The sequence below is a fragment of the Diabrotica virgifera genome, chromosome 7 (assembly GCF_917563875.1).
Source record: "Diabrotica virgifera virgifera chromosome 7, PGI_DIABVI_V3a".
Classification (NCBI taxonomy): Eukaryota; Metazoa; Arthropoda; class Insecta; order Coleoptera; family Chrysomelidae; genus Diabrotica; species Diabrotica virgifera.
In genome coordinates, this window is record NC_065449.1 from 200,770,980 (window position 1) to 200,843,068 (window position 72,089).

Consider the following 72,089-nt stretch of genomic DNA (forward strand, 5'->3'; position numbering starts at 1 on the left):
AAATTTGGTTATCGAAAAAAGAATATATTTAGAAATAAAGTTCAGTAAAACTAATTACTTTGATCAAGCACAAAAAATGTTGAACAGACAGCCCTGGGGCTTATTCGTGCCCCGGCCCGCGTCACCTCTGAGCGAGGCACAGCACAGCAGATGCCGTAATGAAATTTTCTTCTCCTCGCCTCAATAAATCTAAATAATAAAAGTGCTTCCGGCCCCATCTCCGTCTCATTATTTACTTTCATCTTGTCGTTCTGATGGAATTTGGCAACCAGACTCATATTCGGTTCATAAGATTCAATATTGGGAGCTATGTCGTTTATAGGAACCGATAACACCTTTAGAATACCCCACACCTGCATCGTTTACTGAATACTCGTGATACAAATTTGAATGTGATAGTCCTCGTTGTATTGCCAGATATTAAATTTTATTTTTATTATTATGTGCGTTGGTCAAACACGTAGAAAATCGAAAAAGAGGAGTCTTTGTGAACATAATATCTATTGTGCAGGGAAAATACCGATAGATAATATTTATATTTTTTAGTATTTACATCGAAAGTGTATTATAAAAATGGATGGTTCAAATAAAAATGATAATAAATAGTATATTGTACAACAAATGAGAAAATAGACATATTTCTGACGAGCGCAGAAGTTTGTTGGCACGAGCCAAGGCACGAGATGAGGGCCGCAAATCAAGCCAGGGAGAAATATGTAATTTTCTCATGTGTTGTACACTGTACTTTTTCTATGGATGCAGTTTTGTCAAGAGTTCAAACTTCAAAATTCAATAATTTAGGTGCTTTTAGGTATATTATATGCATAAATTGAAATCATACGATCAACTTGATACCAGGGAAGGCGAAGCAAAGATATATAAAATAGCCAAACAGAGAGCAAAGATAGCAAGAGATTTTAATCAGATTAGATGTATCCGAGATGAAACTAATAAAATACTAATTCACGAAAAGGATGTCAAAAAGAGATGGAGAAAGTATTTTCACAGTTTATTAAATGAAGAATTTGACAGACAGCCTGTCGAGATAACGGAGACAGTAACAGCAATGGTTACCAGAATAACAAACGAGGAAGTGGCTCAAGCGCTTCAAAAAATAAAGAAAGGAAAAGCAGTAGGACCAGATGATATTCCTGGGGAAGTATGGATCAACTCAACTTGATACCAGGGAAGGCGAAGCAAAGATATATAAAATAGCCAAACAGAGAGCAAAGAAAGCAAGAGATTTTAATCAGATTAGATGTCTACAAAAACAAGGGAGACATACAACAATGCACAAACTACAGGGCTATAAAACTACTTAGCCACACCATGAAAATATGCGAGAGAGTAATTGATAGACGGATACGTGAAGAAACCGAAATATCCGATAATCAATTTGGCTTTATGCAGGGCAGATCAACAACAGATGCAATTTTAATTGTAAGGCAGCTGACGGAAAAATACAGGAATAAAGAGACCAACGCTCATATGGTATTCATTGATCTTGAGAAAGCATATGATAGAGTTCCTCGAGAGATTCTGTGGTGGGCTCTCAATAAGAAAGGAGTCCCTGGCGAATATGTAAAGATTGTGAGAGATATGTATGAGGGAGTAACGGCTAGTGTTAGGACAGGTGTGGGAGAGACTGATAAATTTCAGGTGAAAGTAGGATTGCACCAAGGCTCGGTGCTTAGTCCTTATTTATTCTCATTAGTTTTGGACCAGATAACATCGAAACTACAGGGTAGTATTCCATGGTGCCTAATGTATGCTGATGATGTAGTGTTAATAGGAAATAGTGAAAGAGACTTAGAACAAAAACTGGAACAGTGGAGACAAGCTCTGGAGGAAAAAGGTTTAAAACTTAGTAGGACAAAAACAGTATTTGGAATGTTCATTTAAAGATGGAGTTACTACAAATAAAATGGTATCTTTGGATGGTGAAATGATTGTAAAAAGCAATAGTTTTAAGTACTTAGGATCGGTATTATAGAGTAATGGAGAAATAGATGGAGATGCATGCAGTAGAATTAGGGCTGGATGGATGAAGTGGAAAGAAGCGAGTGGTGTGTTGTGTGACAGAAAAATTCCAATGAAGTTGAAGGGAAAATTCTATAAAACAGCCATAAGACCGGCTGTGATGCACGGAACTGAATGTTGGGCAGTGAAAAAGAAAGAGGAACAACGAATGCATGTGGCGGAAATGAGAATGCTTAGATGGATGAGTGAAGTGACAAAGAAAGATAAAATTAGAAATGAGTATATTAGGGGAAGTCTAGGTGTGGCACCAATTGATGCCAAAATGAGAGAGCATAGGTTAAGATGGTTTGGTCATGTTCAACGTCGAGATGTTAATCACTCAATACGAAGAATAGCTGAAGTGCAGATTCCTGGAAGGAGTAGGAGAGGAAGACCAAAGAAGACCTGGGGGGAGACGATAATGCAGGACATGTTGGTAAAGGGGATTAACATTGATATGACCCAAGATAGAATTGTGTGGAGAAATACAATTAGGGAAGCCGACCCCGCATAGGGATAAGGCAAAGAGAATGATGATGATATGCATAAATTGAAATAAAATACATATGTATGTAGGTATTTATTATTCTTAAAATTATATATGTTATTTATTTAAAATTCTAATCAAGAGTTATTTTTGAACAGTTTTGAAAGGTAATTCCTGGTAAGTTTTGCTTCAACACATTTTTTTTGACAATATTAATTGGGTTTTTCTATGGATGGTATGTGCAACTTCTCTCACAACTTACATACATTCAAAACGAAAAATTTCTCATGCAGTGAGAAAAGTTGGCCATTGCAGTGAGAAATGTTTTTTTCACGGGTTGTCCTACGGTTTTCCATATATGATCGCCGTTTCCATGGTAACATGCACAATACAAACACAATTAATATTGTCAAAAAAAATTTGTTGAAGCAAAATTTACCAGGAATTAACTTTCAAACCTGTTCAAAAATAACTCTTAATTAGAATATTAAATAAATGTATGTTTTCCTTAAGGACGATCGTAATAAAAGTCCGTTTGATGTTTAATAGTTTTAATTAATAAAATAGATGACTAAATTATTGATACCATTAAATTAACCAAATGTAAAGGTGCTTGTGTAATTTGCGACCAAAATTCTTACGTGTTCTTATTCTTACAAAAGGGAAATGTATTTATAGATAATTTGCGTCTAATCAATATAATATCCGTCTAAGTATTATCCCTAACCTAAGAACAGGTCTGTCGCGTTTAAGATGTTAGAATTGACTGACTATACAACCTAAACAGCCTCCTGTCTTCCCCTCTTTATGCTTAAAATCAGAAACTACTAAAATTCTACTGCAATAAAGTTCGATCCCCATTAGTAATAAAATTTGGTTCACAGCGGCGAATGTTATTCTTACTTATAAAGTTAAAAGTAGTCCGCTACCGTCGTAATCCCCAATTAGTTCCACCCATCTGTGCCAACGTAGGTCCATATGTGTGAGACTCTTATCCCGTTCTCGTACTAATAATTAAGAAAAATGATATACAGGGTATCTTAAAAATTAAGATAAAATATTTACAATCCTACATTCGGCCATCCTGTTCGGAATTCGACTCGGATTACATGCAGTTATCTATCCACGGCTTCATGTACTCTGCACACGTTGAAGTGCTCTGATGTCCATCATGTTATCCAGATTTCTTTACCTCGCACCTGTCATTTGGATTCACTTGTACTACCACGTACGTTCCAAAATATTTCTTCAGCAGTTTGAGTCCTCCACCAAACTGTGTTCTCTTGATTGCCACTAAGTCCCCCTTTTTATACATCCTCGGCCTTTTTCTTCGTAGATCATATCTGCGTCTGTTTTCCTCTGGAATTTTGACTAACTGACGTCGACTCTCGTTTCTCAGCATCTCTCTATCTTCATCAAATCGTTTAATTATCTCCTGTTCTATGATCTCCTTCATCTTCAGATCTTCTTTGTTCTTCATCTTCGTTCCGAACAGTACTTCAAACGGCGTCGACTTTATGCTTCTTTGTTCGCAATAGTCTTCGAATTCCTTCGCCGTAAATGCGGTACCTCTGTAAGATATTATACGAAGCGGATTTCCGAAATCCTTTTGATGTCTCTTCACGCATTCTATAACTTCTTTTTTGCTTCCAAGTATACATACATACTTCCCTATACAGTGCTCGAATTCTTCTCTACGATTTGGAATGTAACATTCTCTTCGAATCAAATCTGGTGTTTTTGTTACAGCACAATGTTCTACCTCGTGTAAGTTTCTAATTACAGTAGACTCGCGATTATCCGAGGTAACTGGGACCGTGACTACCTCGGATACGCAAAAACTCGGTTAACACTGACATTGGTTATATTGATAGAAAACACGTGAGTAATCATAACTGTGGATATTTTAATGAGAAAATTAATACAGTACTGTCTATAAAAGATAAAAACATTTACCTTAATAATGTTACTGTTTAAAAAAGTATTTGATTTTGCATAAGCTTTGCTCCTCTTTTTGATTTTGAGGCGGCGATGTTTCGGCATGGTTGAAAATTGTAACTCACCTGTTCTGAATTTTGCCTCGGTTAACCGAGGGGCTCGGATGACCGAGACTCGGATAATCGCGAGTCTACTGTATTTCTGTTTGCATTCTTTTCGGAATGACTAACACTTCCTTGCCGTCTTCGTATTTAAACAGAATATTGTTTTTTATAAACAAGTCCTGGTACCTTCCATCGTCTTTGTCTTGTCCGGTTCGTAACTTTTGACTACTTCCTCTATATCCGTCTTTGTTTTTTTATCTTCTGTATGGTTCAGCTGAAAATCATTATTGACTGTCGTCTCGCTAATTATTGTAATCCTCCTTATAAAAATATCTACTCTTTTTTTAGATAAAATTATTCCGTCTTTGGTTATTGTAACTTCCGCTTGTCTTAGTATATTGTTTCCGAGAATAATTTCAACGTCTAGTGCTCCTTTTGGAATAACATGAAATAAAATATTAAAATCCTCTCCTTGAATTTCTACCATTTTATTAAATGAACCTAAAGTTTTAACTCTCGTATAGTACCCTCGGAGATCCGTGGAAAAAATTTACACCCAAAATAACAAAATTCAGTTTGGCAACACTGTGCGAATGTTGATAGTTACATATCCTTTTTAAGATAAGCACAACTGTAATTTAGTCCAAACAAATTAATATATTTTTTTGGCAACAAAAATGAGACTTTTCAACCAAATAATGTTTCAAATATGATGTGCAAAATAATTTTTAATTGGGTTCTGCTAATGAGCTTGCTTTTTTTGTCATTAAAGTAAAAAAAAACTAAATTTTATTCATTAAATCAATGTTGTCCGGTTATCGTCTTAATTATTTTAACTGTACTAATATCCGTTGAGTTATTCTGAATGATGAATAGGTCGTTAAAACATTTTATCTATAGCGGCTTCTGGAATATCGAATATCTTAAAAATATCGAATTTCATTGATAAAATGCGCATATTCCACCGATCTTCGCTTCGACAATACCTCCTAATCCACTTAAATCTAATATGTTTTGTGAAAGAATCACGTCATCAAAATATTTTTCAAAAATATCTTTTCGTACTGAACTAATGTTACTTCCTGTATCCAATAATGCACGTAGTGATAATTTTCCAACCTTCAATGTTACCGAGTTTTTATACCCCAAGTTAACAACATTTACATGTCCAGTAGTTGATGGTTCTTCTTTCTCATTGCATCGAAAAGACCTGTGTCCAAATTGATGGCATTTAAAACATTTTATTCCCTTGGCTTTGTTAGGACAATCCATCGATCTGTGTCCCTGAATTTTACAACTGAAACATTTTTCTTCTTTTTTATTCCTACTTTGAGGCGCTCTTCTTTCATCTCGTCTTACTTCCTCGGTTGTCCACGTCTTTTTATGCGTCTCTGTTTTAACTGATTTTTGCGTCGTCTGTTTTTTAATCAATTCGTACAGTTTAATCTTCTCTTTAAAGTCATTGAAATTTTTGGCACCATAAAGTATTACTTTATTAGCAGGGTCGTCCATAATTCCCTCAATTATATACTGCATTATGACTTCATTCTCGATGTTTCCTCTGCTACCGATTTCTCTCATTTTAAGTACATACTCCTGTACGCTTTCACCTTGTTTCTTCTTTCTATTCATCAGCATTTTGTGTATTTCGGCACTACTTATTTTTTTCTCAAACTCTGTTGTTAGTCTCTTCTTCAAGAGCTTCCAGCTATTAACTCCTTTCTCTGACTGTATATACAGTTTAGCTATTCCTTTTAGAGATCGTTTACCAAAAATTAGCATTTGCAAATCATTCCATCCCATCAGATTGGAAATTCCTTCAAAATCAGCGATTCATTTTCCTATGGGATAATCGTCTTTTCCGTCGAAATTTCTTATACCATCCTCTACGTCTCTAAAAGTTAAGGCACATGAATCATTCAATCTACCTCATGTCATTTTGTTTGATTTTGATCTATTCCTCGTAAATAAATCCGTCGTCCTTTCATCATCCATATCGTCATCATTATTATCGTCGTCGGTAACGTCTTTACCTTCTTCATCGTGATAAGCGTCTTTATCACTATTTGCGTCGTTATCTTCATTATAGCGATCGTCTTCGGTAACGTCTTTACCGTTTTCCCCGTGATAAACGTCTTTATCACCGTCATCATCGCTAGCGACTTCGTCTTCATCGTCATTCTCGTCTTCAAGATTGAAGTCGTTCAAAAATGAACAAATACGTTCAATCACGTCATCTTCTGAACCAGTGTAGTTCAGATCTAAAACACTGCAAACTGCTACTAAGTCCGGCATACTTAGTTTGTTTTTAATGTCGTCTAATTTTGTGGAATATTCCTGGGATTCTTTATCCCACGCAAAATTTGTAAAATTTCGCAAATTCTTCCTAGTTTGTCGCGGTAACCCTTTATCCCCGTACGCGACAACATGCAACGCCTTAAGAGCACTTAATGCCGAATTTTTAAGGTTTAAGCTAATTTTTGGAAAATCGTTAAGAGATTGTTTAGACTGCATTTTAAAAAGGTATATACTTAACTAAAATAAAAAATAAAAAATACAAAAATAAAAAGATAAATTATCTTTTAACTAAAAAGTTAGATTATTTTTTCCCGTGTGCAAATTGTAGGTACTTGTGAACTGTAGAATTGTAGTCGCTTTTACTTGAAAATTATCAATATTTACTACAAATACTAACAAAGTTAGGATTTATTAAAATAAATGAACAAAAAGAAAACAATGAAACACAAAAAAAAGTTAATCGTTAAATGATTTATGATAGTTCTTTCGCAACATTCACTGTTTATCGTCAAAGTTCCAGTTCACAGCTCCTCGAAAAAAATAATCTTTGGTCAGATTTCTAATTTCCAGTCACCAGACCAAAGTGTCTTGACTACTTTTAAAATATTGGAACAAACACACCTGATTTCTCCTTGGTAATACTGCTTGCTATGATTGCGTCTCGTCGTCGTCGTCTTCACTGCCCAAACAGCCGTCGTAATTGCCTAACATCGCCTACACTGTACTAGCCTGCTGCTCCACCAACACAACCATTCACCAACAGTTCACAAAGTCCGGAAGTCACCAATAGTTTAAAAAAGTCCGAAAATCACCAACAGTTTCCACGTTTCCCGAACAGTCATAAACAATTTCCAAAAATTACGTCACGTCATCTGAGCCGATTTTTTTAATTACACGTCACTTTACGGTATTTCGCGAACTTTATAACAAAATTGTCTTTCTTAGATCCGTGGTTTGAGCCCCCAAATGTAGATTTTCCTTAAAGACGATCGTAATAAAAGTCCGTTTGATGTTTAATAGTTTTAATTAATAAAATAGATGACTAAATTATTGATACCATTAAATTAACGAAATGTAAAAGTGCTTGTGTAATTTACGACCAAAATTCTTACGTGTTCTTATTCTTACAAAAGGGAAATGTATTTATAGATAATTTGCGTCTAATCAATATAATATCCGTTTAAGTATTATCCCTAACCTAAGAACAGGTCTGTCGCGTTTAAGATGTTAGAATCGACTGACTATACAACCTAAGCAGCCTACTGTCTTCCCCTCTTTATGCTTAAAATCAGAAACTATTAAAATTCTACTACAATAAAGTTCGATCCCTATTAGTAATAAAATTTGGTTCACAGCGGCGAATGTTATTCTTACTTATAAAGTTAAAAGTATTCCGCTACCGTCGTAATCCCCAATTAGTTCCACCCATCTGTGCCAACGTAGGTCCATATGTGTGAGACTCTTATCCCGTTCTCGTACCAATAATTAAGAAAAATGATATACAGGTTATCTTAAAAATTAAGATAAAATATTTACAATCCTACATAAATAACGTATATAATTTTAAGAATATTAAATACCTACATATATATGTATTTTATTTCAATTTATGCATATAATAAACCTAAAAGCACCTAAATTATTTAATTTTGAAGTTTGAAGTCTTGACAAAACTGCATCCATAGAAAAAGTACAGTGTATAACACATGAGGAAATGACATAATATTTCTCCCTCGCTTAATTTGCGGCACACGCCTCGTGCCTCGGCTTGTGCCACAATCTTCTGCGCTCGTGAGTAATATGTCTTTTTTCTCACTTGTTGTACAATATACTATTGCATTTTGCATGTTACCATGGAAACGGCGATCATATAATGGAAAACCGTAGGAAAACCCGTGAGAAAAAATATTTCTCACTGCAATGGCCGACTTTTCTCACTGCATGAGAAATTTTTCGTTTTGAATGTACATATGTAGGTAGTGAGAGAAGTTGTATGTGAAAATGTATATTTAATTCAATGAATTCAAATATTGTTTCTAAAAAAGCTCTATATAGGGTGTTTGGTAAAGAATGGGCTTACCTTAGATTCCTGAGCTTAAAATAAGTCGATTTAAGCTAACTTACCTTAGTACGAAAGTTGATAATAACTGAAATACTTTATTAAAAGTATTTCAGTTAAAGTTAAACTTTTATTTTAGTTATTCTTGAATATTTCCTGACAGGCATAAGCTTACAACACGAAATTTGGTAAGCGAGGGTTTTTTTGGACGAGAAATCTAAATTCGCTACCAAAATGACGTTTTGCCCAGAGGGCGCCACATACGTCTTTCAGCACTCATTTAACACGTTCAACGTTTTTCATCACCCACTCTACATACTTTTTAAATAAAAAATTTAATTCTCTTAATATTTTTACTTAAAAAAGATATACTACATTCATCTCGCTAAACTTAACCGTTTTCGAAATAAACGCATTTTAAATCTCCGATGCAACATAATTTTGCTATATACGGGTAAAAATATTTTAGATATATCCCGTATGCACGCCAATGGTGAATATAAAATTCTCAATTGTATGCCAAAAAATGCGCAATAACTAGCTCTTCAAATCTACCAAATTTCATTTGCATATCACGAACCGTTTTAGAGCAATAAATAAATCGTCAGTTTGTAAGAACAATTTCAACACCTCCTATCTCAGAAACGAAGTATTTGCGGGCATAAGTTTATAAAGCAAACTGTCATTATTTTATCATGCAGAATTACCCCTTAAAGCTTGCCTTACTTATTGAAAAACACCCTGTATTGACGAAAAACAGGGGTATTTGTTAAAGTGCCTAACTTTTTTATTATCCAACATAAGCGAATGAATAAAAAAACAGAATGTTAAGAAAACCTGTGGCTATAGTCGGGTTTTAATTTTAGTATTTTATAAAAGCTATAACATTCCACAGGGTGTTCCAAAGTTTGAGAAAAAACGCAGTTTGATTCGTACACCCTGTATACAATGACAATGTACCTGTCTAGCAACAATATTATTACAGCGATATTGATAAATAATAAGGCTATAACATATTCAAAAAATTACTTAAATCGGACATCAGGTTTAGGAAATACAAGACATTAAATATGACCCATTTTTTGGGGTGTCCGTTTTCTCTGCCGGTGAGTGTAGATACTCCTTCCTTACTGGTATACCCATTCCTTCGCACTGTTTTTTCCACGGTTTCAGGTTTTTTTCTAGGAATATTTTGAACAGGGTAGGATGTGGAGCAGCCTTTTAGTAGTCATTTTGTCATCCTAAACGGCCTATACCGGGTGTACACTTATACTTTCCCCCATTTTAATTGCCTATAACTTCTAAACGGCTCAAGATAGAAATCTGCGGTTTTCGCTGAAATGTTTTATTTTAGCAAGAGTTTTGGCTGAATGGATTGAACTTTTTATATCACTTTCAAATACAAAAAAAATGGCGGTTTCTGAAAAAAACATTGTTGACTTTTTTTAATGGAACACCCAGTACATTTTTTTCTAAATTGAAAGAAAGATCATTTACCTATCCGTCAATATAGTTTTTCAAAATCGGTTGTCAAATCACTGAGTAATTAATTTTTAAAATGAGAGGTGCAACGTGGATATCACATACCTAAATAATATAACTAAGCAAATTGATATTATGTTATGTGATTTCCACATTGCATCTCTCATTTTAAAAATTAATTGCTCACTCATTTAACAACCGATTTTAAAAAAATTTATATTTCTGGATAGTTAAATGACCGTTTTTTCAAGTTTTTTAAGTAAATGACCATTTTTTATATCGCTTTTAAATAAAAAATGGCGGATTTTTGAAAAAAAAACGTTGTTGACTTTTTTTATTAAAACACCGAGCATATTTTTTTTGTAACTTAAAAAAACGGTCATTTACATATCTAGCGATATATTTTTTTAAATCGGTTGTCAAATAAGTGAGCAATTAATTTTTAAAACGAGAGATGCAATGTTTGCTTAGTTATATTATTTAGCTATGTGATATCCACGTTGCACCTCTCATTTTAAAAATTAATTACTCAGTGATTTGACAACCGATTTTGGAAAACGTTATATCGCTGGATAGGTAAATGATATTTCTTTCAATTTACAAAAAATATACTGGGTTTTCCATTAAAAAAATGTCAACAACGTTGTTTTTCAAAAATCCGCCATTTTTTTTTCGTATTCAAAGCGATATCAAAAATTTAAACATTTAAACAATTTAAACAAAATTAAAACATTTCAGCGAAAACCACATATTTCTATCTTGAGTCGTTTAAAAGTTATAGGCAATTAAAATGGGGGAAAATATAAGTGGACACCCGGTATATTATATTGCCGGTTTTGATAGCTAATTTTGTTCTTGTAGAGCGCCTTTACTGCCTTTATTAATATTAGTGAAACTTCGATGTATTCCATTGCTTTCCATAGCTTGGTTCTAGGTATCGAGACATATGCCTTCTTAAGATCTACAAAAGCCAGACGAACGGATCTATTTTTGGCCATTCTTTTTCTATTAGTTGCTTGATTGTGTAACTATGATCTAAGCATTCTTTTCCCGCTGTGAGACCTTTCTGGTCTTCTCTGATTTTCTCCTTTATCTAATTTTTGTAATTTCTGATTTTTCCTTTAAGTTTATTCCATACAGCCTGCCTATATGGTCCAAGAGCTGTGAGACATTTTTGAGTAGGTATTTTAGGCAACCTGAAAATTGTTCAGGTGACTCTTCCACGATAGCCTAATACAAAAATGCCGGTCTGGCTGGAGGGTAGCGGTTATTTTCCCCAAAAATCCCCCCAAAGTTAAAAAAGGGTAAAAATTGTTATTACAAAAAATATCATTGACGTGACTTTAAAGTAAATTTAAATATTCAAGTATGAAGAAAATAAACAGGCCAGGCTATTTGAGGGCGATTTTAACTCTGCATGATACTTGCATGGGCGCCCCAGGATTATTTTCAGGGGACGCATCTGAACTTCAGAAGATTTCATCTGAATCTGTACATACTATTAACGAGTATAAAATATACAACTATACATGCAAAGCTATGTACATTCCTTCCAGACAGGGAAGTACAATTATTATTTTGACAGGGTATTTTTTAATATTAAAAATAAATATTCTAAAAAAGACAGGTTTTTTTTTGGTGAAATTTTCCAACTGCCATGTGATCAAACAAATTACGCGTGCATATAAATGAAAAGCGCTATAGGTAAGCAGCAGTGTGAGAAAGCGCGTATACCGATAGCTGTTTTCGTCCTCTGTTGTACCTGAGCGAGTCCGTTCGCTCGAGAAAAATCACGTGGCCTGGCGATCCCATGTTGTTGTGCCTCAAAACGTTAGAGTAATTATTATATATTATAGTTTTTTAAGTAAATTTTTCTTAATTAAAGGAAAATAATACGTACTATACAATAGATTTTGCAAATATGATAGAAAAAGACAGATTTATTATTATAAATATATAGGTAGAGAAGTATAAAAGTATAAACTAAATTAATTCTGTGTCCGAATCTTGTACTTCTTCTTCAAACTCCTCATCTGAGCTTAAATATTCACTGTCTTCTTCTTCGTCAGACTCCCATCGAGATTCAGATTCCTCTTCTACATGATCAGTAAATAGTTGTAATATGTATTTATAAATAATTAAAAATTAATTAGCCATAATTTAATTGAGTTACTACGTATTCTGTGTCCTTTTATACGGAGTCGAAGCCTGGACAATCACGGGCGCATCTGAAAGAAGACTTGCCATTTTTGAGATGTGCTTTTATTGAATAATATAAAAAATATCATGAACACAACACGTAACAAACACGGACACATTAAGAAAGATGAAAAAGGCAAAAGAAATACTCAACAATATAAAGGAAAGAAAAATGAGGCAAAATAAATATTCATTCTCTTCTTCTTCGTCAGACTCCCCTCGAGACTCAGATTCCTCTTCTACCTGATCTGTAAATAGTTGTAAATATGTATTTAGAATTAATTAAAAATTAATTAGTGCTTAATTAATTAAGTTGCTACGTATTCTTACTTATATAACTAATACTTAATACTTTTCCTTATATTATAAATCACACCATGTTTTTTATTTTTTAGTATATGACCAAAGTAGCTCATTTTTCTTTCCTTCATAGTGTTGAGTATTTGTTTTGCCTTTTTTATCTTTCTTAATGTTTCCGTGTTTGTTACGTGTTGTGCCCATGATATTTTTTACATTATTCGATAACACCACATCTCAACAATGGCAAGTCTATCTTCAGATGCGCCCGTGACTGTCCAGGCTTCGACTCCGTATAAAAGGACAGAGAATACGTAGCAACTCAATTAATTAATCATTAATTAATTTTTAATTAATTCTAAATACATATTACAACTATTTACAGATCATGTAGAAGAGGAATCTGAGTCTCGAGGGGAGTCTGACGAAGAAGAAGAGAATGAATATTTAGGCTCAGATGAGGAGTTTGAAGAAGAAGTACAAGATTCGGACACAGAATTAATTTAGTTTATACTTTTATATGTTTCTACCTATATCTTTATAATAATAAATTTGTCTTTTTTTATTGTATTTGCAAAATCTATTGTATAGTACGTATTATTTTCCTTTAATTAAGAAAAACTTACTTAAAAAACTATAATATATAATATTTACTCGTTTCGAGTAATTATTATATAAATTACTGACGTTTCGAGGCACAGCAACATGGGATCGCCAGGTCACGTGATTTTTCTCGAGCGAACGGACTCGCTCAGGTACAACAGAGGAAGCAAACAGCTATACGCTCTTTCTCACACTGCTGCTTACCTATAGCGCTTTTCATTTATATGCACGCGTAATTTGTTCGATCACATGGCAGTTGGAAAATTTCACCAAAAAAACCTGTATTTTTAGAATATTTATTTTTAATATTAAAAAATACCCTGTCAAAATATTAATTGTAGTTCCCTGTCCGGAAGGAATGTACATAGCTTTGCATGTATAGTTGTATGTTTTATACTCGTTAATAGTATGTACAGATTCAGATGAAATCTTCTGAACTTCAGATGCATCCCCTGAAAATAATCCTGGGGTGCCCATGCAAGTATCTTGCAGAGTTAAAATCGCCCTCAAATCGCCTGTCCTCTTATTTTTTTTATAATTGAATATTTAAATTTACTTTAAAGTCACGTCAATGATATTTTTTGTAATAACAATTTTTACCCTTTTTTAACTTTGGGGGGGATTTTTGGGGAAAATTACCGCTACCCTCCAGCCAGACCGTCATTTTTGTATTAGGCTATCATGGAAGAGTCATCTGAAAAATTTTCAGGTTGCCTAAAATACCTACTCAAAAATGTCTCACAGCTCTTATACTAATACGATATAATACTGATTTATCGATAGTTGTCGCAGTTTTTCTGTTTTCTTTCTTACTAATGTCATAATACATATGTATATGCTGAGTCCATTCTGCCGGTAAGTCTTCTTCGTTCAGTGTTCTCTCAAACATTTTGTGTATCATGCGGAATAGCTTTTCCGATCCGTTTTTTATCCGTTCATTTGGTATTCCACCGGGGCCCTCTGCTATTTTATTCTTTATTTTATTCTTTAGAGTTTTTATCGTTCTTTTTACCTCAGCCAGGCTTAATTCGATTTTACCATGTGTATGGATTTATGTTCCGTATACAGGGTGTCCCGGGAAAATAGTGCGTTCCTTTAAGGTATGGAGAGAATACACAATTTGGAACAAAAAAGTCCTATACCATTTTTTTCTAAAGTTAACCATTTCCAAAAAAAAGTTAACATTGTTTTCCATATACCTGTATTTTAATGTTTGGAAATTTTAATAAACTGGCAACATCGTACGCACTACGGAATAATAACATAATAAGAACTCGTTTGTGATTGTGATTAACAGTATTTAAAATAATCCAACCTAATAGTAGGTAATACTTATGTATTTACTATTTGTTTACTAAAATTATTTTCTTTTGAAATGTATTGAAATACCTATTGCATAATTTTAAACGAATTACACATCTTTTCTTTTAACATAAAAACATATCTTTTAACTGAACTAGTATTATGTATTTAATTTAGTAAGGTTTAAATGGGTTGAATGCTGAGTATTGCTGAGGGCTTTAACTGAATTACATAGTTTTAATAGTTTACAGTGGAACTTAAATACACCAGATAATGTCTCAGTAATTTGTTTACTTGTGAACTGAAATAACTAAGTTGTACTTACTTGAAAATAATTATTATACCGAATAGATGTTTCAAGTAACCTTTCACAAACACCATTCATAGGTAATAATAACATAATAGGTAATACACTCACTATTCGAAAACATTTTCGGCATTGACACTAATACTAATAAATAGGATTCTTTAATACTATCTGTTTACTATCTATCTTCTACCTATTTATTTACATGGGACTGTCTATGCTTAAATTTGCATACCGCACATAGTTGTCAGATTTAAATTTGCCTACCAAAATACATTTTAATTTTTTGGTCAAACGGTTGCATTTAGAAAAAAATGTTATAAGAGTTTTTTGTTCTACATGGTGCCTTCTACCTATACCTTTAAGGAACGCACTATTTTCCGGGACACCCTGTATATATATCTGATTCTTTGAATTGGGGGTGGTTTTCGGTTACCAATTTTTTATAATATTCTTGCTATTCGTTTTATTTGACTTGACCGATCTTAATTTCTCAAAACTGCATTCGGCAATCTGGACGACTCTTATTGATCGACAGACAGATAATGAAGAACAGACAGGAAGATCCAAAAAAGAAAGAATAATTAACAACGGACGGATTGGATAAATAATGGGAACCAAACAAACAATTACAGATGATTTATTAACAAAAGATGTACAAAAAATAGATAAACAAGCGAACATCTAAGAAAATATTAAAATGACAACCAGACGAGAAGAGAAAATGAGGTACAAAATGATAAAATTGGAGGGATAGGATAGAATAGACAAAGAGGTAAGAGAAAGAAACATAGAACAGTACCTAAGAAGTAAATATCGTGTCACACTGTTAACGTTGGTCAGTGGTATGTTATGTTATTGTTATACTGTATTGTGTTAAAACAAATTGGTTGCCATTTGTAGCAAAAAACAACGAAAGAATTAATAGAGCAAATTGAAAAGAATGTATGAATTCATTTGTCTTGTAACGTTGTCGATGTATTTGATGCTCCAGGTAACAAAATACAGCCGAAGACAAAGGTTCGCTTTTTAAGACATTTTTATTTATAATCAAAACATACAAAATATAATTAGCCTTAACTACTCGCTAATTTCGTTATAAAATATATTTATAACTAGAGCTCAGGAAATACGCACTTAAAATGCCCAAAAATATATATGCAAATATGCACAAAAACCTTTCAAATATGCACTAAAATATGCTTAACAATAAAAAATGCAGCAATCTTTATATTCATCATCGTCATCATCATTCTTTATTATAACGTTATTAAAGTTAAAACTGTTTAATATTAAATATTTTTTCAAATTTTCTAGAGAAAAACTGTGCCGTCTATTTGATAATAATTGTTTATACGCGGAAAAACTTCTTTCTATTTCAGCCCTGTTGAGCTGACCCTCGACCTTGTAGAGATTAAAATACAAATAGCGCTAAATTATTACGAGCTATTTATGAGCTTATATACCGTAGATTAAAAATTTCGGGCTCGTTATATTGGGCAAGAATTTAATATTTTTGTGGAGGCTGACTCAGCCCCCTCCTACTATTTAAAAATAGAGATATTGAGTTGTTCTTTGAGGTGGAATTACGATCTATTTATGAGCTTTCGAATTGATATAGCTTAGATTTTTGAGCTTATCCCTTAACCCTTAACCGTCGAATAACCCTTTAACTGATTGAACTCAAGAGAAAAATGTAGAGAAAAATTAAACTATATCGTATCGAATATACAGGGTGTAACAAAAATACAGCTCATAAATTAAATCACATATTCTAGGACCAAAAATAGTTCGAATGAACCTAACTTACCTTGGTACAAATATGCACATAAAAAAAATTACAGCCCTTTGAAGTTACAAAATGAAAATCGATTTTTTCGAATATATCGAAAACTATTGGAGATTTTTTATTGAAAATGGATATGTGGCATTCTTATGGCAGGAGCCTCTTAAAGAAAAATTATAGTGAAATTTGCGCACCCCATAAAAATTTTATGGGGATTTTGTTCCCTTAAACCCCCCCAAACTTTTGTGTACGTCTCAATTAAATTATTATTGTGGTACCATTAGTTACATTCAATATTATTAAAACTTTTTTGCCTCCTAGTATTTTTTCGATAAGGGAGTTTTTATCGAGTTGAGGCTTATTTTTCAATATGTTTACATACAAATTTTATGGGAGTTTTGTTCTTTTAAACCCCCAAATGTTTGTGTACGTTCCAATTAAAATATTACTGCGGTACCATTAGTTTTAAACACAGTGTTTTTAAAATTTTTTGCCTCTTTGTATTTTTTCGAAAAGGCACTTTTTATCGAGATGTGACTTCTTTTTTAATATGGTTCAAAATATCCCTAAAAATGTAAATTATAAATAAATGTTCATATTATTACCAAGTCTCCATAATCGTACTTAACCATATACAAATATGTGGTGGATTTGAAAAATATTCGAAATATCTCGATAAAAACTGATTTTTCGAAAAAGTAATAAGAGGCAAAAAAGTTTTAAAAACATTATGTTTAACTAATAGTACTACAATGATAATTTAATTGGAACGTACACAAAAGTTTGGGGGGGGGGTTTAAAGGAACAAAACCCCCATAAAATCTTTATGGGGTTTCCAAATTTCACTATAATTTTTTTTTAAGATGCTACTGCCGTAAGAATGCCACATGTCCATTTTTAATAAAAAATCTGCAATAGTTTTCGATACATTCGAAAAAATCGATATTCATTTTGTAACTTAAAAGGGCTGTAACTTTTTTTATGTTCACATTTGTACTAAGGTAAGTTAAGTTCAATCCAATTATTTTTAGTCCCAGAATATGTGATTAAATTTATGACCTGTATTTTTGTTACACCCTGTATAATTCGTATAGTGTATAAATTCGAAGAATAAACTTTCAAAATACGTGCATTTAGATTATTGAGCTACAACCCCAAGAAAACCTCCCCATCTTCCCGTCTTAAAAGAAAATCATACTTAAAATAAAAAAATTAATTATTTTGCGACTACTTGTAGTGTACTAATTTATGATCTTACAAAATATGCGCATTTCTATTATTGAATTTCAATTTATTTTCTATAGTGTCGTCGCTGAAGGTAAAAATCAACTACTACCTTCGACCTTCAGTCAACCTTCATCGATTTTCACGAAAATCGGTGAATGGTTAGACGATACCTCAATAAACAAGAGTGAAATAGTGCCAACTTGCGCTTTTACCCTGGGGGTGAATGCCACCCCCTTAGCTACGTCATGACCTACTTATTCCCAAATTTTGGTGCACTATCTCGATCATGAGCGTCACATAAAAAATAACAAAAACTGCAAATTTGACCTCTTATAACTACCCTCGTCCCCCACTCTGATATCCGGCTCTAGGGATCTTACTTAGTTATGTCATGGTCTACTTATTCCCAAATTTTGGTGCACTATCTCGATCATGAGCGTCACAAAAAATAATAAAAACCGCGAATTTGAACCCTTATAACTACCCTCGTCCCCAACATTGGTTTCCGGCTCTGGGGATTTTACTTAGTTATGTCATGGTCTACTTATTTCCAAATTTTGGTGCTCTCATCACTGATCTCAATCAGGAACGTCGCAAAAAACCCTTTATATTTTTTATATTCACCCCTACCCCAACCCCTTTGTCGACCACGCAGCGTTCCGCCCCTAGAGATTTTACTTATTTACGTCATGACCTATTTATTCCCAAATTTCGGTGCACTCGAGCTCGATCATGAGCGTCACAAAAAAAAATAATAAAAACCGCTACTTTGACCCCTTATAACTTCCCTCGTCCTTCACTCTGGTTTCCGGCCGTTGGGGAAAGTCATGAACACAACTAATTCAACATACCCCCCATATACATACTACTTTTCACGCACAAAATCCGCTTCTATCTCTCCGACTATAAGTTATCAAAGATCAAAAATTTTGATTTCTCGTGAAAAAATTCATGTTTTAAAGCGGTTTTTCATAAATAACTCAAAATATGCACTTTTAATAAATGCATAGGCACTTATAAAATTTATCCAAAATATGCAAATATGCACTTAATATGCATTTTGCATATTTCCCGAGCTCTATTTATAACCTACGTATCGAACATTAGGTTCGGATCGATGTGATGGTATTTGGTACATGAATGAATACTACCGATGATCGCGTGGATTAGGAACTACATTTATTAATATGAAGTGGACGTATAAGGATAGGACATCTCGCTCAACTCATCAGGGGAAAAGACATGTATTGAAATAAATACGATCACCGCTCGTATAGGATAGGTAAAAGGATAAACCGTCGGATCCGTTCAGTGCACCAAAACGATAGGAGAAAATGCTCGGGATAACTCACATCTTATACCTCGTTGTTGTTTATTATTCTTCGATCAACGCTCTAAGAATAATCAACTAGGCTTTTCGTTCCGTCTTTTATATCATCCGAGACGGTATAAAAACACGTTTTACTTAATTCATTGGCGTACTCTAGACGACAAAATTATATTATCGTTACAGTCCAGATCACAAAAGACATCGCTACATATAACTATATTCTTCCAAAAGCACAAAGAGGACTAATTTAGCTTGCTCTATATTTTTGTACTTCATATCCAAAATTTTTCTTGCACGATCAATAATTTACAGTAATATCTAAGAAAAGCATACTCTCGGTCGATTATTACAAACGATGCAGTTGTTACAGGTGTACAGACGATCATGAAGCTGTATTTACCTCTTTATAAACTGAATGTGACTGTCGACGGAGATACTTATCCTGTGTGAAAGGTCACGCTGCTACACTTTTCACTGAAAAATAAAATTTTTCTCTGCACATTCGCCCTCCGACTTATACGATGTAGAGATGTTAGTGAACAAGATAATTTGGAGAATCACTTAAGCTGTAACTGTTTAATACCCTTTGAAGAAATCGGTTTTTCTCATGTTGTGTTTTGAGTAGATGTTTGTGTTGTACTTTCCTGTTGTTTATTGGAGAAGATGCCACTTATAAAAATATGTTCGTCGAGCAGTTATTCAATTTGCTACCATCCTCTATAAGATAGTTAAAAGACGAGGATAAATACAACTTTAATAGATAATATTATGGATAATACGACTATAGAAGCTCTAAAGATTGAAGCTCTAAAAGTACTCAGGGCTAATTAGCAAAATTCATGGAAAAGTTATTTACCAGAAATTTTATTGCTGGAATCGAATTATAAGATCCTATATATTAATAATATAGGTATGCAAAGTCCGCAGATAGTGTGCTACTTTTTTTATAAAAAAATGGCGCCGACAAATCGTATTTTTTTTAATTATTGCTCTATAACTCCGAAGACTTTAACTTAACAACAAAAACAGTCAAATAAAAATTTACCGCAATTAAATCCTGCAAGGAGATATGTTCCTCCCGATTTGCTCCGACGAAAATTTTTCTCGGAAAATGCGGGTTTTTCCAAGAAAAACTCTAATTTTCAGATAAAGTTTTAGGTAAGAAATTATTAATCAATAATTAAATAACTTAGTGACGTCAAAGCTTTCTTGGTATAAATTGTAATTCCAGAAGCCAGTGAAAATTAAACGAATATTTTAGCAACAATTGTTAATTAACAATTTACGATCGCAATAATAACAAAAAAAAATCATGATACATTGATCAAACTTATAAAGATGAGATGCTTATTTAATATTTTATGGACAAAATATAAATTTTTCGTTTTTTTGCATAATCTTTAAATTTTGAAAAGGAATAGTTATAATACGCTGGTCTAATTAGTAAAGTACAAAGAAAGGTTATTTACCAGCAATTTTATTGCTGGAATCGAATGTTATGCTATATATTAATAATATAGGTATGCAAAGTCCGCAGATAGTATGCTACTTTTTTTATTAACAAAATGGTGCCCCCAATTCGTGTTTTTTTCAATTATTAGTCTATAACTCCGACGAAGATTTTAACTTTACCCCAAAAACACTCAAATAAAAATTCATCCCAATTTAATTCTACATAGAGGCGTGTTTTTCCCGATTTGCTCCGAAAATTTTCCTCGGAAAATCTGGGGTTTCCCAACAAAATCTCGAATTTTCAAATACATTTTATGGACAAGTAATTATTTATCAATAATTAAATAACTTGGTGAAATAAAAGCTTTCTTGGTATAGATTATAACTGCAGAAGCCGGTGAAAATTAAACGAATATTTTAGCAACAATTCAATTGTTAATAATTAACAATTTACAGTCGCAATAACAACCAAAGTAATCATGAGACATTGATCAAACTTAGAAAGATTATAAATATGTGATGCCTATTTAATATTTTGTCGACAAAATATAAATTTTTCATTTTTTAAGTGTTAAAAAACTAGTTATAAACAAACTAACATTTCTCAGAAATTGTTTATTATTATATTCTAATTTTAAAAAATACTTAAAATGCGTATTTCAAAGGTCTTGAAAATAAATGCTTTAAAAAATTTTTGCCAACAATTTGCAAAAAAGTTAGGAAACAGCAAAATGAATATACGATTTCTCCGTTGTTTATAATTTGTTTTATTTGTTTCAAAGCTTAAAAGTGAGTCTGTGGTGCAATCTAATTACTCACAAACAATATAAAATATTAGTTCAACGGTAATATGTTAATCAAATATTAAAAATACTTTTTTTTTGTAATTTTTAGCGCGAAAGTAGGCTTGATAGAGGTCCGGAGCTAAAATGTTCACTCGAGGCGACTGACACGTAGCATACATATACTATAACTTTATTTATTAAGTGTATGGTATGTTAAACAGTAAATGGTTAAGTTCAATTAGTTACCACTATAAACAGCCCGGCTTAACCGATAATAGTAAAAAAGACCCGGTTTCAGGTAAAATTTATTTTAGGCTTTATTATGAGAGTACCGTCTAGTCAGTGTTAATTGCAAAAGACCAACTGTGTCTACCTCGGTGGCTTATCGCTCCGGGTGGGTCTTAACAATGGGCCAGGTCAGATAAATTTAATAATATTTACGACCGCACTAATTGAACTCAAACCATTTACTGTTGAACAAACCATACGTCGCGCGGGCGGTCGTCGCTTCGAGTGAAAATCTTAGCTACAGTACTGTATTAGTCTACTTTCGCGCGTGTAAATTACAAAAAAAATATATTTATAATCTTTAATTAAAATATAACCATTAAACTAATAATCCATATTTTAGTAAATAATTAGCATGTACTTTAAACTCACTTTTACGCTTTGAAAGAATTAAAATATATATAAACAACGTAGAAATCGTATGTTTATTTTGCTGTTTCATAACTTTTTTGCAAATGGTTACATAAAAGTTTTAAAGCATTCAAATTCCTGCAATTTTATTGCTGAAATCGAATTATAAGATCCTATATATTAATAATATAGGTGTGCAAATTCCGCAGATAGTGTGCTACTTTTTTTATAAACAAAATGGCGCCGACAAATCGTATTTTTTTTAATTATTGCTCTATAACTCCGAAGACTTTAAATTAACAACAAAAACACTCAAATAAAAATTTACCGCAATTAAATTCTGCAAGGAGATATGTTTTTCCCGATTTGCTCCGACGAAAATTTTTCTCGGAAAATGCGGGTTTTTCCAACAAAAACTCTAATTTTCAAATAAAGTTTTAGGTAAGAAATTATTAATCAATAATTAAATAACTTAGTGACATCAAAGCTTTCTTGGTATAGATTGTAATTCCAGAAGCCGGTGAAAATTAAACGAATATTTTAGCAACAATTCAATTGTTAATTAACAATTTACGATCGCAATATTAACATAATCATGATCGCAATAAAATAATCATGATACATTGATCAAACTTATAAAGATTATAAAGATGAGATGCTTATTTAATATTTTATCGACAAAATATAAATTTTTCGTTTTTTTGCATAATCTTTAAATTTTGAAAAAAAAATAGTTATAATACGCTGGTCTAATTAGTAAAGTACAAAGAAAGGTTATTTACCAGCAATTTTATTGCTGGAATCGAATATTATGATCCTATATATTAATAATATAGGTATTCAAAGTCCGCAGAGAGTGTGCTACTTTTTTTATTAACAAAACGGTGCACCCAATTCGTGTTTTTTTCAATTATTGGTCTATAACTCCGACGAAGATTTTAACTTTACCCCAAAAACACTCAAATAAAAATTCATCCCAATTTAATTCTACATAGAGGCGTGTTTTTCCCGATTTGCTCCGAAAATTTTCCTCGGAAAATCTGGGGTTTCCCAACAAAATCTCGAATTTTCAAATAAATTTTTTGGGCAAGTAATTATTTATCAATAATTAAATAACTTGGTGAAATAAAAGCTTCATTGGTATAGATTATAACTGCCGAAGCCGGTGAAAATTAAACGAATATTTTAGCAACAATTCAATTATTAATTAACGATTTACAGTCGCAATAACAACCAAAGTAATCATGATACATTGATCAAACTTAGAAAGATTATAAAGATGTGATGACTATTTAATATTTTGTCGACAAAATATAAATTTTTCATTTTTTTTCATAATTTTTAAATGTTAAAAAAAATAGTTATAAACAAATTAACATTTCTCAGAAATTGTTTATTATTATATTCTAATTTTAAAAAATACTTAAAATGCGTATTTCAAAGGTCTTGAAAATGAATGCTTTAAAAAAATTTTCCAACCATTTGCAAAAAAGTTAGGAAACAGCAAAATGAATATACGATTGCTCCGTTGTTTATAATTTGTTTTACTTGTTTCAAAGCTTAAAAGTGAGTCTGTGGTGCAATCTAATTACTAACAAACAATATCAAATATTAGTTCAACGGTAATATTTTAATCAAATATTAAAAATACTTTTTTTTGTAATTTTTAGCGCGAAAGTAGGCTTGATAGAGAGCCGGAGCTAAAATGTTCACTCGAAGCGACTGACACGCAGCATACATATACTATAATTTTATTTATTAAATGTACGTCGCGCGGGTGGTCGCCGCTTCGAGTGAAAATTTTAGTTACAGTACTGTATTAGTCTACTTTCGCGTGTGTAAATTACAAAAAAATATATTTATAATCTTTAATTAAAATATAACCATTAAACTAACAATCTATGTTTTTTGTAAATAATTAGCATGTACTTTAAACTCACTTTTACGCTTTGAAAGAATTAAAAAATATATAAACAACGTAGCAATCGTATGTTTATTTTGCTGTTTCATAACTTTTTTGCAAATGGTTACAAAAAAGTTTTAAAGCATTCATTTTCAAGATATTTGAAATACGCATTTTAACTATTTTTTAAAATTAGAATATAATAAAAACTTTCTGACAAACGTTAATTTGTTTATAACTATTTTTTTAATATTTAAAAATTATGCAAAAAATAAAAAATTTATATATTGTCGACAAAATGTTAAATAGGCATCTCATCTTTATAAGGTTTCAAAATTTGATCAGTGTATCATAATTATTTTGGTTATTATTGCGACCGTAAATTGTTAATTAACAATTGAATTGTTGCTAAAATATTCGTTCAATTTTCACTAGCTTCTGGAACTATAATCTAAACCAAGAAGGCTTTTAAGTTACCAAATTATTTAATTATTGGTAGATGTTAAAACTTAATACATAATTTGTTTAATCCTAAATAAGGTGGCAATGACATATTTGCTGATATTTAGTAAGTTGCCGATTGTCAGAATGACAAGATCCAATAATTCAATTTCATTACGTACACCAACGAATGTATTTTAGACGAAGAATAAATTTAATAAATTGAAGATAAATTCCTTTTATTAGAACCACAAAAATAATACAGTCCACCCAAGATATTTATACATATTTTTTGGTCCTTCGAGCGGGATATTTTGAAAGTCAATTGCAACGATCTATTGAAGAAGAAGCCACAAGCGAAGTCTATAGTAGCAGTCAGCGGCCCAGTCAAGTAGTGAAAAATTTTAAAGAAATTATTACACAAAGAGGTGATATTCAATAAAATCAATTGCAACAATCTATTGAAGAAGAAGCCACAAGCGAAGTCTATAGTAGCAGTCAGTGGCCCAGTCAAGTAGTGAATTATTTAGAGAAATTATTACACAAAGAGGTGACATTCAGTCTACAAACGAATTGGTCAACTATAAATTACAGTTCAAGAACGCTATTAAAATTATAACACGAAGATATCCTTTTAAACTATTTTCTGATCATATTACTGTAATTAAGGGTTTGCAGTTTTACATTATTTTGATTACCCCCTTTTTTCAACTTTAAAACGATTATTTTGAAGTCATTTAGAATATCTATTTTTGAATATTTGTCAAATTGACATTTCGATAACAGTTCCAGTTACTTAGAACTTGGAACTGATTTCATTTAACGTTGGTGTACATTTCTAGGTCAATATTGCATTTTTTCTATTATTTCAAAATTGATACAATTTTCAAGTAAAATACAATTATTTTTGATGAAATAATTTGTCCATTTACCATTGCACAATAATTACACTTGGGATACTATTTCCATAAGTTCAAGTTCAAGTTTCAAGTTCAATATAAGTTACAATTTTAACAGGTCTATTTATACCTGTTTTCAATCAATTGCCAATTTACCATTTCTATATTACGAGGTACGATTATACGAGGATTACGAGGTAGATACGATATTACCTCTGTTACAATACAAATACAATTATTGTCAAAGGTCTATTTATACCTTTGTCAAACCATTGCTAGATTACAATTTCTATTTAGCCTATATTTCCATTTTGATTATTAATATGTCTATTAAACAATTAATAAGAAACAGAAATTCATTGACTCAAGAACTAGCAATGTTAAATGAATTTGCTACAAGTATAGATACCAATTTGCCTACTATTTCAGATGTAGAATACAGGTTAACTGGTTACAATGATTTATTACAAGAGTTTAATCAACTCCAGAGAACTATAGAGGAGAAATGTGATGAAACAGATCTAGAGACTCATTATGAAACACGAAAGCAATTTAAAACATCATTTTTTGATGCTATGGCAATATTAATGAACTATGTGAATAAAAATGCAATTAATGTTACTAATGGTACAACTTTCCCCAATTCAAATCAATCTTTTGACTATATAAAAAATAACTTTTTACCAAAAATAAAATCAAATATAAGCCATACCAAAGATCAGTGTAGACTAGATAATTGTAAAAAATGTTCAAAAAAGCATAGTACATTGCTGCACATTGATTCTCAAATTAAATCAACAATAATTTTAGAGCCATCTACTAGTCAAACAAATTTATTAGTTGAAAATAAGATTCCAGTTACACAAGTTTTGCTGCCTACTGTAACATTTCAAGGTAAGGATAAATACAACAATTTTCATAAAGCTAGAGCAATTTTAGACAGTGGTGCACAATCAAATTTATTCACTGAGCCTTTTTGTCAAAAAATTAATATTCCATTCATCAATAGACATATTCCAATTATCGGTATTAACCAATCTAAAAGCATTACTCATAAAAAAAGCAGCATCAATATAATTTCAAGCAATAAACAGTTTTCTACAATTTTGAACTGTCCAGTAGTACCAAGTATTAGCACTGCTACTCCATCATATGTCTTAAACAATTCTCTGTGGCGCATTCCTGAAAATATTAAATTGTCAGATCCGTCTCATTATGAGCCAGTATGCATAGACATACTAATTGGAGCTAGTGAATTTTGGTTTTTGCTATCAAAAGGCCAAATAAAATTAGGGAAAAACTTACCAATTTTACAAAATACAATGCTATGTTGGACAGTAGCAGGCTTAGCACCAATATCAAAGCCCATTTCAAGTCAACACATTTTCAATTTTTCTGTTATTGAAAGTTTAGATGAGCAATTAAAAAGGTTTTGGGAATTAGAAAAAATTCCTGAAAGTAACTTTTTATCACAAGATTATATTGAAAGTAAACAATTATTCTTAAATACTACATCTAAAGCTCCCAATGGACAATTCATTGTTAAATTGCCATTTAAATATCCTCCAGAAATATTAGGCAATTTCTTTGATACTGCGGTAAAACGCTTCTATTTTCTCGAAAAAATACTCACAACCAATCCAAAGTTAAAATACTTATACAAGCAATTTATTGATGGATATCAAGAATTTGGTCAATTATTCAATGTTACAAGGACTATTGATACACAATTTCAAACCTATTACTTTCTTCATCATAGTGTATACAAAGAATCAAGTCTCACTACTAAACTAAAAGTAGTTTTCGATGGAAGCTGTAAAACTACTAGTGGTTTGTCTCTTAAGGATATACAATATGTGGGTCCTAAGATCCAAAGTAATATATTTCCTATTTTAATCAAATTCAAACAATACATTTACGCAGTTTCATCAGATGTCAGCAAAATATATGGACAAATTCAAATGATCCCTGAACATGAATCACTACAAAGAATTATCTGGAGAGATGATCCAGAGAGAGAACTTCAGGTTTTGCAGTTAAGTACAGTCACATATGGCACTTCAGCTGCTCCATATCTAGCCATACGATGTTTAAATCAGTTAGGTATTGATCATTCAAATAAATACCCACTTTCTTCCAAAACTGTTTTAAAGGACTTCTATGTAAACGATCTATTAACTGGTGCCAAGGAGCTTCAAACACTTAAACTTCTGTGTCAACAAATTTGTTCTATTTTAAATTCGGGCCATTTTCAACTTCGAAAGTGGATTTCTAATTCACAGTCTTTGTTAAATGAACTTGCAGACAACAATGTTTTCAACTCAATTCTCATGTTAGGAGAAAATGAATCATCTAAAACTTTAGGCATTCAGTGGCTTAGTCAACCAGATTTGTTTATTACACCTTCAGACCATGTTACAAAAAGAACAATTATTCTATCTTATATTTCCAAAATTTATGAACGATTAGGATTGCTTAGCTCATGTATTATAATAGCAAGAATTATTATTCAAGAGTTATGGTCTAAAGAATTACTATGGGATGAACATATTCCTAAAAACTTGTGGAAAACTTGGCATGAACTTTATGTTCAATTAAAAAACCTTAACAAACTACAAAAGATTTCTATAAATAAAGGAACTCTTAATGCAAGTAAACTCAATAGTGTTACAATGAAACTTAATAAATCAGCCCAAATTGAGTCATTTTATGATATTATTCACATTCTAAATACCAATAAACAATTACCAAAGCATTATAAAATACGTTCATTGCAACTTTTTATTGATGAGGTTGGTGTCTTGCGTGTAGGAGGCAGGTTACGTTTTACTTTGCTTAACTTTGACATAAAACATCCAAAATTATTATGTTCAAAGCATCCATTATCACACCTCATAATTAAACACAAACAAAATACACTCTTACATGCAGGAACTCAATCACTTTTGTCTTCTATTAGACAAAAATATTGGATAAGAGGAGCAAAAAATCTACTAGCTAAAAGGTTTATAAAAGACTATATGATATGCTTTAAGGAAAAGCCTACTCTCTGTACAGCACTCATGTCTAACTTACCTGACAAACGTGTTTTGCAATCATTTCCCTTTCAGCATAGTGGTATAGATTATGCTGGTCCATTTTCAATTGCAGATAGAAAGGGAAGAGGTAAACTAATTACCAAATGCTATATATGTGTTTTTGTATGTTTTTCAACCAAGTCAATACATCTTGAATCAGTTTCAAATTTAACGAGTGAAAATTTTGTGGCATGTACGTAGATTTATTTCAAGACGAGGTATGCCTTCAAATATATACTCAGATAATGGTACTACTTTTATAGGTGCCTACAATGAACTTAAGGAGTTGGGTCAATTTTTACAACAGCATCAAGGTGTTGTTTTAGATTTTGCAGCAAATCAGGGTTTCATCTGGCATTTTATACCTCCATACTCTCCCAATTTTGGTGGCCTATGGGAGGCTGCTGTCAAAAGTACAAAATTTCATTTTAAAAGAATTTTGAAAGATGCAATATTGACATATGAAGAGTTTAATACACTATTAATTCAAATTGAAGGAATATTAAATTGCAGGCCGTTATTTGCATTATCCAATGATCCTCCTGACCTAAATCCTCTAACTCCTTCACATTTTCTTATTGGACGGATCATCACAGACCCTCCTGATGCTGATTTTCAAGAAGTTCCATCTAACCGACTATCTAGACTTCAATTTGTGCAACAACTGAAGCAACAATCTGTAATCGGTTTTCAAAAGACTATGTCACTCAACTACACAAGCAGTATAAATGGAACGAACCTGCATCTCCAATAATAGTGGACAGTTTTGTCCTCATCAAGAATAGCCAGTTACCGGCTTTCCGATGGAACATTGGACGAGTGTTAAAATTTTTTTTCTGGAAAAGACAATATCTCTAGGGTAGCGGAAGTTCGGACGTCCAATGGTGTTTTAAAACGATCTATTAGAGACCTCTCTTTACTACCATTACAGGACTCACATGTGTAATGTAGTTAATTTTGTTGTGTTTTATATTACATTAATATTATTATTATTTGAAGGTTCCCTTCAAGGTGGGGGCTATATTAAAACTTAATACATAATTTGTTTAATCCTAAATAAGGTGGCAATGACATATTTGCTGATATTTAGTAAGTTGCCGATTGTCAGAATGACAAGATCCAATAATTCAATTTCATTACGTACACCAACGAATGTATTTTAGACGAAGAATAAATTTAATAAATTGAAGATAAATTCCTTTTATTAGAACCACAAAAATAATACAGTCCACCCAAGATATTTATACAGTAGATAAATACTTATCTAAAACTTTATTTGAAAATTAAAGATTTTGTTGGGCAAACCCGCATTTTTTCGAGGAAAATTTTTGTCGGAGCAGATCGGGAAAAACATATTTCTATGCAGAATTTAATTGCGGTGAATTATTATTTGACTGTTTTTGTTGTAAAGTTAAAATCTTCGGAGTTATAGAGCAATAATTGAAAAACACGATTTTCGGGCGCCATTTTGTTTATAAAAAAAGTAGCACACTATCTGCGGACTTTGCATACCTATATTATTAATATATATAATCATAAGCTTCGATTCCAGCAATAAAATTGCTGGTAAATAACTTTTCCCAAAAATGGCCTATTCTCCGATAATAAGCCCACACTAAAGCTAAAGTTTTTATTTATGAGCCATATCTTTAGATTTGCGAATAAAAAAATAATCGAAGAGGGTCAAATCAGGAGAACAAATCGGTTGAAAAACATTTTGAAGCCCAACTCATGAATTTTTGCCACTGTCATAACGCTCCTGTGAAACAGTCCATTTTCTCTTCTGCATATAGATCCGTCTCTTAGTGAGTTCATGCCTCAGTTTATTCATTAATGCACAATAATATTGGCTATTGATACTTTTACCATTTTCAAGATAGTCAATTAGTAAAATAGACCTTTCCGATCCATTTACCGACTCTTGGCCGATTTGGAACACTGGTCATCTGTACTCCAGTGCCGTACGTTCATTTTGTTCTCTGGTGTGTAGTACCTACTGAAATCCAGATTTCATCAACTTTCACCAATCGATGCCAAAAGTCTATACACAATAAAATATCTCTTGATAATGTCCAAACACTGCTGAGAAGTAGTCGCACGGTCATTTTTGGTCAATGGTTGGCAATTGTCGGCAGTATATTTTTACGATATTTACAACTTGTTCAAAATATGACTAGTGCGCTCTTTACTAATTCTTGTGGCCTCTGCCAATGTGGTTATCCTCATTAGTCCCTTAACCCTTAAACGTCCAAGGGTGGGTAAAAAATGTCCACCTAATGCGTATTCCCTTGTAACATATTTTTTACGTGTTTAAAAATTTTCCAAAAATTATTTATTGTTAAAAAGACAGCCTCTTATCGAATGTTAAATTGGTTCTACCGATATTTTTGAAAATAAAAGTTAAATATGGGTGAGCATAAAAAGTACACACTTCGTAAAACTTGTTACTAAAGGTTTCTATTTAATTTCTCGTTGGTAGAAACATAATCCATATAATTATCGACGTATAATTACATAATCCACATAATTATCCGCCAACAAAAAGGCTGAAAGGAAAAATGTGGAGAAAATCGACAAATCTGAATTACTGGATTTCATTGGTATGTTAATTTTGATGTACATTTTAATTTTGTTGTAAGGCTTGTAAATTGTTTATATTAATGTTTTAGAAGATGCTGTGTTTATTAAGCATAAGATTCTTGAGTTTAATCCATTTTCAACAACTCTCAATAAATATATTAGCTATTTTCGAGGTGAACATTTTTTACCCACCCTTGGGCGTACATGGAACCTAAAAAAGGTTGGGCGTTTAAGGGTTAATATTTATCCAGCTCATATTTTGTATCATTGGCCTGTTTTTCTCCAATAATAATATTCGATGAGACAAGAATGGAGGGTAATAGTAAATGAGTCAAGGACTTAAAAATACTTGTTGATGATAGAAACAATAATTGCGTATTTACAGAAATTTAATTTAATTATGGTAAAATCTCATTTACAGTTTGAACATTTAATTTAAGCGAAAAGTCATGTTTATTTTTCAAATTACCATTTTTCCTGTTTTCTGAAAGCAGTAAAATGTATTTCGAACTAAATAAATTATACACATTCTTCTTTTTGCCTCAATTAATTTAATGCAAAAAAAATTTGGGCACCCCGTATGAATAATTATACTAATGTTTATATTAGTGAATAATAGAGAATTAAATAACCTTTCAAATGAGCTATCACACGACCCATTTCGCTTAAATTAAATGTTAAACTGCTAAGAGGCAGGTAGGTGGCAGCTTTAATATTGAATTTTAGCAAAAAACAATATTTATTTATCTAATAAACATTTTTTCCTGGTTTCGGGCAATAGTAAAATGTATTTCGAATTAAATAAATTATATACATTCTTCTTTTTGTCTCAATTAATTTAAGTCAAAAAAATTTTTGGGCACCCTGTATAAATAATAGTGTTAGTGTTTATATTATTGAATAGAGAATTTAATAACTTTTCAAATGAGCTATTACACGACCCCTATTCTTATTTAAAAAAATCATCGATTGCGTCATCACGCCCAGATGGATGACGTCACTAGTATGACCAGATGGATGACGTCACTACTATGACATATATATATAACAAAAAATTATAATTTAAAAATAAAAATCGACCTAATTTGTAATTTATCTCCAGAGTCGCCCATTCTCGAGGAAATGAATTTATTCCAACTCAAACGTCCTCACTGTACCCATAATTCAGAGGCTTATATTTTAAAACCATGAATTTTTGGAGCTATGCGCCCATTGAGTCTTTTGATCTACACATCAAGGACTACCAGAACCCAAAGTTTCAGATCATTTGACTCTTATGGGAGAGCCATCTTCCATAAGGTTTCTGCGGGTTCCTGTAAAATTTGCTTCAAGAAATTGAAATTATTTTTAAGTTTCTGTAATATTTAGATGTAATATTAAATATAGGGGTATAGTTTCAAAGTGTACACTCTCCATATTTCACAAAAATTGAGTTAGACGTTGCATTATGTCGACTTCCTAGCCCTGAGTCGAACCATTAGGTAATCTCTTTTCAAAATAGTCATTATCCAATGAATTTTGAAGGCAGAAAATTAGACTTTAATTCAAAACGTACAATCTCCAATGACAAAAATTTTAAAAACCGTACAATCTCTTATTCAGTATTCAACTTTATGGTGTACAATCTCCAATGGATTTTCTTGTTCTTAGTGGCGAATTTTTCAAAGCGTGCAATATCCTGTACAGACTTCACTCAAATTTCACTCTAAAAACGTTGTTTTTACGTTATCAGGTTATTAGGCTGTATCATAGCCCCCGTTAGGTAAGTTATTCCGATTTAATTTTTTTTGCACAAACTTACTCAAAAAGAGGTTCATATAACAAATCCACAGGGTACCGGGAAGTGCCGCGGTCGGAAAATTGTTTAAACAATTTTTTTTAACAATTTCAAAACAAAAAACACAAGATGTTTTGCCTCCAAATGTGACATCCCTCTGTAAGCCTGTAGATCAAAGTATTAAATAATCTATAAAACGTGTCTATCGACGAAAGTTATTGACGGCGTTGATTACTGGAATGTATGAAGGAGAAAACGTTTCAGAGACTATAAAAGAAGTGGTCTTGATATCCGGATTTTTTCATATCCGGATCGGTCTGTGGTCACATTGACCCAGATATGTCAGCTTTTACTTTATTATGAAAGTCATAAACTGACCAAATTATAGTTTAAAGCATGATCCTGAAGAAATTTGTGTCAATAATTTATTACTAAGCTGTTATTTTTAATTATTATCAATGAGCGCTAATAGCGTATTGAGGCGGACGTCAATGTGAGTGCGAGAAAGATGCACCTTTGGACTGCCGGAATGGTGCATCCCTTTCGCACTCACCGACGGCCGCCTAATACGAGCATAGCGGTGACTGTTAACTACTAAAAATAACAGCTTAGTAATAAAAGAATGACAAAAATTTCTTCAGAATCTTGTAGGGGGGGCTTTAAATTTTAATTTGGTCACTTTCTGACTTTTATAATAATAGTTTTTAACTGAGTTATTAAGTCTTGAAAATGGTCATTTTCGCGTTTTTCAAATTTTTTAATCGCATATAACTCGACAATTATAAATTTTTGGAGAAAAATCACAAGAAACTTTTTTTTGCTCAGAATGACCCAAAGAATCTAAAAAAATTGCCTGAAGTAAAAACATTAATTTTTTAAATTTCTTTAAAAAAATGTTTAAACAATTTTCCGATCGCGGCACCTTGTGGATTTTTATAAGGAGCTCTTTTTGAGTAAGTATGTGAACAAAAAACGAATCGGGATAATTTACCTAACGCTAAACTATTATTTTCAATTCTGTTATACAGGGTGTAACAAAAATACAGGTCTACGCTAAATTAAATCACATATTCTGAGACCAAAAATAGTTCGAATTAACCTAACTAACCTTAGTACAAATATGAACATAAAAAAGTTATATCCCTTTGAAGTTACAAAATGAAAATCGATTTTTTCGAATATATCGAAAACTATTACAGATTTTTTATTGAAAATAAACATGTGGCATTCTTATGGCAGGAACAAATTAAAGAAAAATTATACTGAAATTTGAGCACCCCATAAAAATTTTATGGGGGTTTTGTTCCCTTAAATCCCCCAAACGTCTCGTTTGTACGTCTCAATTAAATTATTACTGTGGTACCATTAGTTAAATTCAATATTCTTAAAACTTTTTTGCCTCTTAGTATTTTTTCGATAAGGCAGTTGTTATCGAGTTGAGGCTTATTTTTTAATATGTTTCATTAAAAATTTATGGGGGTTTTGTTCTTTTAAACTTCAAATATTTTTGTACGTTCCAATTAAAATATTACTCCGGTGCCATTATAGTCTAGGCGCCAGAGGGGTCACCGTGTCATATTCAATTCTGATGGACAAACTCAACGGTTTCTTATGGATTTTTGGCTGTTGATTACGAATTTCGAGGGGGGATTTCGATCCGAGTGGTCAAAGAATTGTTATAAACAATTTAATTGTTTATAAATTGTTTATAAGGCTCTGGCTCATAAACTAAAAGCGATGAAAAAAAATGTTTCAAATAAAATTTGTTCCTTAGTAAAAAACCAAGAAAAAACCGTTTACTAAACTTAAATCTAACAATTATAACTTAAGATATTGTAAAATTAGTGCACAATGCAAATTGCAAATTGCAAAATAAGTATTTTTCGAAGCTTTATCGATCGTAACTCGGCTTTTGCGCATGCAAATGAGTCTTAGAAGGTGTCGCTTTAAAGCTTAATTACCAGGCTTCCAAACAAAGTTTGTTAAATTACTTGATATTCATTTGTTTTAAAGTTATACCCGTTTGATCCTTAGTAAAAAACCAAGAAAAAACCGTTTACTAAACTTAAATCTAACAATTATAACTTAAGATATTGTAAAATTAGTGCACAATGCAAATTGCAAATTGCAAAATAAGTATTTTTCGAAGCTTTATCGATCGTAACTCGGCTTTTGCGCATGCAAATGAGTCTTAGAAGGTGTCGCTTTAAAGCTTAATTACCAGGCTTCCAAACAAAGTTTGTTAAATTACTTGATCTTCATTTGTTTTAAAGTTATACCCGTTTGAAATTAAAATTTTCTTAAAAAAAATGTACATTCATTTGTTTATAAGGGTTTCAAGCAAATTTGAGCTATAAACATTTATACTTTAATGAACAATAATGATAGAAAAACTCAAAAGGAACAATTTGAGGTTATGAAAATGTTCCTAAGTTTATTTTTGGCCAAGATGTCGATATTATAATGGCGCGCGCTATGAGGCGCAAGATCGGCTCACCGCGTAAAGGTTCACGCGCTAACTTCTCGATGCAAATTATAATTTCTATGTATACATACGTTATCTTCATTTTTCATTTTTGAAGATCCTAATAAAATTTTATCATATAATTCTTATAATTAAATCATCATACTTTACCTCGTAACACCTTTCATTCTAGTTACTTTGCCTTCTATTTTTTGCACTAAATGAGAAAAAAACATTAAAAACTAATATTTCAGAAGTTTAACTAAAAAGTAAGTTGATATTATTTATTAGTACTATTTTTACAAACATTTTTTTCATGCATCTACAAATTTGCATAGAGATATACAGGGAATATCAGCATTTTTACATCTGCATAAGTTCTTAGCCAAATTTTAAAAGTTACATGGTGGTACAAGTCTGCTCTTGAAGGCAGTAAAACTAAAACTTTTTGAGGCTTCAGAGTCTAATTATCTATATGATATCCATATAAAGTGGAACTAGTTCTTTTGCAGCATCATCAAGGCCCGTCAATTGTGTGTACGCCGCCACATCATAAATTCTCGTTTTATATGCAATGATGATGCTGCAAAAGAACTCGATCCATTTTTATATGGATATCACATATTGGCTCATTTGCTTGCGTAGAAGCCGAGTTACGATCGATAAAGCGTCGAAGAATACATACTTACTTGACTGTGAGCCAATCTTGCGCCTCATAGCGCGCCATTAAAATATCGACACCTTAACCAAAAATAAACTTACGAACATTTTCGTAAGCTCAAATTGTTCCATTTGAGTTGTTTTATCATTATTGTTAATTAAAGTTTAAATGTTTATAGCTCAAGTTTGCTTGAAACCTTTATAAACAAATTAATGTACAATTTTTTTGAGAAAATTATAATTTGAAACGGGTATAACTTTAAAACATATGAAGATCAGATAATTTAACAAACTTTGTTTGAAAGCTTCTTAATTAAGCTTTAAAAGAACACCTTATAGGGCTCATTTTCATGCGCAAAAGCCAAGTTACGATCGATAAAGCTTCGAAAAATACTTATTTTGCAATTTGAAATTTGCATTGTGCACTAATTTTACAATATCTTGAGTTCTGATTGTCGGATTTAAGTTTAGTAAACGGTTCTTTCTTCGTTTTTTATTAAGGAACAAATTTTATTTGAAACATTTTTCTCTATTTCTTTTAGTTTATGAGCCAGAGCATTATAAACAATTTATAAACAATTAAATTGTTTATAACAATTTTTTGACCACTCGGATCGAAATCCCCCCTCGAAATTCGTAATCAGCAGCCAAAAATCCATAAGAAACCTTTGAGTTTGTCCATCAGAATTGAAAATGACACGGTGACCTCTATTTGGCGCCTAGACTATTAGTTAAATACAGTGTTTTTAAAACTTTTTTGCCTATTTAGATTTTTTCGAGAAAGCACCTTTTATCGAGATGTGGCTTCTTTTTTAATATGGTGTAAAATATACCTAAAAATGTAAATCACACATAAATTTTCATATCATTACCAAGTCTCCATAATCGTACTTAACCGTATACAAATATGTGGTGGATTTGATAAATATTCAAAATATCTTGATAAAAACGCATTTTTCGAAAAAGAACTAAGAGCCAAAAAAGTTTTAAAAACATTGTGTTTAACTAATGGTACTACAATAATAATTTAATTGGAACGTACACAAAAGTTTGGGGGGGTTTAAAGAAACAAACTCCCATAAAATTTTTATGGGGCGTCCAAATTTCACTATAATTTTTTCTTAAGATGCTACTGCCATAAGAATGCAACATGTCCATTTTCAATAAAAAATATCTAATAGTTTTCGATATATTGGAAAAAATCGATTTTCATTTTGTAATTTCAAAGGGTTGTAACTTTTTTTATATGCACATTTGTACTAAGGTAAGTTAAGTGCAATCGAACTATTTTTGGTCCCAGAATATATGATTAAATTTATGACCTGTATTTTTGTTACACTCTGTATATAACGGTCAACGGTTATTTTCAATCTGTAAAACCTCCATTTGTTATTTTCATGACGTACAATATACAATATCCAAATATTTTTCTAGAATTACCTACTTAGGTATTTTTGAGAACTGTAAAGAAAAAATTTGTAAATAAACTTTTGTATAGTTGTCACATAAATGAAATAGGCAAAAAAAAAATAATTTAATTTTACCTTTTTCTCTATTTCTGAAAATTTACGAAATATGGATATAGTACACTTTGAAACTATACTCCTCTATATCTTAAAACTTAGAAGTATTAATATGTTCATCTTTTTACTTCTCTAGTATGGTTTCCTTTTCTGTATGCAATCAAGATAAGTTTTATATCTATGTAAACATGTTTGTCAGATTGGCTCGAAAAATACGTAACATATTTGGTTTAAAGGATACGTTCCGTTCTTTTTGTAACATCTCTAATGCGATACAAGCAAACGTTCACTTCGCATTTAAGTTGTTGACTGGAAAGCTAGGAAAACCGGTTAAGAAGTAGAGCGCGACAAAAATGTCTAGAAAATGCAGAGCTTTTAACTTAAAATTGACGATTCCTTAATGTTTTTATTTTTAGATTTGACTAAGTGGCGTTAAGAGTTAATAAAATTATTGCAGCGTGATTTTTAAATACGCTAAAAGGTTATTTCAAACCAGAGGTGAAAATATAATTAGTTTTATTGGTTTACTGTAAAGAGACCGAAATCATTAGACCGAAAGCAGTTGACCGAACTCATTAGACCGAAAAGCACTTTACCGAAACCTCACTAGACCGAACAGCAGAAGACCGAAAAGCAGTTCCTTTTACTTGTCCCAGTAAAAGAGGTAAGACTAATGTAATCACAACTAAATGTTATTTGGATGGTTATTATAAACAGTTGAAATGGTGTTAACGTCACTCTACCCTTAATTTATTTTTACCTTCACTAATTTGTTTAACGGCTGAAAATTACTTCATATCAGACTGTACAGAGTAACAATTTACACAGTCTATATATAAAATAATACAAAAAAAAATACAATAAACAAAAAGACAGATATACAAAATTTTAGCATAATTTACTGCAAACTTTTTAAATTTATTTACCATTTCGGTCTAATGCTGTTCGGTCTAGTGAGGTTTCGGTAAAATGCTTTTCGGTCTAATGAGTTCGGTCTACTGATTTCGGTCTAATGATTTCGGTCTAATTGTCGTGTACCAGTTTTATTACTATCAATCTGTATAAATTTATTTCTTGTTTCTACCAAACTCACTTTTATTATTTTCTTGCATTTTTATCAATCGCAGAATAGATGATTTTACCTTTTAATTAGCCACAAATTTCAATTATCTACTGTTACCAGGTCATTATTTATTTGGGCTCATATTTTCAGATTGATAGTAAATTATGTACAAGAATAAAAAAACCGATAAACGCCGTAAAAATTAGTGGCGCATACAATACTGCCGTACTTTGACAAAACCTAGTAACTATGATTTAGACAATTATTCAGGAGAATAGATTTTGTAAAATTGGATTGCCCTTATTTCTAATAAAAGCTGAAACAAGACTAATGATGGAAATCTATATACTTTTTAGCGAAAATTTCGATAAAGTAAGAAAAAAGTAACCTATGTTAGTCCTTTATAACTAAATCTTACTTACTATGTTTTGCTGCGGCTAAGATTGTGTTTTTTTTTAGAATTAAGCAAATCGTAAAATATAGTATTTTTAGCTGCTAGTTTATGCCTAGGCATCTCAACTGAAAATTATGTTCACTGAAACTGAAACAAAATATAGTAAGTCGATGAAATAAAACGAAAAAATTATTTTATTATTAAATTTATTTTTTTTTAAATAAACTGAAATACAACTTAAGATGTTTCTAAAGTTTTAATGAAAAGTATGTGCGCTTATCATTGACAATAAACAATAAACTTAAACATGTAGCTTATACATTAATATATCCAACATAATATGAAATATGAAAAAAATATAAATATATTATATAAATACTAAACTTATATACTAGACCTCGGATACTGTACATAAATCACGAGAATTATTGTTTGATGGTAAATATGTCGAGAATAATTTTTTTCTTTCATCACTAAACAGTGGGCAGAGCGTTTTTAAAATCTTCTATTTTTTATCCGTGTTTATCCCTATACATTCCGAACGTGGAGCGGATGGCATATTTGGTTCAAATTTTGTCTTTAGAAAATCTGATTCGATATATACCTCATTGGACATTTTATTCTTATAGGTTTTTGGAACCTTTACGAAACTGAACTTGTTTAATTTTATCAAGTAATGGAATATTGTTGTTTTTACGTTTCTTACAACCATCTGTAAAAGGAAAAAAATCCGAGATATTGAGAGCTAAACATTTAGTTTTCTTTGAGGATCGTTCGATTATATTTAGAAGCTGTTGAAAATCGTATATATTGGGGTGCTTCTTCATTTGTGAACTAATTCGACCGTGTACTGAGTCGGCCGCCATGAAAGAATGGCCAGGCTCAAAATATTTGAATGTTATCTCATTTGGTCCCCATTCCGAATTTACAAAACAAATTATAGATGAATATAATGTCCAATTTTTGTTTTGGGCGGAGCAATTATCCACCCAAAATGTAAGCTTTGATACTTTAGAACTTAGGTTTTTCATGATATTATAACATGCTGAAGTCACGTCAGCTGCACTTCTGCCTCTGATGGCCTCGTGCCACATAACACAAATATTTTCGCCATTCCCTAATGAGGCAAATGTTTCGTTGAACACGACGAGCCTGAAAATACACAAATAAAAAAAAAGTACTATAATGAAACTATAATTTAAATCTATTTTGTAAAAATGGGGTGTTCCGTAATTTTGATAAATAAATAAATAAATAAATAACGTGGTATCAAGGATTGAAGCGTTTTTCAATGTATCAGATATCTGAAATATTTATGTAATCTAACAAAATGCAATTTAGGGTAATTTGAGGTTCAGATGAATCCCTTTTTTTATGTGAGCATATTTATAATTTAGTAAGTATGTTTTCTAGTACTTTATTCCGAATTTACAAAACAAATTATAGATGAATATAATGTCCAATTTTTGTTTTGGGCGGAGCAATTATCCACCCAAAATGTAAGCTTTGATACTTTAGAACTTAGGTTTTTCATGATATTATAACATGCTGAAGTCACGTCAGCTGCACTTCTGCCTCTGATGGCCTCGTGCCACATAACACAAATATTTTCGCCATTCCCTAATGAGGCACATGTTTCGTTGAACACGACGAGCCTGAAAATACACAAATAAAAAAAAAGTACTATAATGAAACTATAATTTAAATCTATTTTGTAAAAATGGGGTGTTCCGTAATTTTGATAAATAAATAAATAAATAAATAACGTGGTATCAAGGATTGAAGCGTTTTTCAATGTATCAGATATCTGAAATATTTATGTAATCTAACAAAATGCAATTTAGGGTAATTTGAGGTTCAGATGAATCCCTTTTTTTATGTGAGCATATTTATAATTTAGTAAGTATGTTTTCTAGTACTTTATCTAAATAATAATTGGCAGTTTGAATGTAAATTTCATGCAAAGTGAAAAGCGAACAAAAAATTATAATCCTTAAAAAAATATTACCTTGATATAAAAAACGAGTTCTTGGTTGACATTTTTGGCAACACTTTCTGCATGTCAACACTAAAAATTCTTTCGTACGAATACTGCTTTTTCTCCTGATCTGCTTGGTACGCCTGTCTGGCCTCTGTGTAGTGTTCTTTATATTCCGTACACATGGCCTACTTTGCCCAGCAAATTTCAGTTTTATTTAAATATTTCTTTTCTTAGCACATATAAATAATTACAAAAATTATTTTGAGAACTCTCGAAATTTTAACCGAGAATGTTCTTATCATTTTTTATAAAAATCTGTAACACAGCCGAGAAAAAAAAATAAATACAAGGTGGGCAAAGTTGCCCCGGAAAAGTTCAACATTGCCCACCTATTTTAAATTCACTGTAGGGCAAAATTAAAACGTAATAGGACTACTTTGCCCATGGCATACGTTTTAATTTGTCTACTATTCCCACGATATACGTTTTTAAATTTATTTTTTAATAAAAACTAGAACAAAAAGCTCTATTTTTCAGAGTTTTCTTTAATTTCGGAGAAACTTTTATTAAAAAATTGGAAAAAAAATTATTACACTTTTATTATAAAAATAAACAAAAAATATTACACTTTTATTAAAAAAAACACGACAAACTATAACTGAAAAAAACTTAAATTTTCTTTAAAAGAAAAATATCCTCTTCTACTTTTGGAAGGTTCCTTTAATATTTTTATAATGTCTTCAAAATTCACGTCCGATATGTCTAATATGTTTGGATAAAAAAAACCATTTATATTTTTTCTTAAAAATTTTACGGTGCAGTATGTATTGTCGTCGTTTATTACTACTATAATTCCGATGAAATGTTTAACGGTTTTTTTTGTAAGAAATTGGACCACCACAAAAGTACCAATTTTTAGATTATTTCCATCTACTTCGATATTTTTATCAGACTCGATATTTTCAAGCATTTCATCCTGCTCTTCTTCATGTAATTCATGTGCCTCCCCACCAATATCATCGTCACTGTTAGTCATCTCCATTTCTTCTGCTAAATTTTCGTTGTCACTCGTCCCCATCTCTATTTCTTCTTCTAAATCCTCGTTCCCACTTCCCTCCTGATTCTGACCAATTTCTTCAAATTGAACTGATTGACCGGGTTCAGTATTAAGCAACTTTTATTTTTGTTTTCTAATGGTATTCCCTTTCTTTTTTTGTTGTAAAAAAATTTAATAATGCATTATCAATTTCAGAACTTATTTTTTTGGCAAATCTCTCATTTGGCATCTTTTTTAGCACTTCATGTGGGCCAAAGGGACAAATTCTAGTTGCACGAAATGAACTTTGAAGATTTTTTTGAAAATTTGGTTCAATCACGTCTATTAGTTTAGTTAGCAATTGAGGAAAGATGGTTTTTTCAACTGAATTTAAGTTAGGTTGACTAGTTTTTAAATCAGTAAGGATCTTTTTCCAGGCTCTTTTTAAAGGCCGGAAAAATCCAACATCAAGTGTTTGTGTAAGCCCTGTAGAATTAGGTGGCAAAAATACAAACCTCATATTTGCCCTTTGACAAGCCCTTATTATCTCAATATTCAAATGTGAGGACAAGTTGTCCCCAATCAAAACCTTTGTGTTGTTATCCCGTTTTGACCAAGGTAAAACAACTTTAAAAAACCAGTTTTGGAAAGTTGATGCATCAAGGAGCACCATATTCTGCACTTGCAACATCCACTAAATGACGTTCTTCTATTTTAGTGAGTGTAAGGGGATGGCCAATGGAGGAAACATGCGTTCGTTTAATTTTATTCAGAATAGTTCGGCGTGGCACCTTAAAACGTTCTTCTGCCTGACGGGAACTTAAACCTCCTCTCACTGCTTCCACAGCTCGTTCAAGCATGGTTTCAGAGTAGTTTACATACTGCCTTGCTCCCAATTTTTTTCTGCTTTTTCTTGGCATTTTGATTGGTCCTTGAACGAAAAAAAAAAACAATTAGGTAAATACTGACATGCTGTTTTACGTAAAAATTAATACTTTGTGGCGTAAACTCAAAAGCACGCTTCCGTTTCCTTTTAAATGCCTCTAAAATGCCTCTTTTATATAAAAAAATAAAAAGTAAAAATTAAAGACAAATGACAGGACAACATTGCCCACTTGGATTTTATTTTATAAAGAAGAAACATGTAATCCCTGATAAACGTTTCATCTCAAATTCAGTTAAAACAATACTAAATAAGACGTATAAACAAATATTTAGTTAATATTCCTACTGGTGTATACCCAGCAGTGCTTAGCTTTTACCCTAAAAAAACTACAAACACGTGTTCAAATTTCTTACCTTACTACAAGCATTACACTTCACTCACACAGGTTAGATTACACTGTATTGATTTATGCATGTTTCTTAGTGCGCGCGTAAACGTCTGTGGTACTTTGTTATGTTGCCAAGTATTTTTTTTTTTACAAATATTATAACCCTTACAGTGGGCAAAGTTGAACCCACTGGGCAAAGTAGGCCATGTTTACGGTTCCTGATAATATACACAATATTTACAGTTGCATTTCAAATTATTCGCATCATTGGAATGGGCCTAGTGGATTGTGCAAACCTCGCATTCATCTTGGGATGGCCTACAAAAACCAATATTTTGTTTCTTAAAAACGCTTCTATAATAAAGATCATATCCAATGTTTTCGATTTCTATATTTACCCCCATGTACCTCATTTTAATCTGGACACCCAGTATTTCACCCATGTTTTCTCTCTATGCCCTGTACACTCAAGTAGAAAATGACCTCTTCTTTAATCGATTTTGAAACAAATAAAAAAAATAAACTTTCTATTTCACCACTACCACAGATTCTAATGGATAGAAAAATTATAGGAAATCATGGCGCTTACCTTTTAACACACAATGACACTAATTGAAAGATAATTAGAATTATCCATTTTATTTTAATTGTTTACAAACGCAGCAGCTTTCTTACCGTAATATATAATAGGTACTTGCGGCTCTACTTAACTACCGAACCCAAACAAAACACGTCTGTTCTCGTTGATTAACTACTGAGCTCTGTTAGTTATGCAGCAAACTCAAGAGAAAATGAAATGTGTAAAACCTAGCATATTGATATGCTACTATCAGTGGTCGTTGAAATGGTGGAAATAAACGTTATATAAACTAGTAACTGAAAGTTGCTGTCTTCTGACAAGTTCCTACGCCAAAATTTTTAGGTCAAAATAATTATTTAAAAGCTAGTATCTTCAAACCACTGGCGCCAATATATTATAAATTTTAACGAAATAATTTTCCAAAACCTAGTAACTTAAAATACTAGTTTTTACATAATGCAGATCGTAGTAAAATAAAGAAGAGCGAGGTAGTAACTTTATTTGCTATGTTCTTCTCTAGGATATCTATGCTATTCATCGACTTACTAAAAAAAGAGATCAGCTGATTGGGATAGACAGTAGAAGGTAAAATGTAAAAAAAATATATAATACGTAATTTTTAACGGGGATTTCAAAAATCATGTAATTTTTTAAAACCTAGTAACTCGAGTTACTATGTTTTGTTAAAGTAGGGCAGAATATTCCAGCTACAAAAATCTGATATGAATATTACGTGGCGCGAAAATGTATATTCATTTTGATGCAAAAAAAATTCTAGTTTTGTTTTAAAAGATTTTTCCATAATATTTGCTCAATTTGAAATAAAACGCGCCACAAAAGAGTAACTTTGATACAGTTTAAATGTTGAAACTCTTTTGTGGCGCGTTTACTTAAAATTTAGCAAATATTATGGAAAAATCTTTTAAAATAAAACTAGAATTTTGTTTTGCATTAAAATGAAAATACATTTTCTCGCCATGTAATATTCATATCAGATCAAGTGTACCAAATGAACTAGTGTCCGTAGAATGTACACTAGATTTTTTTCTATTCGAAGTAGATTGAAAAAAATATTGGGATGGCCGGTAAATATACTCGGATTGCCCGTTTGCCAGATCAAATTTAGCGTCGTAACCTCTACAACTACATAAACCATTTCGGGAATAATCGTTAATTGGATTATACTTTTGCAGCTTAATAACTTCTAAACGGCTTAACCGATTTTGATCACTAAACATGAGTTTGAAGCGTATTGACAAGTAGTATCTGATGCATCTAAGGTCAAGTATGATCACTAAAACTATTTCAGGAATTATTGAGCTTGGAAAACCGTTTTTTCCCATAGGAAATAGATTTGATCATACTTGTGAAGCCTATAACTTAAAATCAAGTATATTCAAATGGGAAATAAGCCAAAATTTTACCTAAAAATGATTTTATTAACGTTTCGACGCCCAAGTGGGGTGTCGTTGTCAAAATACAAAATAATACAGTATTATTTTGTATTTTGACAACAACGACACCCGACTTGGGCGTCGAAACGTTAATAAAATCATTTTTAGATAAAATTGTGGCTTATTTCCCATTTGAATATACTTGATTATAAAAATGCCACAAGAAAATAGCTTCAGAACAATATAACTTAAAAATTCGAATTTTCCCGGATATGAGGTATACACCGTTGGGTGGGTTGTGATTGCGCGCAGCGGTCAAATACCTACTGAGGTACGCTACACTCTAATACCCGAAAGTTAGGTTTGGACCGAAGGGTTAGGTCTTCCTCCTTCCTGACCGCTGCGCGCAATTGCAATCTGCCCACACCGTTAGATTCCCCTACAGTCCTTCCACAAACGCTTAGTTATTGTCGCAATTCGTAGGTTGACATTTTGAGTAATTGTCGAAAAACCAAAATTTTCAAAGTTTGTTTTTCAGTTTTTCGTCTATACTGAGCCGTGTGTATGTCTGATCCTGACGGCTTAGACACCATTTGAAAGCATAACTTAACAATATTGGTCTATTTGCGGTTCTCCTGTCTCTTCTTGAACAGAAGATATATACCCCTAAAAAATATGCGATTTTGTATCTACCAAGTCCTATAGCTAGTATGGTTGGTCAAAATTTAAAAACTACACCCGTTCTGAATCGGCCCTGACCCCCTCTTCAAACACAAAAAAAAATCAGATCGGTTTAACTTTTCCACACACATACATGTCATATCCACAAACCTTTTCCCTTTTTTAAATAGAAATTGAGTCATATTTCTGAGCTCGGTAACTTTTGAATGGTATAACCGATTTTCAAAATTAGACATGCGTTGGAAAGGTAATAATTAGTACTATTAGAAATCGCAAAGGTCGGACTTAAATTTTCGAAGTTTTTGGGAGTTTTGGGGACGAGAACGAAAAACAGACTCTAAATATGAAGTGCCGTAAAATCCACACCCTTGGACCAAAATGGATGGTTGACATATAAATGGGTGAGTGATTTCCTGAAGTTTAAGATGGGAGTTGGCCCAACTTTCAATTCAGTCAGATTTAGAAAATCGAAAATTTGGTGTATATAATATAGTGTCGCGTGTAGGAGGGTGTGTGTGTGCGCCACTGGCGAGAACTGCCGTTCTCTGGCAATAAATAGGGATCGAAAACTTATTCATTTAAAATTGGGAAAACAGGCCTTTAGATATGCATTAAATAGCTTGAAAATGTGCACTTAGATACGCAAATAAGTACACATAACGGACTAAAAATACACAAATAAACATTGTTTTAAAAAATATGCTCGCGTCCAAATAAAAAACATACACCAATTAAATCTTACATCTCATGCTAAAATGATGAATATAGAGACATACTCCTTACACTGTAATTGACTTCACGCATTGAAATCCCGCAAAAATCACAAGTCGGAGAGAAAAAATTTTTTTCTACGAGCGTGCAAATATGTCTACTTTCGCGCACGCATATTAGTTTAGAAAGTTTCACTTTTCCGCACGCGTGTTACTTTTCCGCACGCGTGTTACTTTTCCGCACGCGGTTTTTACTTTTCCGCACGCGTGTTAATTTAGATATGTTAATATGGCCTTAAAGTAATTATAATACATGCAATAAACTAAATAAAATTATTTTGACATAATATTCGAAATTCGAAAGTCAAATCGGTAGACAATAAGTCATTTTGAATCATCGTCATAGAAACCAAGATCGTCGTCATGCTAACTAATTATATTGAAAGTTTGGTTTTGACAACCTTGTCAAAGAATTAATTTGTGTATGTATTTACATATTAATTAAATTAATTGATTACGGGCCGGTTGTTCGAACGCTAATCAACAATGATTATTATCAAATATTTAATTACTGTCACCAACTGTCAATGTCAACTTTGTTTGGGTTGCTGAAAACATAATTGATTACAATTATGAGACTAGTTAATCAATTAACATAACAATTATTAACATAATCGATTAATAAATCTCATAATTATTGTAATTAATTATGTTTTCAGCAACCCAAATAAAGTTGACATTGACAGTTGGTGATAGTAAATAAATATTTGATAATGATCATTGTTGATTAGCGTTCGAACAACCGGCCCTAAGATTTGGTAATTTTTTAAAGACTCTTAGAAAAAATATTTTTCCTAACTCTTGCAGAAAGTCTCTTTTCCGCACTCGACTGCTTGCCGAACTCCCGCTTCGCGTTGTTCGGCAAACTGCAGTCGCGTGCGGAAAATAATGACTTTCTGCACTTGTTAGGAAAATAACTATAATTTCACATAAAATAGACCCAACACTCTTATTCCAGTAAAGGTTTTGTTCGTTATCTATTATAATTTGTGCCTGTGCCCACTTATTCAAGTAAAATTTTGATACTATTCTTATAGTCGAAGCAATAAGCACTGAACCTCCAAAAAAAAAAACAAGACGGATCTTAATAGCTCTTTTTGCATTTGATTCGTGAATGCGCCAGGAAACTTTGTGACCCCGAACCATAATATAATATTGAAAAACTGCATATAAAACATGAATTCTTAAAGTGCATCTCAAACAGACAATAAAAAAATCAGAACTCGTCAATTATCGGCGGAAATGAGTTCAATTGTGTTACTCTGGGGTTTTTGGGGTCGCTGAAAACGAATGTGACGTCGTAAGTGATCTCCAGCGTACCTGGTTCCAAGGGTACCTACTGTTTACTCGTCAAATTAGTCAAAATCATTACTTGGGGGGTTTTTAGGGCCACTAACGACGAATATAACATCGAAAGTGATCTACGGAGTACCTGGTGCCCAGGGTACTTACTGTTTACCTCGTCTTGTGGAGTTTTCGGCAAAAAATGTATTAAAAACTAGTCAAAAATCATTACTCGGGTGGTTTTTCAGGTCGCTAACGACGAATATGACATCGGAAGTGATCTCAGGAATACCTGGTTCCCAGGGTACGTACTGTTTACCTCATTTTAGGAATTTTTCGGTAAATTCATCAAAAAAATTAGTCAAAAATCATTACTCAGAGGGTTTTTTGGGTCGCTGATGACGAATACGACATCGGAAGTGATCTCCGGAGTACCTGGTGCCCAGGGTACCTACTGTGTACCTCGTAACTACTGATTTTTGACTATTTCTAATTGAATTTACCGAAAACTTCGGAAGACGAGTTAAACAGTAGGTACCCTGGGCATCAGGTACTCCGGAGATCACTTCCGTTGTGATATTCGTCGTCAGAGACCCAAAAACCCCCTAATAATGAATATTGACTAAATTTTTAATGAATTTGCCGAAAATTTCAGAGAACTAGGTAAACAGCAGGTACCCTGGGTATCAGGTATTCCGTAGATCACTTCTGATGTCATATTCGTCGTTAGTGACCCAAAAAAACCCCGAGTAATGAATTTTTAACCCGCGAGTAGTCGCGCGGTGAGATAGAATCTCAATTTTTACCTTTTTTCGCGATAACTTGATGAAAAATTATGCAATTTTGAAAAAAATCCGTAAGTGCCTCGAGGAAGGGTCTAGTAATGCGTAGGAATTTATTTTCGTCTTCTTCTTTTTGTGGAATTTATGGCTTTGGGGAGAGCCAATTAGCTTTAACCCGCGAGTAGTCGCGCCGTTAGATAGAATCTCACATTTCATCCTTTTTCGTAATAGAGTAAAACCTGTCAGTAACGGCCACTAAAATGAAAGAACTATTGGTCGATATATAAAGGTGGCCGCTATTGCCAGTTTTTGTAGTCTACATATAATTGGTTTGGGAAATTTTTAAACTGGCCGTTAGGACAGGTAGCCGATGTTGGCAGGTGGCCGTTAACATAGGTTTTACTGTACAGTAAAATTTGTCAGTAACGGTCACTGAAAATGAAAGAACTATTGGCCGATATAGAAAGGTGGACGGTATTGTCAGTTTTTGTAGTCTACATATAATTGGTTTGGGAAATTTTTAAACTGGCCGTTAGGACAGGTGGCCGATGTTGGCAGGTGGTCGTTAATACAGGTTTTTTAATAAAATTGTTAGAAATATATATTTTCAATATAAAAAGTAGATAAAAATAGTACAAAATAAAAATTGGTTTTAAATTCGTATTTTGAGATAGAATCTCACAAGCGACTATCGACGTTACAGAAGTGAGCGCTACTACTTCCGGGTTAAATAATTTTTTAATGAATTTGCCGAAAACTCGAGAAGACGAGGTACCCTGGGCACTAGATAGTCCGGACATCACTTCTGATGTCATATTCGTCATTATTGACCCCAAAGACCCCCAAGTAATGATTTTTGACTAATTCTTTATTAAATTTTTTGCCGAAAACTCCACAAGACGGGGTAAACAGTAGGTACCCTGGGAACCAGGTACCTACTCCATAGATCACTTCTGATGTCATATTCGTCGTTAGTGACCCTAAAAACCCCCGAGTTTTTTTTTTAATTTATTAAACACCTATAAGTTGCTTAAGAACATTACAATCTGATCAAATAATGTGATCAATGAGCAACTTATTTCTAACCTAAATTACTACTAAAAACTTAAGACTAAGGACAAACTCAATAATACCCCTTAGGTTCTGTTATTATATTGCACAAATGTTAACTTGTACCATCACTTACACCATGGACTATTTTTCACTTAACTAACTCGAAAGGTTTCTTCCTCTTGAGTCTTCTAGCTAGATCCGTGTTGTCGAGGAGCTGGATGGCCTCAACATTGACGTGTTGAATAAGTCGTTGTTCGTGACTCTTGGCAAATTTTTCTATGGTCTTGTTAACAGTATCCATGTCTAGTAGGGTGGACCGAAAAAAACTTTTTAGTTTATTTCGTGTTGCTATACCGCGGAGAAGTTGCTACTAGGATATAGTTTTAAATTACCGAAAAAATTTTTCAAATTGGTTGATATCTTCCGGTCGCGCATTGGTCGTATAATTTAAAAAAATTGATTGTTTTTGAAATTCTCATTGCAATTCAGTTGTTTTTTTATTTAAGTCTTGTACCTGGCACATGAAAAGTAGGGCCGTTAAGTTGGTTTTATATTATTAAAAGCGTTGTATTTTCAAAGAAGAAAATAGCAAAAAACGATATTTTTTAATATTTTATGGACGATGCGCGACCGGAACATGTCAATATATCTTTTTTTTCTTTGCTTTATTTTAATCCTGACCCCTCATAGACCAGTAAGGATCTGCGAAAAAACGTCTATTTTTGGATGTGAGAGGTGGCATTTGGATTTTTGCAGATAGAGTTAGGTGACACCTTCAGTAATAATAATTGACTTATGCTTCATCTCAAATATGCCCGGAACATTAATAAAAAAATTAAAATATTTAAAAATTTCGAAAAACATCGATTTTTTTCTGCTTTCTTTGCTTATAACTTTAAAACGATTCGTTTTGGAAAAAAGTCGTAGAGAAATAATAAAGATAATTGAATTTTGTATGATATACGACTGGTAAAAAATGTCTTAAGGTATTACCTTTTCTGCAATATAGCAATAAATACAAAATAAGGGGGCAAAATTGGTCTGTTGTTATTCAATATTTTTTAACCACTTCGGTGGCACTTAGAACCTTAGTAATTCACTTAGAAAATTCTTTGTAATATACTTCAATCGTGTACCAAATTTCATTAAAATCGACTCATTAAATTTTGCATAATAAATTTGCAATCAAAATGTTTTTAAAAAAGTTCAATTTTTTTAAAATCTTTCTGAACAAAAAATAGACCATTTAGAAGTTGGCTAATTTTTTTACATTATAAAGAGGTGCTCTACCTATCTAACACACTTTACAGAATTAAAATCGGATTATTTAAAGGGCCTCAGCAATGTTTTAAATTTATAAACAATTTTTTGGTTTATAAACAATTTTTTGGTTTATAAACAAATAGCTTTGTTTAATAATAAAAAAATTAATTTTAAGCAATGCAAATAATTAAAACCGGTATAATGTGACTTAAACTTTCAAATTCTGTCAGCAGAATTGCTATTTTATTTTTTAATCAAACGTTATTCGCGTTCAAAAATTGCAATTTCTCGATTTTTTGAAAGTTCCACCGCGTTTATCTCTAAAACTATGCATCCTAGGAAAAAACTTGTAAAAACATTTTGCTTAGAATTACCCAAGAAATACAAAAACATGTTTTATTTTGCGAAAAATCGATGTTATATAATTCCTCAAGTTCTTTGTTTATAACAATCTTATCGACATCCGGATCAACTGTTACCCAAAAAATTCATGTTATACGGATCAAAATACATAAAAAAACTTGGATAAGTCCATCTAAATAAAGGAGCCCGTAGCACCCCCTCCTGAACACAGCATTAATTTGTTTATAAGCCAAAAAATTGTTTATAACTTTAAAACATTGCTGAGGCTGCTTAAAAAATCCGATTTCAATTCTGTAAAGTGAATTAGATAGGTGGAGTATTTCTTTACATGAAAAAAAAATTGACAAATCTTTGTATTTTCTAGTTTTTGTTGTACAATATTTTAAAAAATTTTAATTTTTTTAAAAAAAGTTTAGATTGCAAAATTATTATGCAAAATCTTGTAAGTCAATTTTAATGAAATTTGGTGTACGGTTTTAGCACATTACAAAAATTTTCTAGGCGAATTAGGAAGGTTCCAATTGTAACCTAAGTGATGGAAAATCATTAAATAAGGACAGGCTTGTTTTGCCCCCTTATTTTATATTTATTGCTATTTTGAAGCAAGGGTGATAAATTAAGACATTTTTAACCAATCGCATCTGATAGAAAATTTAATTATCTTTGCTTTATTTCTATGAGACTTTGTTCTAAAATGAATAGTAAGTTATAAGCAAAAAAATTAGAAAACAACGAAATTCTTTGAAATTTTTAAATATTTTATTTTTTTTTTTAATAATGTTCCGGGCATATTTGAGAAGGAGCATAATTCAATTATTATTAACGAAGTTATCACCTAACTTTATCCGCAAAAATCGGAATGCCACCTCTCACATCCACCTAAAAATAGATCCTTACTGCTCTATCAAGGAAAAATGTACGCGGTATAGCAAAACGGGATAAAATATTTTTGTGTTTTTAAAAACATTTCAAAACAACCAATTTGTCAAATTTTACGACCAATGCGCGACCGGAAGATATAAAACAATTTGAAAAATTATTTTTGTAATTTCAAACTCTATCCTAGTAGTAGCTTTTCCGCGGTATAGCAACACGAAATAAAAAAAAAGTTTTTTCGGCCCACCCTAATGTCTAGGTCCCTATGGAGGTCACTGTTTCTATAGTACCATGGAGCGTTGACAATGTTCCTTAGTACTTTGTTGTGGAGTCGTTGAATGATGTTTAAATTGATATTACTAGCGCAGCCCCATAGCTGGATGCCATATGTCCATGTAGGTTTTATAATCTGTTTATACAAAAGTATTTTATTGTAGATCGAGAGAGTAGATTTTCTTCCCAATAGCCAATACATTTTTTTATACTTCATGTTAAGTTCTCGTTTCTTTTTAACATGGACCCTCCAGCGTAGCCTAGCGTCTAGTGTAACACCCAAATATTTTGCGTTATCGGCGTATGGTATCTGAGTATTATTTACGTTAACAGAAATGTGTTGTTTTTTCTTGTTTGTAAAATTTATATGCACTGACTTCATTTCGTTTAATTTCATTCGCCAGCGTTTAGTCCACTTATTAAGTCTGTTAACAGAGATTTGTAGTTTTCTTGCTGCTTCTTCATGGTCTTCACCTACGGCTAAAACGGCAGTGTCATCAGCAAAGGTAGCTATTGTGTTATGATCTACTTCAGGGATGTCACTAGTGTATAATAGGTACAGGACCGGTCCTATCACACTACCTTGTGGTACACCTGCATTGTTTTCCTTTAGTTCCGAGTAGGCTTCTTCTTGCTTAACCCTAAAAACTCTCTCTGATATATAAGATTCCAATATTTCTATGTATTGTCTTGGCAAAATCCTGCTTAATTTGTATTTAAGTCCTTCGTGCCATACCTTATCAAAAGCTTGCGCCACGTCGAGGAAGACAGCGGAGCAAACTTTCTTTCCTTCCAGCTACCTCTCTATTATATCCGTTATTCTATGGACTTGGTCGATAGTTGAATGACTTTTATTTTATTTTATTTCTCGAAACCCAAACTGGTGTGATGGAATTGAATAGCATCTATAAGAGGTTTCAACCTTTTCAGCAAAAGCTTTTCGTACAGCTTTGAAATTACGGGTAGTAATAAAATCGGTCTGTACGATCGTACTGTATTTGGCTGTTTTCCAGGTTTAAGGATCATTATGACCTCAGCCACTTTCCATATATTGGGAATATATCTTAATCTGAACGAGGCATTTATAAGATATGTCAGTTTTACTATGGCTTTTCTAGGAAGTTGTTTTAAGATTTCCCCAGTAATTAGGTCAAACCCAGGTGTTTTAACCCCCGAGTAATGATTTTGACTAATTTTTAATGAATTTTAATGACGAGGTAAACAGTAGGTACCCCTCGCACCAGGTACTCCGGAGATCACTTTTGACGTCATATTCGTTTTCAGCGACCCCAAAAACCACAGAGTAATAAAATTGAACTCATTTCCGCCGATAATTGACGAGTTATGAAAATGTTTTATTGCCTGTTTGAGATGCACTTTAAGAATGCATTTTTTGTAAGCAGTTTTTCAATATTATATCATGGCTCGGGGTCAAAAAGTTTCCTGGAAAGTTTACAAAAAAATAATTATTAAGATCCGTCTTGTCGTTTTTTTCTCGGAGGTAAGGCCGATTTTAGTGCTTTATTGCTTCGCCTATTATATTTTTTTTGTCGACGATTTTGTCTTTAGAATTTGGACTAAATTTTCATGTCTTACTTTGTAAAATGGTTTTTCAAAATCAACGTAACAAAAATCAACATCCACACATTCATATCCATGCATCTTTGAGCTATCACATTAAGGTGATACAGTAGCGATCAACAGGTAGCCAAAACGCGTTCCAAGATTGCGGCTGTATTTTTTTAACATTTTTTCGAGACACTTGTCACACGTATTCGCAATATAATAAAGAATGGCGGTACAGAGCCCAATTTGAAAAATATATTAATATGTGGAAATTACTTTGTAATTAAATACAATATTAAACAAGCTGAAAATGCGAGCATTGTCATAACGAAAACTTGGACATCTTGGATATTAAAGCACCCTAATATGTCTGTGTAGATATCGGCATTGAATCCGACCCGGTCCTACCGTCACATGTAACACCGTTGCCGTATCCTCTATTTTTTCATACTATCACGTTACAATTTTTTGTGATATTATATTTGTGTGTGAAATGTATCATTTTTGTGTATTTTAGGTATATTCTAATATGTTATGTATATATAGGTTTTTACTTGATCATTTTAAATCATTGTGACGTTTAACTTGCTAGAAATCTTGTAATATTTTGTACCTAATGTGTTAAAAGTAAGTAGTTTTGAAACACCAATTAAGTAAAGTTTATTATGTTGTTGTTTTCACCAATTTTGAAAAAATGTGAAAACATTGAATTGTCCACGTCCGTCTGTCCATCCGTCCGTCCGTCTTGTCTGTCTGTTTGCAAACTCAACTCCTCCGTCATTATACCAGGTAGAATGACAAATGAGGTGTCAAATGAAAGCTTATCCAAGGATGGTACAAAAGGTGAGAAATTTAACCTAGGCTGTTTGTCCGTCTGTCTGTCCGACCGCGTATATGATTCCTTCGTCACTGTACCAGATAGAATGACAAATGAGGTGTCAAATGAAAGCTTATAATCCAAGGATGGTACTAAAGATGAGAAGTTTGACATAGGCTGTCTGTCCGCCTGTCCGTCCGACCTGGTATAGTGACAGAGGAGTTATATTCGCGGATAGACAGACAGACGGACAGACAACCTAGGTCTAATTATCACCTTTACTACTATCCTTGGATTATAAACTTTCAGTTGACACCTCATTTGTCATCCTACCTGCTATAGTGACGAATGAGTTATATTCGTGGTTGGACGGACAGGCGGACAGACAGCCTATGTCAAATTTCTCACCTTTAGTACCAGCCTTGTATTATAAGCTTTCATTTGACACCTTATTTTTCATTCTACCTGGTATAGTGACGAAGGAGTTATATTCGCGGTCAGACGGACAGGCGGACAGACAACCTATGTCAAATTTCTCACCTTCAGTACCATCCTTGGATTATAAGCTTTCATTTGACACCTCATTTTTCATTCTACCTGGTATAGTAACGGAGGAGTTTTATTCGCGGTCAGACAGACAGACGGATAGACAACCTAGGTCTAATTTCTTACCTTTAGTACTATCCTTGGATTATAAGCTTTAATTTGACACCTCATTTGTCATTATACCTAGTATAATGACGGAGAAGTAAATGTTATTATTCTATTATTCTTGTAGGTACATTTAACATTGATTGAAATTATGAAAGAAATATATAGAAAACAGCATGGCAACACTGTGATGCACAAACATAAAAATTCAGCCACACTCAGCTGTGCCGGCTGTGCGTTACATAGGGTGCTTTAAAATCCAAGATCTCCGAAAAGTTTGTATATTTACGTATTTTAATTCATAATATGGAAAATTTATATTATGAAAAGTAGTTTAGAATTAATAATTATGTTTTAATGTGCAATTATATCATTCTAATTTAAATGTAGGTGTGGTAAACTATAAAGGTAGTTTACTCTTGATCGAAATTCATAAGTTTTATATACCTCGTATAAACTTAATAAAATTTTATACAAGGTGTCGCAAAAGTAGTGGAACGGTCGAATATTTCGCGAACTGAACATCGGATCGAAAAACTGAAAAATACGTGTTCAATCATTTTCAAAAATCTATCCAGTGACACCAAACACCAACCTCCACTACACCCCCTGGAGGTGGAGTGGGGGGTAACTTTAAAATCTCAAATGGAAACCCCTAGATTTTCTTGCAGATTTGGATTCGTTACGTAAAAGTAAGCAACTTTTATTCAAGACATTTTTTCGAACTGTGGACAGATGGCGCTATAATTGGGAAAAACGATTTATCCTGATACCATGGGTAAATTATAGAAACGGTCTAATATCTCGAGAAATACACTTACAAATGAGAAACCAAACAAATTTTTTTAATACTTTTCGAAAACCTATCGAATAACACTAAACATGACCCTCCAACCCACCCCCTGGAGGTGGGGTGGGGGTAACTTTAAAATATTAAATAGCAACCCCCACTTTTTATTACAGATTCGGATTTGTCATGAAAAACTAAGCAACATTTATTCGAAACATTTTTTAGAATTGTTGATAGATGGCGCTTTAATTGGAAAAATACGATTTATTAGCGCCATCTATCAGCATTTTTAAAAAATGTTCCGAATAAATGTTGCTTAATTTTTCATGACGAATTCGAATCTGCAATAAAAAGTGGGGGTTGCTATTTAAGATTTTAAAGTTACCCCCCACCCCACCTCCAGGGGGTGGGTTGGAGGGTCATGTTTAGTGTTTATCGATAGGTTTTCGAAAAATATTAAAAACCTGTTTTTTGGTTTCTTATTTGGAAGTGTATTTCTCGAGATATTAGACCGTTTCTATAATTATTTACCTATGGTATCAGGATAAATCGTTTTTCCCAATTATAGCGCCATCTATCCACAGTTCGAAAAAATGTCTTGCATAAAATTCCTTACTTTTAGGTAACGAATGTAAATCTGCAAGAAAAACTAGGGGTTACCTTTTAAGATTTTAAAGTTACCCCCCACCCCACCTCCAGGGGGAGTAGTGGGAGTTGGTATTTGGTGTCATTGGATAGATTTTTGAAAATGATTGAACAAGTATTTTTCAGTTTTTCCATCCGATGTTTAGTTCGCGAAATATTCGACGGTTCCCCTACTTTTGGGACACTGTTGCATCATAAATCTTAGAACAAGAAGAGCTTTTTATGAAGAATAACTTTTATTTGTCAAATTAAAAATAAAAGAGTTATAAATGAAAATGTTCTTGGTATCCATAATTTGAGAAAAATCTTCAAATATTTTTTTTTCCATTAGAAGGATGTACACAGACACAATACTGGCTAGTGATTTAAGTCAATAATTTTGCCAATTCGACAAAAAAAATAATTTCTAAATAGTTAATAATTATTACTAAATAATTAGTAATTTTGCCAATTTCAGCAAAATTCTCAAAAAACAAAAAAAATTACCTTCTACAATCACTAGCCAGTTGTGTCGAGTTTAGGGATCGACTAGGTATACATAATATTTTAATTTTATAGCAAATGGAACAGTCCATTTATCATAAAGGGGAGGCCGTATTTATACTGGTATAAACCTTTTAAAAACTGTTAATAAATTATTGCTTTTAAAATATTTACACTCAAATTGTATTTTTGAACATCATACTTATTTTATATAATAATTAAATTCACTATCAAATGTCATTGATGTTTTATTAATACTTAATTTAAAACTTAGTTTGACATTCACGAAGTGTCAAACTTAAATGTAAATAACCTATGCTTGGCAAATCGAGATTTAAAAAAAAGTAGCCTACTTCCTAATCAACCATTTGAGCTAACGTTTAGTGCGTCTGTAGGAGATAACCGGATTGTGACGTCACATTTTAGATTTTGAGGTCGATTATCTCGAAGACGGTTAGATATATCGAAATGCCGTTTTCAGATTTGGATTCACAAGGCAAAACTACATATTAATCCATCGATACACCTGCTCTAAGTATTGCAGAAGCGGCAACGTAATAACACACAGACTTTTGCAAATTTATAAACGAAAAATTTTCGTTGAAAAAACGAGCTTGTACCGCCATTAAGAAGAACAAAAAAATACACTTTTTTCAAACAAACTTTTTTATCTGATGCCTAGATTTTGTGTCATTTTGGAACTATTAATGAAATAAAAAATTTTAGTAGTTCCAAAATAACACAAAATCTAGGCATCGGATAAAAAAGTTTATTTGAAGAAAGTGTATTTTTTTGTTCTTCTTAATGGTGGTACAGGCTCGTTTTTTTAATATTGTATTTAATTACAGAGTAATTTCCACATATTAATATATTGTTCAAATTGGGATCTGTACCGCCATTATTTATTATATTACGAATGCGTGTGCCAAATATCTCGAAAAAATATTCAGAATTACAGCCGCAATCTTGGAACGCGTTTTCGCTACCTGTTGATCGCTACTGTTTCCTCTTAAAGCAAATAACGCCTTTCTGTTTCCGAGTCCGACTCTGAACTCAAGTTGAGCATCTACTCCGTCTTCCAGTTTTTTATTTATACCTCCATGTATTATTTTCGAGTATAATTTGACAACAAGCCTTATTAATTTATAACATTATGGCCAGATAAAAACAAAATTTGCCAACAAAAAGTTTGAAAAATTAAGAATTATTTTATTAATTCTCTTTATTTTTAAATGGCGGATCATTAGGTAAGATTTTTTATATCTGTCATTTAAGTAATAAAGTTAAGAAAGAAGTCTTACACATTGAAGTTTTCCGAACAATTTTCAGGAAAAGTTTTTAAGTCTGTTTGTAATGCTCCACTAGCCGCTTTTGAAACGAAACGAAAAACACTGTTGTCTTCTACGAAAGCGTCTTATCTTTTCAAATTTGATATTCAAAAAGTTCTTTTGTCTAATTTAAGAACATTTTGTAACACGACAATACTTAAAAACTTACAGAAAGATAAAAAATTACGACGATTTTTGAAGGAAAAAGTTTTGGAAAAGTATAATTTAGTGAATAGACTAAAAATAAAATGTGTGCTATATATTCGGTAATATTGCTCTGAAGTTATTATTTTCTTGTGGCATTTTTGTAATTAACTATTTTTGATGGGAAATAAGCTACAATTTTACTAAAAAAATGATTTAATTAACGTATCGACGTCCAAATCGGATGCCGTTTTCAATATACAAAAAATATAAATAAATTAAACAAAAATGTTGTTGCTTAGTAAAAAATTCTTCTAATAATTTATTTAATCTGACTCATTTATATCGGCAATTCAGACATATATTATACATTTTAAAGTAGAAAACTTTAAAATGATATTGCCAATATTTATGAGTTGCGTTTCTGGGACGACATTACTGAAAGAGAGTTCATTCGATTACATGAAATCAACCCGAACTCAAGAATATCCGTCACAAAAAAATCAAAGCATGTGATCTGTCTTACAAAACAAAATCATAGCATGTGATCTGTCTTTAACATGCAATGGTGACAGTAAAATTCTCTCGTTAGAGATTCCATAGTAAATCACGAGGGAAAACCAGGAAAAAACCTCGTGATACTATCCCGACATCGTAAGTATTAGGTCTTACTTTAGTTTACTCTCAAAACTAATACCACATTCTGCGCTTAATATGTACATATGTTATTTTAAATTATAAATAATATTAATAATACATAGATATATATTTTAGTATTATTTATAAAATAACATGTACATATTAAGGTCAGAATTTGGTATTAGCTTTGAGAGTAAACTAAAGTAAGACCTAATACTTACGATGTCGGGATAGTATCAGGAGAATTGTTCCTTGTTTTCCCTCGTGATTTACTATGGAATCTCTAAATCGAGAATTTTACTGTCACCATTGCATGTGGTTGTCTTTTTAAAGACAGATCACATGCTATGCTATTTTTTGTGACGGATATTCTTGAGTTGGAGTTGATTTCATGTAATCGAATGAACTATCTTTCAGTAAAGTCGTCCCAGGAACGCAACTCATAAATATTGGCAATATCATTTTAAAGTCTTCTACTTTAAAATGTATAATATATGTTTGAATTGCCGATATAAATGAGTCAGTTTTATTAAATTATTAGAAGAATTTTTTACTAAGCAACAACATTTTGGTTTAATTTATTTATATTTTTTGTATTTTGACAACGGCATCCGATTTGGACGCCGAGATGTTAATAAAATCATTTTTTAGTAAAATTGTAGCTTATTTTCCATTAAAAATAGTTAATTCGGTAATATGATGCAGTAGGTACAACAAAAATGTTGTTTGCCACAGTTTACAAAAAAAAATATTTTTTGTATCATTGAATTTTGTTTTATAAAATCGTAACAGTTTCCTTCAGACCATGTTTCTTCACGAATGATTTTAATTTCTTCTTCTTCTTCAACCTATGTTCGTCCACTGCTGGACATAAGCCTCTTCCTGCTACTTCCATCGATTTCGACTCTGTGTTCATTTTTCGGGATTACCTCGGGCAACATGGCCGACCCATTGCCACTTTAGTCATGCTATACGTTCTGCGACATCAGTAATCTTTGTTCTTTCACGAATGTCGATATTTCCAATCCTGTATCTCAAACTAATCCCTAGCATGGCCCTCTCCATCGCTTTTTCGGTTGTACTGGACTGCTCTAAAGTTTTCTTTGTAAAGGCCATAGTCTCCAGTCCATATGTAGTTACACGCAAGGTTCATTTGTCATTAACTCTACGTTTTAGACACATTGGTACATCTTTATTCTTCAAAATAAAGCTTAACTTTCAGAAAGCTAGCCAAGACAATTGTATGCGTCTTTTTATTTCGGCTATGCGACCAACAGTTTCTTTATCCTTAAGTCCAATGTGATATAGATCCAATAGATATAGGTCCAATAGATTGAAATATATTGGGTGGAATGCATAAAACCTAGTATCTGCTAATGCTTTAAGTATGTACTACATTTTTGAAGTTTTTACTACACTTACAAAGCATTTACTTTCCTCCGTAGCATATTCTACAATTTACCAGATGCATAGGGCATAATGCATAAAACGTAGTAGATACTATTGCTTCAACAAATAGTATCTACTTTGTAGCATTTTCTTTCACATAAAAGTATGTGCTTTTGTTGAGAAGAATATACCACACAACAGAAGTACCTACTACTGACCTGAAGTATCTTCTACAAAGAATAGCGCCAGCCGTGTCTGCATTACACTAATCGTGATGGAAATAGTTTTCACATTTTTACGTACCTAATTTTATTAGAATTATTGTACATGAGTAAAAATGAACCACTCAGATTCCGAACGGACATAAGAGTTACGCGAAAATAAAAATGAACAATTATTGTTATTTGTTAATCTTCTTGTCAATTATTAAATTTAATTTGATAAAAGAATGACCCCAAAATATTAAGTACCTTCTTCCTAGTTTGTAGATTTTTCTACGCCGCATATTCATACATGCTTCCATTTCGTAACAAGAAACACCTACGCCGAAGTCGTCCATCCACCAACTTCACTTAAACTGAAGCAAATAGGTACTACGAAACTAGCAAATATTTCAAAAGCGTAGTACATTCTTCTATGAATCTGGTAAAGAGTATCATATGCTAATGAGGAAAGTAAATGCTTTGTAAGTGTAGTACAAACTTCAAAATGTAGTACATACATGAAACATTAGCAGATACTACGGTTTATGTATTCCACCCATAGAAGAATGTACATACTACGCTTTTGAAATATTTACATGTTTCGTAGTATTTGCTTCAGTTTAACCCTTAAAGGACGGACTTTTGTTTTTATTAAAATACTGAAAAAAAGTTCGTGATTTATGTTTTATTTTGAACAAATATTAAAATTATAATAAAAAAAATTAAACAATTTAAGTATTTTTTATAAAAAAAGAAGATTGCCATATGGCAACCGTAGTCCTTCCTACTACCTATATTATAATAAACATAAAAAATTACTGCAACTATGAATAACAATAAAAACTATAAATTATTTAGTGTGAAATTGCACATTGCACAATTGGCATAAGCCAACGTTACATTTAGAGCACATCGTTCTCATTATAGACTTGCACGTTTTATTTGCACATTTCTTTTTCTTATTTTCCGGAGTAGATACCACAAATTACCTAATATCATCACTAACTCTACTATTAGTGCTGGATGATAAGCTTAACAATGGTCGACCTAAAGTTTTTGGTGGATCTCGAAACTTAGCAGAAGCTACTTTTACAATATCACATCTAAATTGTAGCTGTGTACAGTTGTGGCCAGACTTCTTGTAAATAATCCACGCATTTTGTATCGATACATCAATAAGCCAAGAAAAAATGCACCACCACTATTTTTTACCCCTTATACTTATTCTATACCTGGCTATATTTTCGTCCATGAGATCTGTCCCTCCCATTGCTAAATTGTATTTACCGAAAACATATGGTCTAGGAACTAAAATATTTTTCTTTTCTTTTTGGGAAAACCTTTTTACTTTCTGTAGCGGCAAAATTCCGATAAAACTTTATCACCTATATTTGTCGTAAAAATACAAAATATGCCTTGGTAGCGTCTATTTTCTCCATTGCAAAATCCTTTTCGTTCGAATTGCGAACCTGAATCTCGGCTGGAACTCGTAATTGGCTTGCTGGTAAATTATCTATCATACCACCATTATCCTCATCAGCAGAATCTTCATCGGTCAATTCATTTGTGTCTGGTGGTTCAATGTAGATTCCCCCCACATCTAAATCGTCCGCGTACGTACGCCATTTGTAACGCCTCTTCAAGAGTAAAGCATCTTCTAAAATAAAATAAAAACATTAAATAATAGGTACTGAAAGAGACTCTGGTTGCCATATGGCAATTTTAGTTTTTCCCGCCCTAAAATAATTACACACTAAAAGAAAAAGACAAACTAATGCAACATTTTTAAAATATAGTATATTCTTATAAATAAAATCGTATACTAAACAAAAAATAATTTATATTAGGTATTAAAAAGTTACTTACACAAATCTGATGTACATTTTCTTGCAAACAAACACTAACTTAAGACTGAACTTTCAGTACTACACCTTAAAATATACTTATTTTACTATTCAGAACTGCATGAGCCATCTGCTTTTTAATAGGGAAACCTACTGAAAAAATTATTTAGATCACTGCTTACAATGGTTGCCATATGGCAACCATAGTCTTTTAAGGGTTGTGAAGTTGGTGGATGGACGACTTCGGCATAGGTGCGTCGTAGAAAAATCTACAAACTAGGAAGAAGATATTTAATTTTTGGGGTCATTCTTTTATCAAATAAAATTTAATAATTCTCAAGAAGATTGACAAATAACAATTGTTCATTTTTATCCTCGCGTAACTTTTATGTACCTAATAATTAGGTACGTAAAAATGTGGATTCACAAATCACAAGCACATGGAAAACTAGTTCCATCAAGATTGGTGTAATGCAGACACGGCTGGCGCTACGTTTAATAGTAGATACTTCAGGTCAGTAGTAGTTGTTCTGTTGTGTAGTATGTGCTTTTCAACACAAGCACGTACTTTTAAGTAAAAGGAAATGCTACAAAGTATATATACTACACCAAAAAAATCCGGAAACCATAAAAATGGGTCATTTTTGATGTCTCGAATCTCCTAAAGCTGTTATCCGATTCTAGTGATTTTTTTAGTATGTTATAGCCTTATTCATTAAAAATAACGATGTAATAATATTGTTGCTGAACAGGTAAATGTAATTCTATACCGGGTGTGACGTTAATACTGTGTTTTTTCCTAAAATTTCGGAACACCCTGTGGAATATTCTAGCATTTAAAAAATATTGAAATTAAAACTCAATTGTAGCCTTAGGCTTTCTTAACATTCTCTTTTTCGAGTCATTCACTTATGTTGGAAAATAAAAAAGTTAGGTACTTTAACAACTAGCCATATTCTTCATCAATACTGGGTGTTTCTAAATAAGTCCGACAAAATTTAAGGATTAATTCTGCATGAAGAAATAATGATAGTTTACTTTATAAACATATGTCCGCAAATGCTTCGTTTCCGAGATACGGGATGTTGAATTTTTTTCTTACAAACTGACGATTTATTTATTGCTCTAAAACCGGTTGAGATATGCAAATGTGGTAGGTTTTAAGAGGTAGTTCTTTCACATTTTTTTACATACTAATAAAAATGTTATATTCACCATTCGCGTGCATACAGGTAATATGACCCGTATGCACGCCAATGGTGAATACAAAAATTTTCATTTGCATATCTCAAGCGGTTTTAGGGAAATAAATAAATCGTCAGTGTGTAAGAAACAATTCAACATCCTTTATCTCGGAAACAAAGCATTTGCAGACATATTATATTTATAAATCAAACGGTCATTATGTTTTCCTGCAGAATTACCCCTTAAAGTTTGTCGCACTTATTTAGAAACACCTTTGATGAAGAACATGGCTAGGTTTAAAAGTACCTAACTTTTTCATTATTCAACATAAGTGAATAAGTCAAAAAGCAAAATATTAAGCAAGGCTAAAGCTACAATAGAGTTTTAATTTCAATATTTTTTAAATGCTAAAATATTCCACAGGGTGTTACGAACTTTCAGGAAAAACACAGTATTATTTTTACACGCGGTATACAATGACAATTACTTGTTCATCAACACTATTACTACATCGATATTCTTAGAGAACAACGCTATAATATATTAAAAAATCACTACAATTGGACAAGAGGTTTAGGAGATTTGCGACATCAAAAATGACCCATTTTTAAGGTGGCCCGATCTTTTGGCCAGGAGTGTATTTGCTGAAGCTATAGCGTCTACTACGTTTTATGCAATTTCACCCATTGAACTAGTGGATGATCAGTAAATATTGATTTTAGTGAGAATATGGATGAAAGCGGAACAGTGCAAATTGCTACATTTTTAAATGAGGAAGAAATGTGTTTAAAGGCTTGGAGGATGCTAAACAGCTCTTCCGTGTGAATGCTGTATGATGAGGGCAACCAAGTGGAACTTATAAGATCTTTTAAAGTAATAATTGTGCAGCCTACAGCGCCAGAGTTTTGAGAAGCATCAGTGTAAGGAACTAAATCAAAAGATGTTATTGCTAGTATTTCTAGGAATATAGGGAGGTAGGTATTTGGTCAAGGAAAAAGTGACTGGAGAAGGAAGCGACATGGTCAAAGTTAGGTTAGTGTTCTTTAATAATGAACGTTGGATTGATGATCTAAAATGTTGTCATAGGAATCGAATGCATGAGGCAAAATATATAATATACATACTCGATGATCCTCTTATACCGTAAGCTGTCGAGGTGTCTTCTTTACTCGTTATTTTCTGCGAACTTAGGCCACTTTTTTCGGTCCCTAGCTAATTCTTTGGCTTCCTGCCACGATTTTCCTCTATTCTGCAATATTTCCATCACACTGGTATTCCACGTTTTCCTTGGTCGGCCTTTCCTGTTTTTTCCTATCGGCCTCGCTTCTTATGTCATTTTAACCTGTCTGCCGTCGTTCATTCTAAATAAGTGCCCAGTCCATCTTAATTTCTTTTCATGAATTTTTTCCTTTAATGATTTTACTTTTAATTCTCTTCTAATATCTTCGCTATGTCTTTTATCGGTTCTCCTAGCCCCCACGACTTTTCTTAAATACCTCGTATCCGCGGCTTGCAATATCTTTTCTTGTTTGTCGTTCAATACCCAATTATCTGCTCCATTCGTAGTGATAGGTACGTAAATTGTTTTTGTTTTAAATATTAATATTTTGGTTTTCCTTGTTATTTCTTTTTTATTTAAGAAGTTGTTATACAGCGAATGATATGTTCTTGTGGCTGCTTTCATCCTATTTCCAATTTCGTCTTCTTGTGTCCCCTTCTTATTTAAAATTATTCCAAGATATTTAAATGTATCTGCCTGTTCTAATTTTTGCCTTGGATTTCAGTATTTAGGTTAACATCTTTCTTGGATACGGCCATTACTTTTGTTTTTTCCATATTAATTATTAGATTCTAATTTTTTAATTCTGCCTCCCAGATTCTTATGTTCTCCTCCAGAGCTCTTTCAGTTCTTGCCACAATAACAATATCATCTGCAAATACACAGGCTTTGATTTTTGTTTGTTGTAGGTTTCTGTATCATATGGTTAATTTTTTTGTTTTTGGCCAGCACTTTTTAATTACTTCGTCTATTACACAGATAAACAGTAAGGGACTCAATATCCCTCCTTGTCTGACTCGGTCGTTATTCTTAAATTTGCTGGAAATAAGATTGCCTGTTCTTTCCTGATTTATGGTATTGCAATTCAAACTCTGGATTGTGGTTATCAGTTCCATATCCATTTCCTTGTTTGTCAAGCTTTGCCATATTCCCTATCTGCTCACCATGTCAAAAGCTTTTTTCATATCTAGGAATCCCAAATAAACCGTTTCACCTTTTAGTATGGCTTTTTCGATGATCTGCTGTAGAGTGAAGATATGGTCCTGGACGCTATGTGCTGGCCTAAATTCACTTTAAATATCTGCTAATCTAGGCTCGACTAAATTCCTGAGCTTCCGTTCTAGGATAATTTCGTAGACTTTTAATGTTGAACAGAGCAACGATATGCCTCTGTAATTTCCACATTCTCTCGAATCTCCTTTTTTGTGTATAGGCAATATTATAGCCGAGTTCCGGTCACTCGGTATTTTTTTAGTTTTCCATGTTAGGTTTAACAGTTTATAAAGTTCCTTTCTGTCCAATTCTCCCCGATATTTCAACAACTCGGCATCTAATCCATCTATTCCTGCAGCTTTGCCTATTTTTAGTTGGGTTAAGGCATCTTCCACTTCATTTATTTGTATTTTATTGTCCCCAATTACATCTTGTCCTTCTGTGGTTGTATTGTTTAACTTTGCTGTTTTGCTGTCTGCTGTTGTCTTGTCTTTGCTTAAGAGTTCCATAAAATATTTAAACAGATATAAACAGATGGAAAAATATTAGGGAGATTTAGTCCAGCAGTGAATAAGCGAAGATTGAATGATGAGTATTAGTGGGAAATATCAAATCTTTTTTTTTTATTTATTTACGCTGTAACCACCAGGGTTATTAGCGATCTAAAAAATATAACAAAGGTAAAATTAGTAAAGATTACAATAATTGATACAATCCAGAGTCTTTGATAAAACTTATTGTGTTTTTAACGTTCGTGTTGATTCCTAAGGCTTCCTTTATATTCTTTGGGATAGCGTTCATTTTCTTGTTGTTTCATATGTTTTGCACTAAGTTAATATATGCTTCACGAAGAGTGATGTTTCACAGTTTTCACACATAGGCGGCACAGTTCGCGTAAATAGGTGTTCATGTTTGTGATGCACTCCACTAATTTTCTACGCACTTAACACTTTATCTTTTATTTCTGACTTCAGGTCATCGGAAGAAACCTCTTTAATAAGAATGGAGTCTTGGCTGAAGGATGCTAAATGGGCTAGTTTTTAGAGGAATTTACAGATGAGTCGGAATCTTCTGCCGACAATGTTGTCAGAGTTTTTATTACATCGCGTAAACCTATATGTTTGCCAAGTTTTCCTATTAATTTGGTGCTTTTGGTTTTCATTCTTTTGTCGGTATAATATGAATGTAAGTCCGATAGAAACTTCATAAGTGCATGAGAGTCTTCTGAATATAATTTTGTTACGCTGATTATGTCTTTTGTTCCTTTTATATTTTCGAATAGATCCACTACTTGATCGAAGCTTAGTAATTGCATTTTGCTTTCTGCATATTTTCTAACTGGTTCTAGTAATGATTGAAGATTTGATGTCTCATCTGTTAAGTTTTTGTCATCAGTTTTGGTTTTTTTCTTTAATTGAAGTTTAGGTTTTTCGAAGTTTTCTTCGGTGGGTGGTGAGATTGCATCTTCTAAGGTTCTTTTTCCTGTTGCTTTGTTCGAAGTTGAGGAGTTCGAAGTTTGGGTGTTAGAGGATGACTCAGACGATGTAGGTGTTGCGATTGTAGTGTTGACTGAAGAAGTGGGCACATGTGTGGGTTTGTTTTGTAGTGAAAGTTGTTGGAATGGGTTTATTGATAAATGTGGGATGACTACCGTTTGTGATGTGGTTTGAGAAGGCTTAGTAAGTGTGGAGGGAGTGGTCTTTGAAAATGTCTGAGTATTTTGTAAATTATCTTGTTGAGTATGATATATTGAGGAATTTTGTCTTATCTCTTTGCACTGTATTATCATTGTAAGGATGGTTATGAGGGAAAATATTTGGACAATTAGCTGCCTGGTGTCCAGTTCATGAAGGTTAACATGAAGGATCATGAAGGTTAACATGATGAACAAATTAGAAGCCTTTGAGATGTGGTCGTATCGTAGAATGCTCAGAATATCTTGGGTTCAACGCATTTCAAACAGAGAAGTCTTAAACAGAGTAGGTCAAGGCATTGATTATAAACTTACCCATAGATAGCTCACCTCCTGGTAACCGAAAGACGTATCGGCAACTAGATGGCGCTACTCGAAAACCGTATCGAGATTTCTCAGTCGCTGTCTGACTTGCGAGTAGTTAACAGTGTCGTCAGAGCCGAACTTACCCTATAGGTGTATTACCTTCTATTAGCTGCGTATTGTGCTGTGATAAGTTAAAGCGGAATTTAAGACAACAACCACAAATTTAGAAACGTGTGCTGTTACATATGCATGTTACTGGTTATATTTACTATAAGATTATAAAGAATTTGAATTGGATTAAATGCCATGAAGATTTGCAAGACACTAAAACTCTATTACAGAAATACGAATTAATGTTACTTCTTAGAGAATATGGTGCACATGAATAAAGATTCTTCAGAGATAATCAGATTTGTTTGTTACTATTACTAAAATAATGTTAGGAAAAGTTTCACGGGGCCTTTAATGCATTTAAAGTAGGTAATGCAGTTTTTGACAATATTGAAACTTATTTGGCTAAGCATATTTTATTAACTAAAAATTGGCTTGAAAACTGTAAAGACCATAAAAGAAAAAATATAAAATTCTTGGTGAAAATCAAACTTTTAAAAACTTGTCAGTGGTATAACATTAATGAAAGCAAACAAAAAACAGAAAATTACTTATTTTCGATAAAGGTAAAGTTAAACAAACATGAATATAATACAATAAATAGTCAATTTAACAAGATCTGGAATTATGCATTTTTTGAGTTTTGTTACTTTTCTTCCGGGTGAGCGATTATTGAAAACTTTTTTATAAAGTTTAGGGAAAAAAATGCATTCTTGATAAAAACCTGCATATTTTAAAACTCAAAATGAAAGAATTGGATGTCCTCGGCTATTTATATTTTGAAAATTCCCTGTCATTTTATCAATATTATTCATTTAAACGTTGACAACTTGTGGTGTTTTGTCAAAGAAAAATATAATCCATTGTATTTGGTACACATCACTATCTGCTTTTAATAACCTCTTTGAAGTAATTCCGTCAGAAATTGTTAAATGAAATAATAATAATATCGTAGGGCATTTTTGCCGGAGAGATCCTTTCGGATTGTTCCGGCGCCATTTACATCTTTAACCTGTTTCAAGTAACTATTGTCGATGTACACTAGCCCAGGGGAACCGACGGCTTAACGTGCTCTCCGAGGTACGGTGAAACGACTCTTATCATTTTTAGAAATGAAAAATTGATTGCCGTTTGCAGGGCTTGAACCCGCGTGCTCTGGCGTATGATGCCAGTGATCATGCCGTTCACCGGCCGTATATAGTAGCTCTGTTCTGTTAAATGTAAAAAGTATGCGATTGAACAGTAGATCCTATCGATTTTATTTCACCTCTATACTATTTCTTATTTTGTACAGAATATAATTGACTTCTATTTTACCATTTCTAGACAAATTGTCAATTTTTTGTAATACAATGTTAGGTACCCTCAGAAAAAAATATATAGCTAATTTTTATTTCCGGTAAATTAAAAATGCAGGTATTTGAGTACCTCTAATATACCTAGTACATATTCTAGTATTATTGTTTAGTTTTATAACATAACTGAACTTTTTTCTGAACGATGACGTTACTTTTATGTGACATTTCGAGCCATCACAAAATATGTAGGAGTAATTATTCCATTTACTCACGGGTTTTGCCCCTAATTTATATACGTTCAAAATAAGTCCGGTATTAAAATGAGTAATTCTAAGCAACTTTTGTTCTATAGAGTTTTTTCCACTAAGTCAAGATTTTTCGAGTAATTTGCAAGTGAACATATTCACTTTTCAACAAAAAAAAAACACCTTTTTACACGGTTTTTCGCAAATAACTCAAAATGTAGATAAGTATTTGATCGAAAAAATAAATATTCTTAACAAAAATATACCTATCTTTTAAAAAAAGTGCAGAATGGTATGAAGTTATATATAATAAATGTATGAAGTTTGTAGACTCAGTAGAAACAGAGTTGTAGTTCAGGAAGAGTGGGTTCTAATTCGTCAAATTCCAAATCGAATATTTAAACGTGGAATAATTTAAAAATTAAGCACTTTTGGAGAAAACACTCAGGATCTTTTTTAAAATGTTTAAAAAAAGCTTTATTTTTGTTTCTTTTTTAAGTTACTAGCATCAAAAGTAAGTAAGTTACGCTCAGAATAAAATGGTTCCTTTTTTTGTAAAAATAGATCGTAAGAACCACCCCCTAATTAGCGTCTAAAATTAAATTAATCGTCAACGCTTGATAAATTACTTTACGTATGTACTGTTTATATGATCTGTAAGTTTTGGAAAATTTTTAAAAGCCATATTTTAACCTATTTTTGTCTTAAAAAAAAACAAAAAATATAAAATATTCAGAAAAGCAAAAACCCCCTTTATAGTCTAAAAAATGCTTTTTTGAGAATTGCAAAAAAATGTTTTTTTTTTACTTTAAAACCAATTTTTTCAAAAATAAGCGCTTTGAATAGATGGAACTTACAGACAATATAAAAAATAAACAAGTTAAGTAAATTGTAAGGCCGTTTCGATTCATTTAATTTCGGATGCTAATAAGGGGGTGATTTTCACGACTTTTGTACCAAAAATAAAAATAGGGGCGAAATCTATTTTGACCATATCTTGCTTATTTCGATGCTAGAAACTTAAACAAAAATAAAGATAAACTTTTTTATAAACACTAAAAAATTTGTAGTTTTTCCCGAAAAGTTCTTCATTTTTTGGTTATTTCACGTTGAAATATTCGATTTGGAATTTGACGAATAAGGACCCACTTTTCATTACCTACTACTCTGTTTCTGCTGGATCTACAGAGTTCATACGTATACCACTTTTTTACTTTTTAAAATCTATAGCTATTTCTGCTACATATAACTTTTTTTTTTTCGATTAAATACTTATTGAGTAATTTGCGAAAATCATATTTACCAGAAAATAACTCGAAAAGTATTGACTTATTGAAAAAACTCTATGGACCAAAAGTTGTTAGTATTAATCAGTTTATCCAATTCTGGACTTATCTTGAACGTTTATTTTTTCACTCCCGAGAAGGAGTGATACTTAACCCCAGTGTAAAAGCACACAGTGGCACAATATCATTTTTTTCTTTGATATTTTAGCTATGTGTATACCAAATTTCATGCCAATAAAATGGATTCTTTAAAATTCGGAGGTTTTGCAATATTTTACCTTGAGTGAATGGGTTAGATCTGGAAAGAAATTCTGTATATCAACTTCAAATATTTTATTTCGCATTAGTTCTGAAAGTTAATTTCTTTTACAAATTGCAAAAAATAATTTACATGTGAATTATCACTGCTAATTTTATTATGTATTTTCTATTTTGTTGTAGTGTATTAATAATTAAATAATTTTTAGGAAACCTCTTCACTATTTTTAT

General features: G+C 32.2%; 1 protein-coding gene across 1 annotated transcript; it reads right to left on the reverse strand.

Moving 5' to 3' along the window:
* Window positions 1-6,477: 6,477 nt before the first annotated feature.
* On the reverse strand, window positions 6,478-42,154 carry LOC126888697 (protein PFC0760c-like). Its single transcript, XM_050657070.1, has 2 exons — window positions 41,891-42,154; window positions 6,478-7,083 (listed from the first exon to the last, which is right to left on the reverse strand). Exons 1-2 carry the CDS (start codon window positions 42,152-42,154, stop codon window positions 6,478-6,480), a joined length of 870 nt encoding a protein of 289 aa, XP_050513027.1.
* Between the last annotated feature and the right edge of the window lie 29,935 nt (window positions 42,155-72,089).

Coding starts and splice junctions, on each gene's coding strand:
- LOC126888697 (XM_050657070.1), bottom strand. CDS start 42,154: ATGGGGACGAGTGACAACGAAAATTTAGCAGAAGAAATGGAGATGACT. Junction 7,084..41,890: donor ACGACAATACATACTGCACC/GTAAAATTTTTA, acceptor TTTTTATTTTAG/TTAAGTATATACCTTTTTAA.